The 72,089-nt window shown below is 40.8% G+C and overlaps 1 protein-coding gene across 2 annotated transcripts; it reads right to left on the reverse strand.

The window, feature by feature from the left end:
* Nucleotides 1–240: 240 nt before the first annotated feature.
* On the reverse strand, nt 241–31,248 carry LOC124789960 (collagen alpha-2(IX) chain-like). 2 transcript variants are annotated; one of them, XM_047257492.1, is made up of 3 exons: nt 31,083–31,248; nt 6,421–6,623; nt 241–615 (listed from the first exon to the last, which is right to left on the reverse strand). In XM_047257492.1, exons 1-3 carry the CDS (start codon nt 31,189–31,191, stop codon nt 439–441), a joined length of 489 nt encoding a protein of 162 aa, XP_047113448.1. In that variant the 5' UTR covers nt 31,192–31,248; the 3' UTR covers nt 241–438. The 2 variants fall into 2 exon arrangements, with proteins under 2 accessions (XP_047113448.1, XP_047113450.1); XM_047257494.1 differs by having other exon boundaries at nt 6,421–6,605; nt 31,083–31,243.
* Between the last annotated feature and the right edge of the window lie 40,841 nt (nt 31,249–72,089).

Consider the following 72,089-nt stretch of genomic DNA (forward strand, 5'->3'; position numbering starts at 1 on the left):
CGCTGTAAGTCCTGAACACTGACACTCAAGTTCAAGGTAAGTAAAACCTTTCAAATTGTCATAGAGCTCTCTCCTTAAAGTTTATGCACAGTTTACTGCATTGACAGTTTTATTCAGTAGTTCGCAATGCATTCTGGAACTGCTATATGTAAAGTTAATACATGAGAATGGAATTCTATACAGTGATGAGGGGGTGGAGCGGGTTGGGGGAGTTTGAGCCAGGATACAAAGATTTTTTGATTGAATTTTCAACATAATCTCTATTTTTCAGAAATACACTATTATATGAAGATATGCTTAACACGAAACTGTAATCAATAAGTAAGTGAGCAACATTGGATAATTAGCTAATACGCTAGATCTAAGCAACAGCAACAGCACAATGCATATCACCTTACTGCATTCAGGATATACAGCCAGCATCTTAAACAACCAGGTTCACTGTGGTGGTAACGCATGTCGAAGGGTACTGCACTTGCAGCCAATGAAGGTGCTCCTCAGCTGGTGCAGCAGCTCCTCGAATGTCAGACGAAGCTGGTGAAGTGACTCCTCTTGCTTCACTTGCAGCTCGTACAGATTCTGCTCCAGTTTCTGCAAGTCTTCACTCCACTCGCACTGTGAATATATACATAGAGGCTTTATAATGAGGAAATACCATAGTCACCATGTTGATTAAGACGCCATCAGACACAGACACAAACACACTCATCTACACCCACACATAAGACAAACTGCAAGAGACACATCACAGTTTCGATGTCTTATATAATTGAGGGATACATTACACTGAGCTGTGCTTTACTGAGAGTTAGTAAGCAGAGTTCAGAGTTACATTAGCACAGGTGAACTGACAATCTTGCATGAGCAATCTCCATCGTTTCTACAGGCCATCTGTCCCTCTCAGACGCGAAAAGAAGGGGCATCTGGGGACATATCACAGGGGTAGCCCAATACTTAACCATCAAATCAGTCAGATGTAAGGATTTATAAGAACACGATGATGGCAAATGATGACGCCCAACAGAAACACCAAAATCATATTTGCTGTTACATCATATTAAAAATGCGCTGAACTTGTTTATTTATGAAGCATTAGATGTAGTTCTTTAGAGTGAGCTCAAAATGGACAAAAATGTACAAGGGTGCACTTGCATCACTGTAGCTCACGAGAACTTTGCCTACCTGAGTCAGTGTTCAGACTGACAGAAAAACTGCAGTTATACGTCATTTCCTGAACAACTGGAAAGACTATGTGTTAACAGCCAAACCCGATTTTAGGATGAACTAGTTTCGCCTAGGTCGAACTCGTTCATCCTGTTACCGATAGGATAAGACAGTTTAGCCTAGGCCGAATCGTTTTATCATAGTAAGAATTTACATGCCTCAGGGTAAACTTGTACGTCATAGTCTAAACTAATTTCACCTAGTTTGTATCTTCTACAAGATTTTCAAAGTAAACTGAATAAAGGAATAGAAATAAAATAGTTAATTAGTTATTTTTTAACTAATCAGCAATTTCACATCTATCACTAGATCGACCTACATATATCCATCCACAGAAATCATCTTATCTGCAATTTGGTGATTTACTTATTTTTCCAAGGTTTACTGTGGAGGCACTTAGAATTGCAGAGTACTTTTTTTTCTTACAATTGCATTTGTTGTACAGTTTTTCATGCAACTACATTTCACGAAGCCTTCCCTGATCCAACAGAATGTTTTGAGGCTGCAGTCCTTAAAGATATTTCAATATCCTGGTTAACATCTCTCACATCTAAAAACTTCTGAATGCAGACGTCGAAATCAGTTCTAAAAAATAAAAAAGAAGTTAAAACAAATATTTTTTAATATTTTATTACAAAAATTATGGAAAATTTTAATAAAATTGTACATGCAATAATGTTTTTGAAGTATGCCATGTTTGGTGCCAACTTTGTACAGGCCCTCATCAGTCTTTTGAAGTATTACTCCACTTATGTTTCGAAGGTCACCTCTACCTCTATCTACATCTGGAATAGGTATGGTTACGTTCTCTCCACTGTCAGTTGGTGGATGGGATTTGTCAGAGGAAGCTTTCATTCTTTTAGCTTGTTTTTTTAAATTTTCTGTCGCAATTTTTCTAGCATTTTGAATGTCGTTTGCGTCAATTTCCACGATGTTATCATCATCACTGTCTTCGTACTGTTCAGTATTGCTGTCATCTTCGATTGCCTTCTTTAGGTCATCTTCATCCTGAATATCATTTATGATTTCTTGAGGCAACGAGGAAGTGGAAAGTCTTACTCTAGGTTCGATTCCGATTAATGCTTTGTAAGGTGATTGTTTTATGGCAGAGTGGTAAGCTCGATTTTTCATGAATTGGACATACCTTAATCCTTCCGACCACTTCGTCGAATTGTTGTCCTTTAACCAAGAAGTTATCATATTTTCAATATCTTGGATGGCACGTTCATCAGATCCCTGACTCTGGCTGTGCCTTGGTTTTCCACGCACAATTTCCAGTTCTGACCAAAGCTTTGCGGGTTCACTTATAACATTATTGACAAATTCTCTGCCATTATCAGACTGAAGAATGCACGGCGCCCCTACAGTTAGGAATATATCATTCAAATCATAAGCCTCTTCTTCAGCCCTCTTTGATGTTAACGCTAGAAGGAGAACAAATTTTGTGAGATGGTCTTGGTAAACTAGGATGAATTTTAAATTCCCGACTGGTTATGTTTGGAAATCAGTCAGATCTACTTGGCATCTGCTATTAATTTCCGAATGGAGAATTGGCTTTGAAACTAGCCCTCTTTTCTTTTTTGTCTTCTTTTGTTGACAAACATCACACATTGATAAATAGAGGCATACCAATTCCTTTGTGATGTTGGCATGTTTTTTTGATGTCTCGGCTAACATCCTATCGCGACCACCATGACGCACGGCTATATGAGCAGCGCCAATCACATCATCGTAAGGTTCATCAACTGGAACAAGGTATTTTATATTCACTTCATACCATGCAATGAGTTTTTTCACATCTCCAATTTTCAAAAAAAAAAAACCAACCGTTTCAGTCTTCTTTTTTGTAATGATGTTCTTTTTTCCAATTTTTCCGCATCTTCTACTTGTTCAACCAAACCCGCATATTCGTCTACTGCTAAAACATTTTAATGAGAAGACATTTTGTTTTCACTCTGCAAAATTTCCTCCAGAAGCTTTTCTCTCCACAGCTTTTGATTGGTATGTCTACTACACGAAGGCTCGTCCATGATGAACGGCCTCACAATAATTATACTAGGGTTATAATAAAATCCTTTAAACGCAACCAGCAACTTAACACGCGTACTCGTCGATTCAGAATACCGTTCAAAACAAAGAACAGTGCGAGAAGAGAGCGGTTGGTAGGCGAGAGGGGCGAGCCAGAGATGATTCGGGGATCCCTCGTTCGTACAGGCAGCGACATGCGTTCCGACTAGGCAAAATTAGTTCAGATTAGGATGTACCATATTTAAATTCTAACCAGGATAAACCGATTCGACTTAGGCTAAACTATTTTATCTTATCGGTAACAGGATGAACGAGTTTGACCTGGGCGAAACTAGTTCATCCTAAAATCGGGCTTGGCCAGTAACATATGCACTATTCTCCTGGTTCGATTAGTCGGCCGCTGTGGCCGAGCGGTTCTAGGAGCTTCAGTCTGGAACCGCTCTACCGCTGCGGTCGCAGGTTCGAATCCTGCCTCGGGCATGGATGTGTGTGATGTCCTTAGGTTAGCTAGGCTTAAGTAGTTCTAAGTTCTAGGCGACTGAAAACCTCAGATATATATATTGTGCATATTGTGCTCAGAGCCATTTGAATCTCTTGAACCAGGTTCGATTTTTATAGGCTTGCAAAGGAAAAATCTGAGCGATAAATTCCGATTTTCAAATCTAACTCAAGGGTTTCTTGTGGTAATCTCATTTTATTCTGTACTCTATAATTTCACTCCACTTTATCGTTCATTTTTGTATACTGTCAGCAATATTTAGCCTTCATGTATGTCTAAAACTTAGAGTTTTTTAATTTTAGAATACGATTCACTAACAATTAAGTAATTACTCTTTCCATGACCAAGAAACTAGAAGGTATCAGACAGATTATATGATGGTAAGACAGAGATTTAGGACCCGCTTTTAAATTGTAAGACATTTCCAGGGGCAGATGTGGACTCTGACCACAATCAATTGGTTATGACCTGTAGATTAAAACTGAAGAAACTGCAAAAGGCGGGAATTTAAGGAGATGGGACCTGGATAAACTGAAAGAACCAGAGATTGTACAGATTTTCAGGGAGAGCATAAGGGAACAATTGACAGGAATGGGGGAAAGAAATACAATAGAAAAAGAATGGGTAGCTTTGAGGGATGAAGTAGTGAAGGCAGCAGAGGATCAAGTAGGTAAAAAGACGAGGGCTAGTAGAAATCCTTGGGTAACAGAAGAAATATTGAATTTAATTGATGAAAGGAGAAAATATAAAAATGCAGTAAATGAATCAGGCAAAAAGGAATACAAACATCTCAAAAATGAGATCGACAGGAAGTGCAAAATGGCCACGCAGGGATGGCTAGAGGACAAATGTAAGGATGTAGAGGCTTATCTCACTAGGGGTAAGATAGATACTGCCTACAGGAAAATTAAAGAGACCTTTGGAGAAAAGAGAACCACTTGTATGAATATCAAGAGCTCAGATGGAAATCCAGTTCTGACCAAAGAAGGGAAAGCAGAAAGATGGAAGGAGTATATAGAGAGTCTATACAAGGGCGATGTACTTGAGGACAATATTATAGAAATGGAAGAGGATGTAGATGAAGATGAAATGGGAGATACGATACTGCGTGAAGAGTTCGACAGAGCACTGAAAGACCTGAGTCGAAACAAGGCCCTGGGAGTAGACAACATTCCATTAGAACTACTGACGGCCTTTGTAGAGCCAGTCCTGACAAAACTCTACCATCTGGTGAGCAAGATGTATGAGACAGGCGAAATTCCCTGAGACTTCAAGAAGAATATAATAATTCCAATTCCAAAGAAAGCAGGCGTTGACAGATGTGAAAATTACCGAACTATCAGTTTAGTAAGTCACAGCTGCAAAATACTAACACGAATTCTTTACAGACGAATGGAAATACTGGTAGAAGCCAACCTCGGGGAAGATCAGTTTGGATTACGTAGCAATATTGGAACATGTGAGGCAATACTGACCTTACGACTTATCTTAAAAGGAAGATTAAGGAAAGGCAAACCTACGTTTGTAGCATTTGTAGACTTAGAGAAAGCTTTCGACGATGTTGACTGGAATACTCTCTTTCAAATTCTGAAGGTGGCAGGTGTCAAATACAGGGAGCGAAAGGCTATTTACAATTTGTACAGAAACCAGATGGCAGTTATAAGAGTCGATGGACATGAAAGGGAAACAGTGGTTGGGAAGGGAGTGAGACAGGGTTGTAGCCTCTCCCCGATGTTATTCAATCTGTATATTGAGCAAGCAGTAAAGGAAACAAAAGAAAAGTTCGGAGTAGGTATTAAAATCCATGGAGAAGAAATAAAAACTTTGAGGTTCGCCGATGACATTTTAATTCTGTCAGAGACAGCAAAGGACTTCGAAAAGCAGTTGAACGGAATGGACAGGGTCTTGAAAGGAGGATATAAGATGAACATCAACAAAAGCAAAACGAGGATAATGGAATGTAGTCGAATTAAGTCGGGTGATGCTGAGGGAATTAGATTACGGAATGAGACACTTAAAGTAGTAAAGGAGTTTTGCTATTCGGGGAGCAAAATAACTGATGATGGTCGAAGTAGATAAGGTATAAAATGTAGATTGGCAATGGCAAGGAAAGCGTTTCTGAAGAAGAGAAACTTGTTAACATCGAGTATTGATTTAAGTGTCAGGAAGGAGTTTCTGAAAGTATTTATATGGAGTGTAGCCATGTATGGAAGTGTAATATGGACGATAAATAGTTTGGACAAGAAGAGAATAGAACCTTTCGAAATGTGGTGCTACAGAAGAATGCTGAAGATTAGGTGGGTAGATCACATAACTAATGATGAAGTATTGAACAGAATTGGGGAGAAGAGGAGTTTGTGGCACAACTTGACAAAAAGAAGGGACCGATTAGTAGAACATGTTCTGAGGCGTCAAGGGATCACAAATTTAGCATTGGAGGGCAGCGTGGAGGGTAAAAATCGTAGAGGGAGACCAAGAGATGAACACACTAAGCAGATTCAGAAGGATGTAGGTTGCAGTAAGTACTGGGAGATGAAGCTTGCACAGGATAGGGTAGCATGGAGAGCTGCATCAAACCAGTCTCAGGACTGAAGACCACAACAACAACAACATGACCAAGGAGCTAAGAAAAGTACAAACCATAAAAAATAAACCATAAAAAATTATACCGCAGCAGATGGGTCTTCCACTATCGGTCCAGCACGTCCAGGAGGTCCGGGAGGTCCAACTGGCCCAGGAATTCCAGGTGGTCCAGGTGTTCCAGGTTGCCCAGGATCGCCCTTCCTCCCCGGTGGCCCGGGACCACCAGTATATCCAGGTCTACCAGGTTCTCCGGGAGGGCCTACTCGTCTGACTGCAACAGAGCTGGCCACTGTCATGCAGTCTTACAATTAGCACTGTCTTTACACAAACTAATGCAGTCGTAACGCTAGAAACTAGTGAGACTACCTGTTGAGGGGAAAGCTCTTTGAGGTACACCGTAGAAGTTTAAAAAAGTAATATAAGTACCAAATTATAAGAAGTTAATATCTGTAACTCAGACATTTACCTTGACATATGATATGCTAGAAGCAATACATAAGTAATTATTATTTTGTAACTTGAGTAGAGTTTTAGACTGTATGAATCATGAGACACAGCAGACCCAACCGCATACTGAAACAGCGTCATACTGTTTGCATAACCAGGACTCGCCTGTAAAGACGACATGGTGCCACTGCTGTGTTTGTAATTGCTGTTTTTCGCATCTTTGTGGCGCTACTCTCTCTGCTACCACTTCAAAGGAAGCCAGAACAGTGGTCGGCCTACTGACTGCAGTGCTGCAGACGTCAGCACACTGGGCCTGTTGATACTGGTCTTGCTGTAAACAAGCCCATTTCTTCATGGAAGGTATGTGACCTGCCTATACGGTACTACATGAACGAAAACACACTGTCTCGACTCTCGGGCGCTAGTGGAGTGGAGTCGTTGAGAAAGAGCATGGCGTTGGATATGTCGCTCCTGTATCAATCGCTCTCATATTCGCGTGAGAGTCTTGTTATTTCGACCACCCCAAACAGCAGTATGATGGAATGATGAACAGCAGTCTCAATAGGCGACGATATCGCCGCTGCCACTGTCGAATTCTGAAATGTGCTTCTTACAAACAACATCAAATGCTATTTCTTAATGAGAACTGGCTATGTGTTTTTTCCCTTACGTACAGAATATACTCCTACCTATTTCGTGGGGTCTCACTGAAATGCTAATCATTTGCATATCCCATCATGTAGTAGAGTTATTGCTAATTTGACATTGCTTGCCTGTCACCTTCGTGGTATTCCAATTTTAATGGCCAGTAGTTTATACATGTATAGCAATAGAATCGGACCACTACCAAACTGAAATGAACAGTTATACATGTGCATTTGTTACTGAATATTACTTTCTAACGTATGAAGTTTATTACTAATGCTGAACCACAAAATAATTTACTGAGCACAACTGAGTAAAACTGAGACACCTACCATGGCTAATGCAAGAGAGTACAGAAGCAGGTCACACCAGAGTCGACTGGATGCTGTTATATCGACAGCCTGCTGATACAAGAACTATCGCTATGACGCCAGGCAATTACCAAATCACAGACAGCTGAGGGACCAGAATTGTAACATCAGCAGAAAGGCAAAGCAACTGCTGTGTTGGTTACCTGTTTCCTTCACATCCAAGCACGATTTTTCTGTGGCTTAAATGATAGAAATTGATGCTGTAGCAAAATAAGGGTGGGTCAGGTTCGTATAAATACTCTTCGTTTTTAGTCAAAGGTATCACATTCTGCCAGCCACCAGTCCTGAGGATTTACCTAAGTCAGTCCACATTTCTATGAGTCTGTGGGTCTATGAGTCACCCTACCTGTTCTCTGTCACTGCCCTGATGCTGACGAAGTCTGATGCTGTGACCTTAGCTTACTTCAGCTTCTATCCTGGTGGCCTATAGCTTGAGCCAGTGGCTATGCGGCCATTCATCCACAATCGCTCGTGGAGGAAAACTCCTTACTGCTTGCCTCTACTTGCGTGGCCAGCCACCTCTGCTGCTGTCAGCCGTGTCACTCACCCTGGATCCAGGACATAGTTCAGAATGCACCTCTGCATGCTATGTCCTGGGCTGCCAGCAGTCTAATCTGCATTACGAGTCGCTGCTCACTGTTGTGGTCAGTGTCCTTGTAGAATCACTGCTGTAATCACCTCTGGGGGTCCAACACTGCACCCTGTCTGGCCTCCAGCTGATGGCTGCACCTCCCTGCAGGCTACACACGGGTTACGTCGCAAGGGGGTTTGGCTTCTTAAAGTACCATCATGACAGTTGTGGCCGATGAACAAAATAGGAATGTCATAACAATAATGTTTTAATGCCAACACGTCAGACGACTACCAGGCATCCACTCACCACTCCACAACTATCCTGGCCACAGTGGTGAACTATTGGCTACCTCACTTCTGCCAGCCCATTACCACCACCGACCACAGAGGCTTACCACAGCCACCTCTGTACTAACATGCTCCGTATCCTCACAACACCTGTCTCAAACCACCAAAGCACTTATTAAAATTTGTACTCATAACAATGCACTAGGTTTACACTAGAAAGATGTGAAAATTAAAGTCATGTGTCCTGGCTGTGTTATGCTAATAATTTTTAAATTTAATTAACAGGTGTGCAGCTCACTTCCCACAGAACCTTTATTCACAAGACATCAGCTATTAACAGTCAAAAGTTTGATGCCTACATTAATCGAATATACAACAGTTTGATGACTGCTACACGCACAATAGATGGTGCTGAAAGTTCATACATATTTAATACACAAATAAATAAAACAGTAAACATATTCAACATATATGGAACCCTACAAATTATGCTACAAAACCGGCTGAGAGTGCCATACAAACTTTCATAAAGGATCATTATACGACGACCATTCCATCAGTCATAATGTCTACGTAACGACAAGGTACGGAACGAATGAGAGAATACATTAAGGCAAGCACTGCTCCACCGTTCCAAATGTCTACCCATAAAAACTTCTATCAACAGAGGTTAGCTACCAGATCTACCTCTTACGTAGTCTAAAACACATGGAGTGCTGAGGAGATGTCCTGTACAAGGTAGTTAGTGCATCATAAGCGCATTATCTATCTTAAATATAACTTTTTTCTCACTAAAATTTCGCTCTATAACCACCAGACAAAGATAACATCAATTTTACATTGTTATATGTTGATAAAACAGAGGACTGATCAACTCCCTTTATGAAACCTTCTTATATACTCTAAAGATCCAGGATGTAAGCGACAGATGGAAATAATGTTTGTGAAACTGACTCATCCTATTTTAAATAGCAGTTGCACTATTTAGTGTATGTGGAGTGCAGGGGCGGGGTGGTTGAGCAAATCGTGGGTACCTCTGAGCCTACAGCAGCGTTCAGACGTGCATTCATCAGTGTTAGGTTCAAGGTAATGTTCAAAGTTTTGTGGCACATCGTATAATTGCCACAGCAATCTGGTTTTGTTAAGATTTAATCAACGGCATGTTTTCTTTTACCTTGTACCGCATTAACGTATATGACTATGAAGTGTAAAACAGCTTTAGAACATTGAATAAAGGAATGATATTCATTCATTGTTTACAAATTGATTCACATAAAAACAAAATAGCTTTTCACATAAGTGACTACTTAAATAATTTCACACATGCGAGAGACAGCTTGATTTTACAAAACTGCAACACTGAACTTTGCATGACGGTGTTCTGGGAACAACTTCATTGTTTCACATAACACTGGATGTAAACTTATCGAATACAGTAGACACTGTATGAGCATTTTGACATCTTTATAGACGATGTTAAATAATTCCACCAGCAGCAGCGAATCAGACAGTGGACAGAATATAAAGCGCGTCAGGGATGCGGAAAACAGTGCAGACATTTTTGAAATGTGTAAATGGAGTCATTTATCTGACGTCCAAAAGGGCATGACTATTGGCTTTTAGACCAAGGGGGAAGCATTTCCAAAACAGCTAAGTTTGTAAACTGTTCACATGTTTCCTTGGTAAAGGTATGCCTTGCATGGAAAAATGGCGCTATCGAAAACCGGCGTCGTGGTGACTGTGGTGCACCAACGGCCATAGATACCACAGGTGAATGACAGCTGTAGAAATACGTACAGGCGAATAAAGGAGCAACTGTTGAACAGATCAACCACCCAGATGAACCAAGGGTCTACCAGCAGTGCCTCCTCAGTGACCATTTAGTGAATGTTGCTCCATATGGGCCTCTGCACCAGGCTCCTGGTGCATGCTGACTGCTGTTCATCAGACACGAAGGCTGGAATTTGGGCGCCAATATCGCAATTGGACGTCCACTAAGTGGTGACAGGTTGCCTTTTCAGACGAATCACGTTTTATGCTCCATTAGGCAGACGACCGTTAGCGTGAACAGCGGGAACGTCTCAAAGCAAACATCCTGCAACAGTCGTTGGAAGGGAGTGGTATGGTCTGGGGATCCTTTCCGCAGCATTGTCTGAATGGCCTTGTCAATCTGTAAGGCACAATGGATTAAACCAAATATCCATGACACAGCAGCCTTGTCATTCTGTAAGGCACAATGGATTAAACCAAATATCCATGACACAGCATATTTGCGGAGACAATGTCCACCGCTACATGCAGTTTAGTTTTCCTCAGCATTATGGCATCTACTAGCAGGAAAACGTTTCACACATCTCATAGTGTATCTGCATGGTTTGAAGAGCACCAGGATGAGTTTACCACATTTCCCTAGACACAAAACCCCCTGAATTTAAACCCAATCGAGAATCTGTGGGACCACCTTGGTCGAAATGTTCACGCCGTAGATCACCACCCGAGAAACGTAGCGCATACGGTAAAGGAACTAGAGTAGACATACGAGGGTCACTACAAAAGAAATGCATACTATTTTTTTTAAATCTATCTTTTATTCTACATGTTTCAAAGTTTTACAGTGTGTAGATACATCCTTTAGGAACAATATTTTCATTTCTCCACATAATTTCCATCCCTCTGAACTGCCTTACGCCATCTTGGAACCAGCGCCTGTATACCCGCACGGTAAAATTCCGGACCAACCCGTTGGAGCCACTGTTTGGCAGCGTGCACAAGGGAGTCATCATCTTCAAACCTTGTTCCATTAAGAGTCTTCCAGTTTCCCAAAGAGATGATAGCCATGTAGAGCCAGGTCAGGACTGTAAGGTGGGTGTTTCAGTGTTGTCCATCCGAGTTTTGTGAACGCTTCCATGGCTTTCTGACTGACATGTGGCCGTGCATTGTCGTGCAACAGCAAAACATCCTGCTTTTGCCGATGTGGTCGAACACGACTCAGTCGAGCTTGAAGTTTCTTCAATGTCGTCACATATGCATCAGAATTTATGGTGGTTCCACTTGGCATGATGTCCACAAGCAAGAGTCCTTCGGAAGTGAAAAACACCGTAGCCATAACTTTTCCAGCAGAAGGTGTGGTTTTGAACTTTTTTTCTATGGTGAATTTGCATGATGCCACTCCATTGATTGCTTCTTCGTCTCTGGTGAAAACTGATGGAGCCATGTTTCATTACCTGTCACAATTCTTTCAAGAAATTCATCTCCACCATTGTCGTACTGTTCCAAAAGATCGCTGCATACCGTTTTTCTTGTTTCTTTGTGAGCCACTGCCAACATCCTCGGATCCCACCTGTCGCCCGCATCTCGTGGTCGTGCGGTAGCGTTCTCGCTTCCCACGCCCGGGTTCCCGGGTTCGATTCCCGGCGGGGTCAGGGATTTTCTCTGCCTCGTGAGGGCTGGGTGTTGTGTGATGTCCTTAGGTTAGTTAGGTTTAAGTAGTTCTAAGTTCTAGGGGACTGATGACCATAGATGTTAAGTCCCATAGTGCTCAGAGCCATTTGATCCCACCTGACACAAACCTTTTTTAACGCCAGCACTTTCAGTATTCTGCAAACACTTCCTTCCCGTATCCCAACGTAGCCTGACAATTCGTTCACTGCGATGCGTCTGTCAGCAGTCACCAATTCGTTAACTCTCTGCTCATTGTCTGGAGTGTGTGCAGTACGAGGCCTGCTGCTGTGAGGACAATCCTCAATATTGTCGTGCCCGCTTTCATCCCAATTCGTTAACTCTCTGCACATGGTCTGGAGTGTGTGCAGTACGAGGCTTGCTGCTGTGAGGACTATCCTCAATATTGCCGTGCCCGCTTTCATCACGTAACGTGCTTGCCCACCGACTAACTGTACTGCGATCGACAGCAGCATCTCCATACATCTTTTTCAGCCTCTTGTGGATGCTTCCCACTGTCTCGATTTCACAGCACAGGATTTCTATGAGAGCACGCTGCTTGTGACGAACGTCAAGTGTAGCAGCCATCTTGAAGACATGCTGTGACGGCGCCACTCACGGGAACAGGTTGAAAACTAAGTTTGAAAACAAGCGCGAAGGATTTATCTACACACTATAAAACTTTCACACATGCAGAATGAAAACTGTATTTTTACAAAAATCGTGTGCATTTCTTTTGGAGTGACCCTCGTACCTCCACATCCCTATCAGTACCTTCCAGAAGTTCAGCGACGCTCTTCTTGCACGTCTCGCAGCGATTCGCACGGCAAAATGTGGTTATTAAGGCTCTTGACAGTTCGTCACATTAATGTGATTGGGCAGAGTATAACTGCAAATTAGAAGCTTTATCGATGGACTGAGTCCATGACTGCTCATTACATGATGTCATAGATAACTAAATACAAAATATGGACTAACAAGCCACTTATTGTTCTTCATTATTTACTGTAACTTACACCTCTGGTTTCCCTACAAGCGTTACTCTTTCTCTGAACCTTTTTTATTTTTTCATTTTAACAATAATGTTTGATCGTTTATTTTACACACATCAAAAAAAGTTTTGCATCACCTCGGTTCCCAGAACTCCTGAAGATAGACATTGACTGTCGATATTGTATCACAGACAGTCCCTCTGACTGTTCAGAGATGTCACTAAACCCGCCCAAGAATGTAAACAACCACGCACGAGCAGCGCCTATCAGCGCCTATCCGACAGCCGATCAGTTCCAGTCATTCTCTCAGGAAGGAGGTACACACCTCATGTTGTCTGTAGTTCTTCTATGCCTAGACTGTCAATACCGAGGTTCGATCGCCTCCGCATTGTTACTTTGTGCCAGGAAGGGCTCTCAACAAGGGAAGTGTCCAGGCGTCTCAGAGTGAACCACAGCGACGCTGTTCGGACATGGAGGAGATACAGAGAGCCAGGAACGGTTGATGACATGCCTCGCTCAGGCCGTCCAAGGGCTACTACTTCTGCAGTGGATGACCGCTACCTACGGATTATGGCTCGGAGGAACCCGGACAGCAACGCCACCATGTTTAGTAATGCTTTTCGTGCAGCCACGGCACGTCGTGTTACGACTCAAAGTGTGCGCAATAGGCATGATGCGCAGCTTAACTCCCGACGTCCATGTCGAGGTCCATCTCTGCAACCGCGACACCATGCAGCGCAGTACAGATGGGCTCAAAAACATACCGAATGGACCGCTCAGGATTGGTATCACGTTCTCGTCACCAATGAGTGTCACATATGCTTTCAACCAGACAATCGTCAGAGACGTGTTTGGAGGCAACCCGGTCAGGATGATCGCCTTAGACACACTGTCTAGCGAGTGCAGCAAGGTGGAGGTTCCTTGCTGTTTTGGGGTGGCATTATGTGGGGTCGACGTACGCCGCTCGTGGTCATGGAAGGCGCCGTAATGGCTGTACAGTACATGAATTCTATCCTCCGACCGATAGTGCAACCATATTGGCAGCAAATTGGCGAGGCAATCGTCTTCATGGACGACAATTCGCGCCCCCATCGCGCACATATTGTGAATTACTGCCTTCAGGATAATGACATCGTTCGACTAGAGTGGCCAGCATGTTCCCCAGACATGAACCCTCCTGAACATGCCTGGGATGATTGAAAAGGGCTGTTATGGACGACGTGACCCACCAACCACTCTGAGGGATCTACGCCGAATCGCCGTTGAAGCGTGGGACAATCTGGACAAACAGTGCCTTGATGAACTTGTAGATAGTATGCCACGACGAATATAGGCATATATCAATGCAAGAGGATGTGCTACTAGGTATTAGAGGTACCGGTGTGTGGAGAATCTGGACCACCACTCCTGAAGGTCTCGCTGTATGGTGGTACAACATGCAACATGTGGTTTTCATGAGCAACAAAAAAGGCGGAAATGATGTTTATGTTGATCTCTACTCCAATTTTCTGTACAGGTTCAGAAACTCTCGGAACCACTGGGTGTTGTGTGATGTCCTTAGGTTAATTAGGTTTAAGTAGTTCTAAGTTCTAGGGGACTGATGACCATAGATGTTAAGTCCCATAGTGCTCAGAGCCATTTGAACCATTTGAACTCTCGGAACCAAGGTGATGCAAAACTTTTTTTTGATGTGTGTATTTAGGTACTAAATACCTTAACCAATAATAAATAAATTTTGAAACATAATAGTCTGTATGAAGCAATATTCATTGCTACAAGTATGTAGAGAATCAAATTAACAGATAACCAATTATAAGATTGTCACTTGATGGTATCTGTTTGTAATTTAACTATTATGACTACTGCTAAACGGTGTGAGCATGTACAAATCTAACACTGCTACGACCTCTTCCAGGAGACTAAATTATCTTGCTGTTCATGAACGTTGAATAATGAAAATTAAATTTTCGGGTAATATATAGTAATAAGTGCATTGTTACAGGTATTGATCGGGGGTGCAGCCAACCACGTTAGATCTGACATAGCTTTCGGAGGCACATCCACCCATGTTCCGTTCAGGTGAGGATCGGGGCGGTTCCGCCCATGTTAGGTTTGGGATAGTACTGGCAGCATTCCACAGGGTTAACAAAATCATTTATTCCCTGCATAGTATAACTGTTAACACATTTAGGCGTGTACTACTTAATTCCTTATCATCTCTTAACAGATACTTCATAATGTAAGACCAGAACACCATTCAGAACTCAATTAATGCACATCGGAAAGAGCTAGCTTGTACACTCTGCTAACCTAATAATAACTCAAGGGTGATGTGGGAGATGTTCATGGAATATATTCGAATCCGTAACCACAAAAACCCTCCTTAATGTAACTATTATAAATTTGTTACCTACATCCATATGTCAAAATGCTTCACAATTTCCCCATTAGTAATATTACAGACACTTAAGAAAAACAGTATACTGAGGAAGTAATCAGAATTTGCAACAGATGCTGTGTGACTTTACGGCAAAACTGTATAAAAAAAGGAAGAGGACACCACATACACTATGTGATCATAAGTATCCGGACACGTGGCTGAAAATGAATTACAAGTTTGTGGCGCCCTCCATAGGTAATGCTGGAATTCAATATGGTGCTGACCCACCCTTAGCCTTGATGATAGCTTCCACTCTCGTAGGCATACGTTCAATCATTTCTGCAGAACATACTAATGTACATGATCTGTGAATGTGAAAGTCCTATCTCTAGTCCTTCAAGGTGTTCTGTTCTTTCTGAACATGAGTATCTTTTTTTCTGCCACCAGTAATGGTAGACATTATCCGCCTCACGGGAGGATTGATGGTCCATCGCTTACAAGATGATGGAGGGAAAAAAATGTAGCCCTGACACGCCCTGCCATGTCCGGTGAATGAGATATGAATGAGATAACACAGCCATAAGATGCCTACCCTTGAGGGATGCCTGTCTGACCACTGACCTGTGTGCTCTCAAATGCACAATACACAACTGCTCTAGTGTTCGTCATGCAGTCAGCAATAATTAAACACTGCTCCATGCATGTCTGGGGACGTGGGGCAGTAGTTGTTAAACCTAGAACCAGGAGGCTACCATTGGAAGTTGTGTGAAATATGTTCCTGCACTTCCACAGTGGAATTGATACACAGCAAGAGTGTACTTTGTTTAAAGAAAGTTAACCCCAAAACCACCACAGTGTAATTATTATGTGGGAGATATGTACTTTGTCTAAGAGAAATGTCTCATTTAAACAGGTGGGCTAGATCCAAGACCTTCCTTTTCCTTGTCCAAAAAAGAAAGTTTGTAACAATAATAAAAATAATAATAATAATAATAATAATAATAATATATAATCCTAGAGACTCCCTAGGTGTGCTAGAAGTTCCTTTCATGTGGTATTATGTGATAATAAACGATGAGCTGATAATTAAATACTGCTATAGACAATTCTAGAAGCATCTGACAAATGTTCTAAGTGTTTAAATAAATATACAACTTTTTATGATTTTTGGCCATTTTACACTGCCTTTTTTTTTAATTTGACGTTGACCATATTGGATTCCCCATATTGGGTCATAAATTATTTTGAGTAATAAATGTCAAACTACAAGGATGCTAAATAAATAACCACCGCCCACCCTAATTGGGTAAGCAATTATAGCTGGAACCTAAATAAACGCCGGTGATCATTCCAAATGGCCTAAAGTGGTGTGGGAGGGCAATGGAAAAGGGGAGTTTACGTTGAAAACAATGGAAGCCATGAGATAGCACCAATTGTAATCATCAAATGCTACAGATCCCAATGATTGGAAAAAATGTGCAGCCCATGCCTATGCACAACCAGATAACAGAAAAGATCAAAGAAAGTACTGGCAAATCTCATCAACGTCCATCTGTTGTTAAATCCTAGATATGTTATGAGCTCAAACACAGTGAGGCATCTCAAACAGAATTACCTTGAGCATGCTAAGCTTGGATAGGGAAAAAATCGGTCAACTGGAACATAAGAAACTTCCTGACAGATTAAAACTGTGTGCCGGACCGAGACTCGAACTCGGCACCTTTGCCTTTCGCGGGAAAATGCTCTACCATCTGAGCTACCCAAGCACGACACACGACCCGTCTTCACACCTTCAATTCTGTCAGTACCTCGGCTCCTACCTTCCAAACCTTACAGAAGCTCTTCTGCGAACCTAGCAGAACTAGCACTCCTGGAAGAAAGGATATTGCGGAGACATGGCTTAGCCACAGCCTGGGGAATGTTTCCAGAATGAGATTTTCACTCCCGAGTTCGAGTCTCGGTCCGGCACACAGTTTTAATCTGTCAGGAAGTTTCTTATCAGCACAGACTCCGCTGCAGAGTGAAAGTCTCATTCTTGAAACTGGAACATACCTTGCACTTTTCTCACATTACATCCTGAAAGACCGGCTGCTGTGGCCGAGCGGTTCTATGCTCTTCAGTCCGCAACCACGTTGCTGCTACGGTCGCAGGTTCGAATCCTGCCTCGGGCATGGATGTGTGTGATGTCCTTAGATTAGTTAGGTTTAAGTAGTTCTAAGTCTAGGAGACCGATGACCTCAGATGTTAAGTTCCATAGTACTTAGAGCCATTTAGCCATCCTGAAAGCCATGAATCACGAAAATCAGATAGATGCAGAGTTTCCTAATTTCCGAAAAGCACTTAAATCTGCACCACACTAACCTTTCTTAACAAAAATACGATCTTATGGGGTATCAAACAAAACGTGTGACTCGGTTAAGGATGCTTTGGTAGGCTGATAGAGCATCCTATCAATAAAAATAGAAGTAACTTCGGATGTACCCCAGGGAAGTGTATTGGGGCACATTTTGTTCATGCTGTATATTAATCATGTGGCAAGAACATTAATAACAACCTCAGACTTTTCGCAGATGATACAGATATTTATAATTATAATACTGTCTAAAAGACCTTATACATATTCAGTCAGTTGTTAATAAGTTTTCAAAGTTGTGCAAAGACTGGCAACTTTGTTTAAATGTACAGAAATGTAAAATTAAACACCTGACAAAACGAAAAAGCTTAGTAGCCTATGTATCCCGTGGTTACAGTATCAGTGACTCATAACCAGAATCAATTCACTCAAATGCCTGGATGTCACAATTTGCAGGAGTATGAAATGGAACCATCTCATAGGCTCAATAGTACTTGAAGCAGATCGCTGACTTCGATTAATTGTCAGGATATCGAGAAAATACAGTCAGTCTACAATGGAGGCTGCGTACAAGCCATTTGTCGTCGTCGTCGGCTGATACTCGTATCCGAGTTTTCATTTCTCTCCTGAGATTTCCTTTGTCACGGTTCAGGCGTGGAAGTGTCGTTGATGGCTTAGCAATCCAATCCTAGCGTGGAACAGGCGGCCACAGACGTTACAGCTGATGGAAGGTGGAGGACGCGGCTGAGCCTGGAGGAGTTTACGTCTCTGGCGTTTGTCATTCTCCATTCTTCGACGTTCCAGCTCAAAGTTTTGAAGAGCATTTGAGGTAACTGAGCGCCAGCGACTTCGGTCTTCTGCTATTGTGGACCAGTTACTCGGATCGATGTTCAAGTTTTTCAGATTTTTCTTGTACTGATCCTTATAACGTTTGAGAGGGGCACCTCGTGGCCTTTTACCTGTGCTCACTTCGCTGTACAGCATTTGGCGTGGAAGATTGTCATTTTTCATCCGCTGGACATGTCCGACCCATCTGAGTTGATGCCCAATGATAAGAGCTTCCAATGCTATGCATTTTTGATTTCTCTAGAACAGCCGTACGTGTTACCTTAAAATATTGCTCAAATCCATGGAACATATACCAAATAGGAATAACAACAGATATTAAATGTATACAAAGAAAAGTGACACGAATGGTCACAAGTTTGCTTCACTCACTGAAGAATGCCGCAGAAACCTCAAAAACCTAAATTGGCAGACCTATCATTCCACGATAACCCACCAACACCAGGGAACTAGTATTTAGTGAAGAAACTAGAGATAGTCTTCAGCCCCATATGTATCGCTCCCACTGCTCGTAGGAACTTTGAAGAGAAAATTAGACTAATTTCAACATTTAATGAGTCATTCTTCCCGCGCTCCGTAAATAATTGGAACAGAAACAAATCATGACATGTGATACCATGGTCAGTACATTCTGTCATGCGCTTCACAGTGGCTTGCAGACTATGAATGCAGATGCAGATGTAGAGGTTGGTGAATGCTTCCTTCAGGCTTCCAGACCATTATGACAGCTTCTCTGTCTGCACTCACTCATTATTCCCGTCGTTTGCAACAATAAATAGCATTAATAAATATCACGTGAATAATTTGTTGAATACTCTGTTTGCCATCATTGATACACTCTATGAAGGAAATAACCTCAACAAAAAAAAAAAAAATTAAAAGGAAAAAAGAGAATATCGAGGTCATTAGAGATCTTTAATGACGAGACAGGTCTGATTGCAATAGCGCGTTCAGCATGAGAAACAAATTATTTAACTGTGTCAAGTTTAATTTCTTACTCAACGACAGATCTGTCATTTCGAGTACGCTGTTAGTGATGTTTTTTCCTCATTGACCTACGAGTTCTCTTTCTTTTTTTCATTTTTTGAAGTGATTGCGGTTCAGACAGGGGGCAGGAGGGACCAAAATGATATATACGACTAACTTATGGATGCAAATAAAAAGAACGTTATCGCCAAGTGACCCAAATATGTTGCTGATACTCAGTGATGAGTCATTCGGCCAAAGTTTACGTTTGTGTATTTAGTCCTCGTAGGCATACGTACCGTATCGCACTCCTTAGGACCTACATGGTTTTTTTGTAAAAGCGCAATGCTTTTCGACTTGTATAAAAACGAGCTATATTCCTATCGTTTATCACGAAATAAAGCTATCACGTTTTGCGTAAATTCACTATCTGTTCTGTTACGAAATCATCTCATGAGGTAATGAAACTAAGGATGAAAAAGTATTTATTGCATATAAACGAGTTATATGCTTATTATATCGTACTGATAATGCATCACGCGGAGGAGTCATCAACTAGCTCGAAATTCTAAGAGTTAACCGCTTTTAAATTTTTCTTTCGCGTTGTTTATAGAAACAATAGAAGTAAGTTACTAATGCATTGTTACATACGTTGCAAATAATTTCCATATAGATTAGTTGCTTCCATGTATGTTAATGTGGTGTACCTTCTGGTGAAAATAATTGTAAGCAGGAGTACGGATACCAGATACAGGAAATTTAAAACTAAATTAAAACTATATAATAGAATCTGTCTTTATGATCTGCAACGTTATCCTTCAATACAGACTCTTGCCCGTTGGACACTATAGACCGGCAGCACACCCGTGGATATTTTGATTATCAAATACGCCGGGAGAAACTCAAGAATCACAGACGCTTGATGTTTGTTATTTGAAAAGCATGTTCAGTTGGCAAGTTGACAAGTTTCACGTTTCTCGGTTGTGTCTAACAGTTAATATATGGAATCTAACTAAATTTAAACACTTCATACAGTTAACTCGTGTTATTCATCATCGCTGATGAGTTTTCTACTTTCGTTTGATGTGGACCCACATTCAAAATCTCCCTCACATGACACGTCCTGTGTTTCACCTGATTTTACAACGTGCCAAACTATAATTTAAAACTTTCATTCAGGGTACAAATATTGATACTTGTCTTTCCGATTGATTATTTTATTTACATAATAAGTATAACTGATATTTCATGCACATATTTTTATTCTCTCATTTTCCCTTTCTCTCTCTGTTTTTCGTATGTGTGTGTGTGTGTGTGTGTGTGTGTGTACACTCTGGAAGATTAGGACGGAGATCCAATTGCCTTGGGAAAGTGCATGAAGATTCAAGACAAAACAATTCAAGAAGACAACGAATAAAATTGGCAGCAGATGAGAGGAGAGAAAATGTGAACTTATGAAGGAATAAAGCTGATTGTTGCCTTATTTGGACTACAATGAAAGAAGAAGGCAAAGACAGAGAGCACAGATTGCAAAGAAGTTCTTAGAGAGCGATTATAAGATATATGTACAGTGTTTTCGCGTCGATCCACATGTGAACGGAACGTGAAGTAGCAGATGTGAGGAATATGGTAAAATTACACCGAAATGACTTAGACTCTTTCAGAACTGAAGAAGACCAGTCACAAAATGTTTGTCGCCTAAGACTTGGTTTCTGAAGATGGTCACTTATACCCGAAACCGGTGATAATTAAAAGCCTGATGCATGATTGTATCTAGAAGATATGTAATAAATCTTATAGAATTTAATACTTATTTGTTTGCCTAACAGGAACCATTTTTTTTTCTTTATAATAGCAGAACTGCCGCATTTGGTGCTATATTTGAAACTATTCTGCAACTGCTGGCACAGTTTCATGAGGTTGTCCAGAAATTTGTTTCCTACCAATCTCTTCTTCATATGTAAAAACGATAGAACATTTCAAAAGATCTGTGAATTACTTAGACAGTGGAAATGTTATATAAAACACATATGTAAGCAGCTCGTGGTCGTGCGGTAGCGTTCTCTCTTCCCACGCCCGGGTTCCCGGGTTCGATTCCCGGCGGGGTCAGGGATTTTCTCTGCCTCGTGATGACTGGGTGTTGTGTGATGTCCTTAGGTTAGTTAGGTTTAAGTAGTTCTAAGTTCTAGGGGAGTGATGATCATAGATGTTAAGTCCCATAGTGCTCAGAGCCAACATATGTAAATGAGTACCTGACAAAAAACGTGATCTGAGTAAACAGTTGTCCCTCCCTTTTTCGGTTAAATCCTCAGAACGGCAATACACAAAGATCGTGTATCTCCTCTACTTGAATATCAAGAGTGGCGTAAAAATTATGAAGATACGTCTTCGAGTCGCCGAAAGCACAGCAGATACCCATCTTTACTCAGTAATCTCTTATTAAGTCTATGAAATAGCGCTGTAACTAAATTCATTGCATCAATAACTGCCATTCTGCAGTCGCAACACAGCGATGTTTCTTTCAAAATAAATTTACTGACGTGCATCTTTCATCTTACGCAAAATCCATTCTCCTACTAAGTTGACTGACATAACAACCACCATAATTACTGAAGAGCAGCTTACATCGTTAAAACACAATAACGTCACAGGACTGACACGTTCTGGAAAAAAAAGAGGGTATGTATTAGCTTTACTTCCGACCACGATGTAGCGCAGGAGTAATATTCCTACTGATTGGAAAAGAGTACAACGAAAGAAGAAGGTAAAGACAGACAGCACAGATTGCAAAGCAGTTCTTAGAGAGCGATTAGAAGATGTATGTTCAGTATTAATTTTAATTTTAAAAACCAACAGCCCCAGTTGCAAAGTTTACCTAGCTTTACCTAGGTTTCAGTCGGGATAATCCAACCTTCTTCGGAATAAAAGTAACTACCGTTTGCCCATAGTGGACATCGTCAAGCTAAAACTAAAAATCCATGAATTATCGTCATACTGTAAAAACTTAGTTGAAACTGCCTCGGCCCCACTTCGCGACCGCGATGCGGCAGCCAGGAGTGCTGCACTAGAACAGCCGGCCTAGGTGGCCGCGCGGTTCTAGGTGCTACAGTCTGGAACCGCGCGACCGATACGGTCGCAGGTTCGAATCCTCCCTCGGGCATGGATGTGTGTGATGTCCTTAGGTTAGTTAGGTTTAAGTAGTTCTAAGTTCTAGGGGACTGATGACCTCAGATGTTAAGTCGCATAGTGATCAAAGCCATTATTTTTTTTTACTGGAGCTGACCGTAGCGTCATGAGGCCCGCCTAGGCCGACACAGTACGTTGCACCTGCGCATAGACTGTGCGATGGGTACTCCTGACATTTAATTTACTAGTAAAGGGAAATAAAAGAAAGGTACAGCTGAGGAAAAGGGCGTATATGTTATCCTGTGCAGAACGTACTTAGATCGACTGTCTTAACATTTATGAAGTATTCGTTGGTCATGATATGAGGAAGACATCGTGTGCTTACAACGTATGCCCTGTCTAGGAAAATTTTGGGCTTAAGCACGAAGTTTAATCAAATGGTTCAAATGGCTTTGAGCAGTATGGGACTGAACATCTGAGGTCATCAGTCCCCTAGAACTTAGAACTACTTAAACCTAACTAACCTAAGGACATCACACACATCCATGCCCGAGGCAGGATTCGAACCTGCTACCGTAGTGGTCGCGCGGTTCCAGACTGAAGCGCCTAGAACCCCTCGGCTTATCCGGACGGCGAAGTTTAATCATCTAAAAAGAACTTAGGAGTGGGAAGGATAATATAAAGCCAACATCGTTATTATTTGTGACAAGGTCTAAATTTTTTTTTGAGACGTTAATGTTAAGCATTTGCTTAGCTATGGTTACAACGCATGAACATCCTATTGAGTTAGCACACAAATGGTCATGAATGAACTTGTGAACAACTTTACATCTAATCTCTAACATCCGGCAATACGGGCCGTATAAAATAGATGGTCATTATTCAAGATTAGCATATTTGACCTGAAATGGTCTATCAAGTCAAAATAAACTAATGCACGTGCCTGATTGAGCTTCATGACGTAGATATGGTTATGAGTTACAGAAAACCTTAAAGTAGGGGATGATGTGGCCGCAATGGGGTACTCAATTTGTCTTCAAGGAGGCGATCCACATACATATCGTAAAAACTGTGTGTGGAACACCGCCATCATAATTCGGGCCTGGTGACCACTGCCATTGGACTTAGGGAATGATAGCGGAATTATTTAAAGCTAAAGTGGGACTTGGCGAACATCGCTCTGGTCAACACACTTAAAACTATTGACCGACAGAGGTCAATTACGCTCAAAGCTAAAATGTGACTTAGCGAACATCGCTCCAGTCAACACACTTAAAATAATTGACGGACAAAGGTCAATATGTACTTAAAGAACTAGTCTAAACAATGGGAGGATGACGGGAAAATGGTTAAAATATGATGTGAAAGATCAGTTCAAACTGATCCAGCCGTCTGAACCAAAACTTCGTATCCAGTAGATTGTGGCAAGGTGACGTTACCCTCCCGTGATACTTATATGGATTTAATTAATTATGTTAACAAAAAGTTGTGTATGACTAGATGATGGCATCACTGTTATCATATACACATAATATTGTCCACAGTCGGTCATATTGAAGGATTATGTGGTAGCACTTATATTCTATAATGGGGTAGTGACTTGGTGATCGTCATTCCGGTTACTCCACGTATATGCTATTGACCGACGAAGTTATTATTCACTAATTAAATCAAGTGTTGAAACCGTTCTTAACTCTAGAACGTGCGTACCGAAATCGGTTGACCATCTGTGTGCATGTTCAACGTGTTAAATACGACAAATATTAACCATTTACGCTCCTAACCTATAATGGTATAATGGAAATCGGGAGCTCTCTGGCAAGCCCATGGTTTACCAGTCGTCTAGGCTCAAACCGGTGTGGTCACGAGTCCACGAGAGGCGCGGCAGGCTATATCGTGCTGTTAGCAAAGGCACTCGCGTCGGCCGTCTGCTGCCATAGCCCATCAACGCTAAATTTCGCTGCACTGTCCTAACTGATACGTTCGTCGTGCATCTCACGTTGATTTCTGCGGTTATTTCAGACAGCGCTGCTTTCCTCTTACCACCGACAACCATACGCAAACGCTGCTGCTCTCGGTCGTTAAGTGAAGGCCGTCGACCACAGCTATGTTCATGGCGAAATGTGAAGCCTGAAATGTGGTATTCTCGTCACACTCTTCACACTGTGGATCTCGACGTATTGAATTCCCTAAATATTTTCGAAATGGAAAGTCCCATGCATCTAGTTCCAACTACTATTTCGCGTTCAAAGACTGTGAATTCCCGTCATGCAGCCACATTCAGGTCGGAAACCTTTTCACATGAATCACCAGAGTACAAGCTGTAACACCATAGCCTAGACACTACATACCTTTTGTTGATTCATTTAGTTTTCTATTTTGTTCAACATCCCATCGTTGAATCGTTGAACTTCTGTAATTAGTGTACGATTAATTCTATACTGTAATGAAGTGTAATCTCTGTAATATGCACAACTGGGCAAATGATCTTTGTCTTATTCATATAATCTCTTTGGTTATCTTTAAAATTAAATAATTTTGTTTAGAACTACCTATATGTGCAAATGATATGTTTTGTTTAAAATGATTGTTTGCTGTTATGTAAACTGCTGATTTTCCTTAGGATTCTTAGTTATTTTGTATGTAAAACGTGTTGTGGTTCCCCTCGGGAATGGAACTGTGTAGCGCGCGCAAATGGTGGTTGGCCTAGGTAGAAAAGGTGGAACCAAGAGTCAGTCGGGACGAGCTACCAAACTGTGAACTGCCCATGTAAAAGTTGTATATTGTGCTGGTTCCGAGAGACGCTTTTCCTGACGCTTTCCAATGCCTCCAAGAAATGACAGAATCCAGCAATTCTGCCTGCAAATCCACCCACCAATATGCAACTGCCACCACATTGCGCAGTCAGTGTAATGGAACACTGTAGTAATGTACAGTGAAGGATCAGCTTATTGGATTTGTTAGTGTGCTCAAATATAAGGTAATTTATAACTGAACTCTTGTACCTACCGTGATTTATCCTCAGGCACTTATCCACTTAAGGTCCCTCCCACGCTAAAGTGCTTACTGAGTGTCCTTTATTGAAAGAAAGTTGAAGTTAATGTGGCAAGAGAGTGAGCTAAAGTATGTGATGCTTGCTGAAAATAATTTTTCTATTAAAACTGCTTATTAATATGTTGTTGCCAATTTCAAAATTAAAAGTTCTTAAAACTGAGGATGGTAAAGTTTTGCTTAGTAAATGATCACATTGCTGCTTGTTGCAAATCGCAAAAGGTGAGTCAGTTTCTGTCAGATATGTCAAGTTGTGTTTTACTGCAGTAAGAGTTGAGAGCTAATATCTTGTTTCTTTAGTGTATTGAAAGTGTGTTTAGGTTGCTCTGCTACAGTGGCTAAGATTAAGGGGCCCCCGTCCATTGAAAGTAGTTCAAATGCACAAAGTTACTTAATTATGGAAAGTTTTAATTACTCTTCCTATTCAAGCCAAATTCTGTACAGTATTGGGTTCCTCTTGTGTTTTGAAAGTGCATGTTAATAATGTAATATGATCCACAGTTTATACTTTATGCTGATGATAAATAACAATTAATAGAAAGACAACTATCTATGAAAACAGTAACTTCTTTATTCAAAAGACAGTGAGGAGTATTTTTTAGTGAAATACATTTAACTTTCATTCTAAATAGAAAAGTATTTAGATGAGAGAGACTTAACCTATGACCAGTTCATAATTTTGCAGTAAACTACATTTACAATTTTTTTGTCAGGAAAATGTTTCAAAGGTAATACTGAACCTATGTCCAATTTATGATTATACAGTGAATATTAATAGTAATGTTATAAAGACCATTCAATTTGAATAAGCCCTGAAAGTAATAGTGTGTATTGTCATCAGTTATATTTATGCAAATAGTTCGTTCTGATCTGTCAGCTCCAATCTTACCGTGAACATATACAAGTGTCAGAGTTCATTGCACTCGCATGTGGCAAAGTATAGGTTGTGTTTGTCCGTTAAAGTTACTCATACTTATTTTCTTTAACAAGAATGTCAATCATTCTCTTGTCTAATTAGGCTAGCGACCGTTTTCCTTATTCTTTGAACACTGTAGATAGGTAAAATATTGTTTGTTACTGTTTAAATATTTACGTAATTCTGACTTTCACTTCCGATAAGCCACCTCTGTTGTGTACAACACGGTCAACATAACAAAATTCCTCTCAGAGGGTAACACTGCTCTGTTGCTTTATACCATATTTGCTTTAACAAGGTAGTTTCATTTCATGACCTGTCTCCAACTTTCTTTGAACTTTTTCGGTGTATTCCGTCAGTCCTATCTGGTAAGGATCCCACAGCGCACAGCAGTATTCTAAAAGACGCCGGACAAGCGTAGTGTCTCCTTAGTAGGTCTGTTCTAAGTGTCCTGCCAATAAAACGCAGTCTTTGGTTAGCACATTTTCTATGTGTTCCTTCCAATTTAAGTTGTTTGGAATTGTAATACCTAGGTATTTAGTTGAATTTACGGCTTTTAGATTAGATTGATTTATCGCGTAACCGAAGTTTAACGAGTTTCTTTTAGTACTCATGTGGATGACCTCATACTTTTCGTTATTTAAGGTCAACTGCCACTTTTCGCACCACTCCGATGTTTCTTCTAAATCGTTTTGAAGTTTGTTTTGATCTTCTGATGACTTTATTAGTCGATAAACGACAGCGTAATCTGCAAACAACCGAAGACGGCTGCTCAGATTGTCTCCCAAATCGTTTATATAGATAAGGAACAGCAAAGGGCCTATAACACTACCCTGGAGAACACCAGAAATAACTTCTTTTTACTCGATGACTTTCCGTCAGTTACTACAAACTGTGACCTCTCTGACAGGAAATCACATGAAACTTCCTGCCAGATTAAAACTGTGTGCCCGACCGAGACTCGAACTCGGGACCTTTGCCTTTCCCTGAAAGAAAGAATATTGCGGAGACATGGCTTAGCCACAGCCTGGGGGATGTTTCCAGAATGAGATTTTCACTCTGCAGCGGAGTGTGCGCTGATATGAAACTTCCTGGCAGATTAAAACTGTGTGCCCGACCGAGACTCGAACTCGGGACCTTTGCCTTTCGCGGGCAAGTGCTCTACCAACTGAGCTACCCAAGCACGACTCACGCCCGGTACTCACAGGTACTCTCAGGAGAGCTTCTGTAAAGTTTGGAAGGTAGGAGACGAGGTACTGGCAGACGTAAAGCTGTGAGTACCGGGCGTGAGTCGTGCTTCGGTAGCTCAGTTGGTAGAGCACTTGCCCGCGAAAGGCAATGGTCCCGAGTTCGAGCTCGGTCGGGCACACAGTTTTAATCTGCCAGGAAGTTTCATATCAGCGCACACTCCGCTGCAGAGTGAAAATCTCATTCAGGAAATCACATATCCAGTCAAATAATTGAGACGATATTCAATAAGCACGCAATTTCACTACGAGCCGCTCGTGTGGAACAGTGTCAAAAGCCTTCCGGAAATCCAGAAATACGGAATCGATTTGAAATCGTTTGTCAATAGCACTCAGCACTTGATGTGAATAAAGAGCTAGTTGTGCCTCACAAGAAAGATGCTTTCTGAACCCATGTTGACTGTGTGTCAATAGACCGTTTTCTTCTGGGTAATTCATTATGTTCGAACACAATACATGTTCTAAAATCCTGCTGCACATCGACTTTAACGATATGGCCTGTAATTTAGTGGATTACTCCTACTACCTTTCTTGAATATTGGTGTGACCTGTGCAACTTTCCAGTCTTTGGGTACGGATCTTTCGTCAAGTGAACGGTTTATATGATTGTTAAGTATGGAGCTAATGCATGAGCATACTCTGAAATGAACCTAAAACTAAAATTATTCCTCTGACTCTACGTGCTTATCCCGACATGTGTAACTAGTGAAGATAAAACTAGGCAAGTAACAGCTCCCACGGAAGGGTACGACGCGTCTTTCAAAAAAAATGTTCAAATGTCTGTGAAATCTTAAGGGACTTAACTGCTAAGGTCATCAGTCCCTAAGCTTACACACCACTTAACCTAAATTATCCTAAGGACAAACACACACACACCCATGCCAGAGGGAGGACTCTAACCTCCGCCGGGACCAGCCGCACAGTCCGTGACTGCAGCGCCTTAGACCGCTAAAAAAAAAAAAAAAAAAAAAAAAAAAAAAAAAAAAAAAAAAAAAAATCCTTAAGGGCCGATAATTTCAAACCGGTCGTAATTTTATTTACGTTTATAGTGGTGACAGAATAAGATTGCGTCATTGTGCTGTCACTATGTAGTTGTTTCGATGAACTAATTTAGTTTCCTGTGGTTCAGGGTTCAGTCAAGCTGTAACAGTTTTCTCGGAAGGCTGAACATGGAATAACACTTCAATCAGTTTATTAGTTACTGTCCCGTTTTTTTTCTACTTCTGATGTTTTCTCTTGTACCGCAAGCAGACTGATTTCCTGGTGAACTTCCTGGTTTTTCCTCCAGTGATTCGTATAAGACCGTTTCGGACCGAATATTCTTTGGGCTTGGGTCGCCCCTACCGGATTTTCCCTTCCCTTGGTTACGAGCTACATTCTCATTTGGTTGCGCCGGTATTTTACTTCGCGGCTTATCTGGAGCAGCAGCAGACGCTTTCGCAATTTCGGTTACCGGCGCCTGCCCTGAGGTGTTGACCGTGATTTCAGTTTGGCCACTATTTCCTCGTTCTTTATTAATTTCACTCACTTTCTAATCGAGGGAAACAGATGGAGACTGCAGTTTTGTAACCTCTCCCTGAATTTGTTTATTAACAGATAGCTGCTGATCTTTGCAATCGGCTACTGCACCTGTTGTTTCTTGCAAATTAATGATGATTACACCCCCTTCATTTTCTGGTACCGTATGTGTATTATCTTTCTGTTCATCAGTTTCTATTCGCATTTTGCCTTCAGGTTCCTCTGCCTCCTCATCGCACTGTTTTTGCTTGCGAAGTGAGGGAGTGGGACAAGACAGCTCATCCTCTGAACAACTATCAGTTATTTCCAGAGGTCGTTTTTTCGGTTGCGTTTCAGTCTCATGGGTAGTGGTAACAGGGTTTCCCTTTGTTGTTAACAGGGGAAATTGACTGTTATCGTGAACGGAGACATGAGCTTGGCCCGCTCCGTTAACGTCCTCAACCAGTTGATCCGGGCTATTCTTTGGTAACAGATCATTTAAGGTAAGCTTCTGAAGCTGTATCAAATTACTTTTAAGAACAACAGTTCGCAGCGGACATTCCTGTCTGAAGTGGCCGGTTTCGTTACATATATGACATGTAGCTTCCTGACCTGTATAAACAATTTGTGCCTTATACCAACAAACAGTTATGTGAGACGGAACATTCGTCTTAACGTCCATCTCTACACAGCGGACCCCTTTGAAACACTGCAGTTTAAAGCGAGGCGACCATCTTTCATTTGCAATTGATTTAACGTCTCCGTCGTTTGAAAGAGCTTCCTTAATCTTATCATTTTCAATTTCAATGGGAAGATTCAATACACGAACGGTTTTGTAATGAATGTCCGCTCTATAGATGGAAACCTTACTTTTATAACCATTTCTATGCACAAAATCTACTTCATAGCCCCACTTCCGTAACACTTTATCAACAGTCGAAGCACTGATTAACTTGACAAAAACACAGTATTTTTCCTGATCCAGTTGCCAGGTATGGACGGTTTCAGAATTGAGACCAATTACCTGTGTAATCCAGTCATCTATTTCCAGGGATGTCGGCTGAACAGGACGGGATTCCCTGTCAAAATCAAATACCAGAGTATTCTTCCTGAGGTTTGTAGCCATGGTTAATCCAGCGACGCAATTGCGGTTAAACAACCGAAATTCCCGTTAGCAGCAGCAAGACCATAAAGAGCGATCAGATCACAAGGAATAGGAACGAACACGGAGATTAACGGACGGACAGCACTCGGTGAAGCAGAAGTACAGCGATGTAAACACTGAAGTGCAGGGCAGCAGTCAACAGCGGCCACTCGCGAGCGCGGCTGAAACGGAACTGCTCGGCTAATCGCGCGTGGCGACGCGTCTTTCTTCGTATGCAGCATAAGCAAATGGAACATTGCGAAACCTTAACATGTGGCACAGTCAAAAATGCCCTCTTCCACGAAGTTCACAGCAGTTTATAGAATGTGGATGTAGAGTACATTCTTTCCAGCAACTTTCATCTGTGACATTTTTCTCTCTCACTGGCAGTGACTACGTTAATGAGGTCTGTGATGGGACTAATTTAGCACACTGGCTCAGACAAGAATAGAGACGCAGCTACTGTACCTTCGTTGTCCTCCGGAGGTTGCGGAGGAGGAGCTCCGCCCACCACCATCGACACCGACAGTAAAATCAGCACCGCCAGGGTGCGGAACGGTGTGCTCTCGGCAGACATGGCGGCTTCTCTGGCTGTCCCCGCGCTCGGCCAACTACGGCTCTGTCCGTGACTCAGCAGCGCAGCCAGCGCGGCCCGTGACGCCAACAACTGGCTGCAGATAACACGACGGTCAACACGGCGCCGTCAGATCGGTTCGGGTCTCCCTAAAAGTTCACGTTGTACCGGGTGATCAAAAAGTCAGTATAAATTTGAAAACTTAATAAACCACGGAATAATGTAGATAGAGAGGTAAAAATTGACACACATGCTTGGAATGACGTGGGGTTTTATTAGAACCACCCCATATTGCTAGACGCGTGAAAGATCTCTTGCACGCGTCGTTTGGTGATGATCGTGTGCTCAGCCGCTACTTTCGTCATGCTTGGCCTCCCAGGTCCCCAGACCTCAGTCCGTGCGATTATTGGCTTTGGGGTTACCTGAAGTCGTAGGTGTATCGTGATCGATCGACATGTCTAAGGATGCTGGAAGACAGCATCCGACGCCAATGCCTCACCATAACTCCGGACATGCTTTACAGTGATGTTCACAACATTATTCCTCGATTACAGCTATTGTTGAAGAATGATGGTGGATATATTGAGCATTTCCTGTAAAGAACGTCATCTTTGCTTTGTCATACTTTGTTATGCTAATTGTTGCTGTTCTGATCAGATGAAGCGCCATCTGTCGGACATTTTTTGCACTTTTGTATTTTTTTGGTTCCAATGAACCCCCATGTCTTTCCAAGTATGTGTGTCAATTTGTACCTCTCTATCTACATTATTCCGTGATTAATTCAGTTTACAAATTTATACTGACTTTTTGATCACCCGGTAGATGCTGGACATTATTCGTCTGTATCTGTATCTAAGCCCTAGTAGTATTCTTCTTTGTGTCGTACAATACAAAAACCAACACAAATACCCAGTCAAATCCTGATAACAGTTCGAAATCGTGTAAAGACTGACAACTCGTTTTAAATATTCAGAAATTCAAAACTGCGCACTTCACAAAACGCGAAAGAATGCTATGACTACATTATCAATGAGCCATTACCGGAATCAGTAAATTTACACAAGTTCTTGGATGTAACAATTTGTATGCATATGAACTGGAACGATCACGAAGGGTCAGGTATAGGTGAAGCAGGTGGCAGACTTCAGTTCATTGAGAAAACTCTCTCACGGTAAACTGTCACAGCCGGCCGCTGTGGCCGAGCGGTTCTAGGCGCTTCAGTCTGAAACCGCGTAACCGCCACGGTCGCAGGTTCGAATCCTGCCTCGGGCATGGATGTGTGTGATGTCCTTAGTTTAGTTAGGTTTCAGTAGTTCTAAGTTCTAGGGGACTGATGACCACAGATGTTAAGTCCCATATTGCTCAGAGCCAAACTGTCACGGTCATTTTGAAAAATCTGAATCGATATACGTTTCAAGATAGACGCCAATAGATGCTAAAGCCTATTTACAAACTTAACAATAAACAGGATAAGTGATGAGTCTAGAAAAACAGGGTGAGTCACTAACTACATCCTCCAAGGATAACACCGAAAGTTTGAAAGGTGGCTACACTGAGTCACAGTGCCAGAGATTGCGCCAAAGATTATTATTCCGCCGCCTCCACTGGCAGTAGTAGTTCAGAGGATGTCGAGGGCAGTCGTTCTGTTGGGCGAGAGAGTAGACGATCTGAGTGTTGACTGAAATGTTGTACTGTTCGCTTGGTGTAATGTATAGATGGAAGAAGATGCAATTGTCAGAATATATTTGAGAAAGGAGATGGGCTTTTGATTTATGATGCTGGTGTAATGGAATATTTTCGTCAATGTAAAATGAGGTAAAAAGGTATTACAGTTTTCTTTAATAACAATCCCTCTTGCTCACAGGTACAGTCAACAAAGCATCTGGCTCGTGTTCATTTACTAGACTTGTAATTATGGTTTCTATTTGCAATTATAGTATTTGTGGTTTTTCAATTAGTTCATTGTAAATGGTGTTTAAAATATTTTGTCGTATTGAGAAAGAACCGAGACCGATACATGTACGTTGAGTCACACTACCACACACAGAGCAGTTACACTTGTGCTTTGTTGTTTCGTAGCTTTTATAGTTGCAGGGGACTTAATTAATCAATTGTGTTAATGGAAATTCCTTGTCATTCTTTATTTTTATTTTATGCAGTCAGATTTCGTGCTAATACTAGTCAGGCCAACCAGTTACGAGACATCGTAACTGGTCACACAGCTAGTAAAATTATTGCATTTATTCATTAATATTAGTCTTTTCTTTTTAATTAAGCCCCCTTGCAAGTTTGATAGGAGCTGAAAAGTTTGTGGGACAAAAGTTGCGTGGGACAAGAGGGGCCATAATGTGACGTTGGTTCTTTGTTGCTGGGTGGGGTCGCTTCAGAGATATGAAGGTCAACTTTGTTTCTTTAAATGGGATGCTATAGTTTGGTGCTTATTTTCTGATAGCGACTATCGAGACGAATCCAATGATGTGTAACAGTAAGGTCTTTGAAGGTCAATGAAGGTCACAAAGGTGGCATCAACATCCATTTACAGAAGATGTTTGAAGTGAGCACCATTGGTATCAATGTAGTATTGCAATCTTCTTATAATAGCTTGAGTGGTATTCCTTATCACATTGGCACTTACCGAAGCACATGCTGTGACAATTCTCTCGCGCATATCTTCAGCTGTAGTTGGAACGTATTTATAAACAATGTCTTTTATGAATCCCAACAAGAAAAAATCCAGAAGCGTCAAGTGTGGCGAACGAGCCGCCCACGGCACGTCTCCTCCGCGTCCAATCCAACAATTTGGGAATTGTCTCTGCAACTCATTTCTAGCCATTAGCGAAAAATGTGCCGAACACCCATCGTGTTGATACCACATTCTGTGCCTTGTTCCTAAAGATATTTCATCCAATAACAGGCCTAATTTCTCTTGCAGGAATGTGGTATACTTCCTAACATTAAGATTTCCTTCGATGAAATAGGGGCCTATAATTCTGCCTTCCAGAATCCCACACCATATATTCAGCGACCACGGCTTTTGGTGTGCAACTTGCCGCAGCCAACATGGATTTTCAAATGGTTCAAATGGCTCTGAGGACTATGGATTTTCAGTTGCCTAATAATGTATGTTATGCAAATTAACATTTCGATGGTTCATGAATGTAGCCTCGTCTGTAAATAAAATCAAATTAGTAAATGTCTCATCCCTCTGAATCTGAAGTTGAGCCCATCGCCAGTATTCAATGCGACGCATATAAACCGACCAGTTAATTCTTGGTGGAGACTGTTATGGTAAGGATGATATTTATGGCGATGCAGAACAAGAACAACACTACTCTGGCTCATGCCAGATTCCCTTGCGATTTGACGCGAACTAACACAAGGATCTCGAACCACAGTAGCAAGAGTACCAATTTCCGTTTCCTTGTTAGTAAATTTCCTTTGGCGGATATGTTTCGATGCGTTAAAGATCCAGTTGTTCTCAATTTACCATACACATATAATATGTACGACGTGTAGGATGAATCGTTGAGGATATCTTTCAGCGTATGTCTCTCTCTAGCTCTCACTGAATTTCGTTGGAATTCTCTGTAAATGAGAAGCATATCGACTTGTTCTTCGAAAGAATACATGATTCACATTCGCTTGATTCGACGATACTAGTCTTACCGTTCCTATTTGTGTCGTATTACGAAACCGTCGAATGGTATTTACATGTCAATGGCAAGTTAGATGGATACGCCGCATTTGGCGAATATTTACTATTTGCCCGATATACGGGAGAGAATTGTCAGAGAATGTGCTTCTGTAAGTGCCGAAGTGTTAAGGAAGACCACTCAATTTATGATAAGAAGATTGCAGCACTGCATTGATACCGATGGTCATCACTTCGAACACCTTCTGTGAATGGACGTTCATGCCATCTTTGTGATCTTCAAAGACTTACTGTTGCACATCGTTGGATTCGCCTCGACAGCCGCTATCAGAAAGTAATTACCAAACTGTAGCATCCCATTGAAAAAAAACAACGTTGACCTTCATATTTCTGACGTGACGCCACCTAGCAACAAAAAACCAACGTCATATTACGGCCCCCGCTGTCCCATGCAACATTCGTCCCACAAACTTTTCTGCTACTACCATACTTTCGGAGTTATTCTAGGTGGCAATAGTTAGTGACTCACCCTGTATACTACAGCCACCTCCGTATCGATCCCACACGAACAGCGAAGACATGATTAGACTCATTGACTCAGCTTGCATTCATCGCGAACCTCTCTCCCAAAGCAAAGTCCCAAGCGACTGGAAATAAGCGCTGGTGGCTCCCGTATATTAGAAGGGTAAAAGAACGGACCTACAAAATTACAGACCAATATCTTGAACATCGGTTAGCTGCAGAATCCTTGAACATATTCTCAGTTCGAATATAATAAATTTACTTGAGAAGTAAAAGCTTCTGTCCACAAATGAGTACAGTTTTAGAAAGCATCGCTAGTGCGAAACTCAGATTCCCCTTTTCTCACATGAGATCCTGTGAACCACGGATGAAGGGCAACAAGCGGATTCGTTATTCCTAGATTTCCGTCAAGCATTTGATATGGTGTTACACTGCCGACTATTAACGAAGGCACATGCATACGGAATAAGTTCCCAGGTATGCGACTGGCTCGAGGACTTGATGCATAACAGAATTAGTATGTTCTCGACGGTGAATGTTCATCAGAGACAAGGGTATCGTAGGAGTGCCACGGGAAAGTGTGATAGGACCGCTGTTATTTTCTGTATACAAAAATAATCTGGCGTACATGTTAAGCAGCAGTATGCAGCTGTTTGCTGATGGTACTGTGGTATGTGGGATGTTGCCGTTTAGTGACTGTAGGAGGATATAAGATGACTTGGGCAAATTTTATAGTAGGTGTGATAATTGTGATTTAGCTCTTGTGAGCGTGGGGTTGATCTGCTGTTATTCTGCTCAACGGATTAATCTGAGATGTACCCTTTACCCTGTGGCTCCTGCAAGATGAAATTTCCACCCCCACACTACTACAGAAGACAGACATACACTCCTAACGTTCTAAACAGAAATGCCTGAAAAACTTTCAGCAATAAATATTTTCAGGAGTCGTCCACTTAAGGAAACGACACAAAAATTCACAAAATGTCTTACGTAACTAGTGGGATACTTGGGTACTGGAGTAGTGCTAGTTAGTGTAAGAAAAACATGAAACTAACGAAAATTATTATTTATTTTGCAAAATTCCTGAGAAATCACAATGGCACTTTTAGCTATGAATTGAACAAGCTATATCCTGGTTCTTTGCGGAATGTGAAGTTACCTCTCAAGGATAGGATTTGCTAATGAAATTTCTATACAAAGTTTAAGATTGTTATTGACTTGGCAGAATGGCTGAGAGGCGCGCCTACTCAACTTGAATAATTATCCTTTAGAATATTGCTAGGTACGGTCGAGGCTGTCGCGTGTGAAATGCAGTGAACTGTACTGTTGTGGAGGAAATAGGGGGCTCGCAATAGTTGTAGCGCACAATACCGTAAGCTACGATGACTGCTGTCTGCGCCGCTCGCTGCTGACAAATAAGATAACTCTCGATCTATCTGGATTGACCTTCGCTAATCAAACTTTCCCTATGCCTTGATGAAGTCAAGGATTCCTATTCGCCGGCCGCAGTGGCCGTGTGGTTCTGGCGCTACAGTCCGGGACCGCGGGACTGCTACGGTCGCACGTTCGAATCCCGCCTCGGGCATGTGTGTGTGTTGTCCTTAGGTTAGTTAGGTTTAAGTAGTTCTAAGTTCTAGGGGACTTATGACCTAAGATGTTGAGTCCCATAGTGCTCAGAGCCATTTGAACCATTTTTTGATTCCTATTCGCCCCTAGTCTAACTATTGGCATGGTACACCGGTCAGATAACCAGTCCACCGCGAGGCCACTCAAAAATTCGCTCGCAGGCGTTTAACTATAACTATAACTCTATCTGTTCACACCGCACAATAAGTGTGTCAGACAACACAGGGAACAACCCTTAATCGCAAAGACTCAATATAGAGTCGCACTTCGATTCGCTCTCGACAGAGGTGCTCCCCCAGTGAAGTAGTGAAGAGAGACTCGTTCCTCGCTCCAAGAGCGACAACGGAACGGCGCCTCTCCACGCCAGACGTGAAGGGGTATATCCTTCGGTCTGCCCGCATCTCGTGGTCGTGCGGTAGCGTTCTCGCTTCCCACGCCCGGGTTCCCGGGTTCGATTCCCGGCGGGGTCAGGGATTTTCTCTGCCTCGTGATGGCTGGGTGTTGTGTGATGTCCTTAGGTTAGTTAGGTTTAAGTAGTTCTAAGTTCTAGGGGACTGATGATCACAGATGTTAAGTCCCATAGTGCTCAGAGCCATTTGAACCATCCTTCGGTCTCTTCCATTATTCCTTCAGCTCAAGGCGTCAGAAATATCGTCTGCCAATCAGCATTGCTCTTCTAAAATGGGAGAATGACATTTCGTTTAAGGCGACCAATCCGGAAATCTGTAGTATCGTCGTTTGGCGTTTGGTGTCTCCCTGTGAAAATCTCTGAAACTGCGTGCTATGTGTAAAGAATGCGTAGGTTGGACTCTCCCACACAATGTAGTGGAATTTACTTTTAAGCTGAACACGGGGTCGTTCCCCCCTTCACTTGGGCACACACTGTCTGCTGCACGGGCGGCCGAGGTTGACTCGTCCTCTGAAGGGACCGGCCTCCCGGTGTGTGGTCTGCCTCTCTCGAACTAAAAGCCCCTGTGACCGTCGTGTCTGGAATGTATGTTTGTACCCCAGCCTCAAGTATTTCAACCCCGGTGGGCACTTGTTATTTGTATATCGTTTACATGAATTCGTACAACATTGGCTTTGTCTTATTGAGTTCAGGTTCGAATGAAGCGTCTTGATGTGCGGAATATGATATTGAGGGCGGAATATGTAAGCAATAAAGGTCAGGAGACCACGACATCTTACACTCTAAATGTAGAAATCTGTACGTTAATGCGTATGAGTAGGAAAAACATACCCATAATGTTCGAATACAGTATTGGTAGGGTGCAACTTGGCAGTCATATCGATTAAATATTTAGGCATAACGTTGAAAGCAATGTGAAATGCAATGGGCGCATAACAACTGTAGTAGGGAAGGCGAATGATCGACTTCAGTCTTCTGGGAGAATTTTAGGAAAGTGTGGGTCGTCTGCAAGGGAGACAGCACATAGGACACTAGTGCGACCCAGTGTTGAGTACTGTTTTAGTGTTTGGGATCCGCACCATACCGGATTAATGCTGGGCCAGCAACAGCGCGCCAGGCTTCAAGCATGCAGTGTATGCGGGCCCGTCCTCCGAAGTACATGGGGCAGCGCGACATTTCATTTAGCATTATGGTGCGGCATTTTGATGTCAGCACAACTCCCTGACTTCGGCAGGGTGGTAACGTCAGCACTGTTTACCCTTCGCTATTTGGTCGTGGTATGAAGGACGTTCACAGGTCCAGTGGCTGTTTGTACAAAACAGGCAGTCTAGCAATCTGTCATCACAATCCTTTAAAATGAATGCGAATGCCGGAAGAGAGGGATGAGAATTACCAATTCGCACGCACGATGGGTGCTGCTTATTTGCTAGGAAGCGACATTGTAGTACCACGCAGAAAGAATTTAAACTTCTTGATGGCAATGAAAGAGCAAAACATTACAACGCTCGACAGAGAGGATTTGTTGTTCTTAGTGCTAAATTAGGGAATGGACAGTGTCTTGAAAGGAGGGTATAAGATGAACATCAACAAAAGCAAAACGAGGATAATGGAACATCGGGTGATATTGAGGGAATTAGATTAGGAAATGAGACACTTAAAGTAATAAAGGAGTTTTGCTATTTGGGCAGCAAAAAACTGATGATGGTCGAAGTAGAGAGGATATAAAATGTAGACTGGCAATGGCAAGGAAAGCGTTTCTGAAGAAGAGAAATATGTTAACATCGAGTATTGATTTAAGTGTCAGGAAGTCGTTTCTGAAAGTATTTGCATGGAGTGTAGCCATGTATGGAAGTGAAACATGGACGATAAATAGTTTGGACAAGAAGAGAATAGAAGCTTTCGAAATGTGGTGCTACAGAAGAACGCTGAAGATTAGATGGGTAGATCACATAACTGATGAGGAGGTATTGAACAGAATTGGGGAGAAGAGGAGTTTGTGGCACAACTTGACTAGAAGGGATCGGTTGGTAGGACATGTTTTGAGGCATCAAGGGATCACCAATTTAGTATTGTAGGGCAGCGTGGAGGGTAAAAATCGTAGAGGGAGACCAAGAGATGAATACACTAAGCAGATTCAGAAGGATGTAGGTTGCAGTAGGTACTGGGAGATGAAGAAGCTTGCACAGGATAGGGTAGCATGGAGAGCTGCATCAAACCAGTCTCAGGACTGAAGACCACAACAACAACAATAACAGTGCTAAATTTGCAGGCACGAAGCACTTGATGAAATTGGTGGAACGAACAGCAAAATTTCTGAAGTCGCACTCATTATTCCATTTTCAGTTGCAACAGTTTTCAATGGAAATTAACGAAGAGTATGGAAACTTCATATATTACTGTAAGTACGTTGGTTAAGTCAAGAGGCATGCCCTGAATCATTTTTCGGTTTAAATGTCGCTGTTGTTGAATTTATGAAGGTAAAAGGAGTGCAGGAACGAAAATTAGAGCATCCGGAATCGATTGCATACTTTACATTTTAAGTGGACTTGACTGCACGCTGCAGGTAACTTCTTCTGGTTTGATGGGGGTGCATTTAAAAAGAAAATCGCGCTCTAAAAGGGACAGATTCTGACACAATCCAGTTCCCTAAACTCATAGGCGTTAGAGAAAGTGCGAGGTTTGAAGAATTCATTGTGGCCTTGCAAGAATTACAACGATAGTTTTATAACGGTTTTGAGAACACTGTCAGTCTTACATCTGTTTTCGAACTGTTTTTGGAGACCGTTTGCCGTTCCAGTTGAAAGCGCCCTGTGATGAGCAGATGTAGCTGATTGACCTGCAAGGTAATTACAGTTTTAATTACAAATCTTTTTACGTTAAAACTGTCTGGGTCGTCTACATTGCTTTTCTCAGGTAGATTTTCGAAGGCTCCATAATGATGTTCCAAAAGTATTACAATATTTTGATCGATATATTTGTGTGAAAGACCTTTTTTCGATTATGAAACTAAGTCACAGTACGACGCAACTTGAGTGCGAAACTCTGTGAAATTGTCTGCGTCTGTCCGTATGGCGACAATTTGTACCAGATAAAAATTATATTATGTCTTCAGCACTCCAAAAATAATTAATACTGAAAATTTACTTTTCTTCAGATCTATGTTGTTGAGAAACATAATGTGGTGTCACCGCCAGACACCACACTTGCTAGGTGGTAGCCTTTAAATCGGCCGCGGTCCTTTAGTATACGTCGGACCCGCGTGTCGCCACTATCAGTGATGGAAGACCTAGAGAGACTCCCTAACACTCGCCCCAATTGTACAGCCGACTTTGCTAGCGATGGTTCACTGCATACATACGCTCTCATTTGCAGAGACGACACTTTAGCATAGCCTTCAGCTACGTCATTTGCTACGACCTAGCAAGGCGCCATATTCAGTTACTATAAGTCATATCTTCAAGAATGTCTTCTGAACAGACAATATTGTGACTCATGTACCGTCAAGAGCGACGTTCATCATTAATGGATTAAAGTTAAGTATCAAACCAATTACGTCCGCTTTCTAAATTCTCATTCCTTGTCATGTTCCAGACCTCTCGTCAGTATAGTTCTTCCCTCCACACGAAAGCCTGCGTGAGCTAAAACGCGTTCATTTCGGCCTCCACTCGCAACATGGTGTTGGCTATTCTGCCAACACAAAACATAAAATATAAAACCATGTCACTTGTAGTATGACTGTACTACCATTTAAATGCGGCACGTTCGCTGTTTTCGTTTCTTCTCCTTCCAGGCGCTCAGACAGCCCACCGTGGGAGTGGGAGAAAAGAGAAGCGAGGCTGAGCGCTTTGGCCCTCGGGTGCGGGCATGGTCCGCGAGCCGAAATCTAGGCCACCCCTGGATTAAAGGGCATCGAAGCATTTCAAAGGCGGGCTGCTAGATTTGTTACCGGTAGGTTCGAACAAATTGCAAGTATTATAGAAATGTATCTGGAATCAAATGGAAATCTCTGAAGGGAGGGCGACATTCTTTTTGAGGAGCACTGTTGAGAAAATTTAGACAACTGGCGTTTGAGGCTGACTGCAGAACGATTCTACTGTCGCCAACGCACATTTAATGTTAGGAACATAAAGATAAGATCAGAGAGAGTACGGTTCATAATCAGGCATACCGTCCCAGATGTGACAGCAAAGGAGTACCAAGACATCACTGTTTATGCAGTAAACCACAGTCATCATCACCGGTTAAAAGTACCACTCAGTGATGACAATGTCAACAAGTAAGACCCGGCATCGCATCCTAGAGTGCTTCTCTCATGATTTGTGACACCCATACAAATGAATCGACGCCTTCCAGTATTTCAGTGGGGATCGTCGAGTACAGAAATTGACGCAGCACAAAACGAAAAGACTGATAAAACACGAATGTAGAGTTAAGAAAATGATATATTTGTAAAAATATTTTTTTTTCCTTTTTTGTAAAAGTAATTATTTTGAAACCTTCCCGTCTCTTCTATACCCCTTTTGTTAATGATAACCTTCCCTGTTACAATAAACTATGAAACCGTTCCTTAGGATTTCTATCTCTTGCTTTATAATAACAAATGAAATCTTCCCTTTGAAATTTATTCTCTTTCTCTATCTTCGCTTACAAATTTAATTGCTGCTTATTAAAAGTGATTTTCTGATTATTTCGACGAAACATAGAATGTGTCGTCGCCGTGGCCCTCAGTTGTTATCTGCAATACGCAAAACTGTTCCTTACCTTTTTTACTGTTACTGGATCCCCATCTGACTGCTATATCGAACTGCGACATGAATATACTTACTCTGTTTTACTATACTCTATTAGCTGCTGGTGGGCTTTCATAATATGTGGCTGTATATATTACCAAAGCTGACGTTATTCTTTAATAGCAAAGCTGACGTTATTCTATAATTAATTTGACTGAAATTACGTAATTCATAGTTAAACTTTTTCTTGACAACAATAAAATTTTGCAAAGTTTTACGTTGATGGTTTTTGGGATGGATAATAATTAGAAATGCAATATTGCTGGCAAAAGTTAATTATATTCTGAATGAAATGATTTTACAAACGTTCAAATGGGACATACTTTTTACAATAATCTTACAACTAGCAATGCGCAAACATACCTTCAGTAGTCTTGAGTTTCACAATAAAATTAATTCAATAATATTAGTTCCTCTTATTATAATAGTTCGCTGATGTCTCTGTACATCCGTTAATAATCTCTTGTAAATCATAGCTAGTGGCTGGCAGGCAGACCGCTCTCTCAACCTCTCGCTTCAGACCTGCTACCAACTCGCTTCACATCTCGCTTACTACTGACTTCCTACGAACGCTAAAGTGCCGTTTCTCCTGCCAACAGTGCTTTCTGGTGCAGACAATCCCTGCTACCATTACAAAATGTATCAATGCGCGGTCTTTCCCGCTCTTTTTTTAAAATGTATCCATACGCGGTCTCTTCCGCCGTTTTGTAAAATTATATCAATTTGCGGTCTCTCTTGTCAACAATACTTTGGTGCAGACATTCCCTGCTACCACAATTATTTCCAACATGACAAATATTAATTATTCCTACTTCATCCTATTAATAAAATATAAACGTCTTTCATAAATTGTGATTTGACAGTAAACAATAGAAATATACACGTCTTACATAATGGTACAGCAAAGGAAATGATTAATGGAGGTACAGGGTACAATCCAACACGCACCACGCGGTGGCTTGAGTAGTATGTACCATCATACGAAAAAGTATCCAAACGAACTGAATTGCTTTTAGCCTGATTTGCATGGAGCCCAAATAACGTAGCTGTCTTGCAGGTCCTGTACCCTCTTTACACTACAGTCGTTCGACTACACAAAATGGATATCGCAAGAGATCACTAGACGACACTGTTCTTTAAGGTAATCAGGCCGAATGTAAATCAGTTCCACTGTGTTATAGATACTAGGAAACGCGCCATTAGAGATGCGATAGTCCTTAAACTCAGTTTCATTACAGTAAGTGACATTTCAAAATCACTACCACCTTCATTAGAATTTGAGTTAACTAATGCCGTCACGTAAGTCATTCCAGCAATCTTTAGACAAAATTAAACATTTTCATTAAAAAGATGTTTTGGGACAATATCTGGACTCATAAAGTTCTGATAATTCGAAGTATTTTTGCTCTTAAAAAGGTTTCCCCACTCCTGTGAAACGTCGTTTCTGATACGAGTGTTTTGTCATAAACTGGATGTTGAACTAATCCGTTGAAAGTAACGCGATTAACAGCGGCAAGCGGATTAACGTCGTGTCACCAGTAATTTCTCTGTACTCATGATTGAGCAATTATTTGTGCACATGTCAGAACTTTAAACGACATGACGAACTTTTTTGTCCTGATTCTGGATTGAAACCAAGCACCTAGCCACTGTAACTAAGCAAAGCTTTCGTGCCTGCGGATCACAGCAACGTTCGTCATTGGTGAGTAGGCATAAAGAGTCGTGAAATATCGAAGTTTTCGCCATTATAAGTTAGCAAACCCGAACTTGAAAAATTTTGTGCTCTCCCTAGAATTCGGTCAAGGCCTTTATCTTCCTGTTGACTAACCACAAAAAACATTTAAATTAATTTCAAGTATCAAACTGTGCACATGTTTAAAACGAAGTGCCACGGTGCAAAGTTTTGTGATGTGGACTTGAACCCAGCACGTAGTCAGATTGATAACTAAGTAAAATCAGATGTTAGATATCGATTTTTTTTTACCAGAATCTGATGAGGATGTAATTTTTGTGCCCCACCGAGAATCAAACTCGGCACCTACCGCCGTTGTTTTGTGTCCACCGATTGTTTACTCACGAGCACTGAGACGTGTGCATCTTTTACTAGATATAACAGTACCTATCGTTATAGTTGACGACACATGAAGAACATTAAAAATGATAATTACTTATCACTAGTAGTTCGGTGTGCATATAATATGGCTTGAAATGAAACCATGAATATTTTTGTGCTGGACCATTCGAACCCACATACATGCCTTTCGTGGAGACCTAGAGGATTTTGCATTCTTACGGAAAACAACGAAATGAACGAACTATACGACGTTCCGTATGGGTCAGATACCACGAAAGAGAAGATAGGAATTCGTATCTCAGTCCAGTACCTAATTTTTCAACGTCTCGAGTTCAAATAAAATAGGAAACCTGTGACCTTAAGTGACCACTGGCTCATTAAATCAAATAAAGTTTGTAGTGTAAGGCAGCTCACTGGCGACAGAGTTCCCGATTGCCGGGACTTGGGCGTCTTAACATGACTCAACCTCAACATGCTCTGCGTCAGTAGGTAGCGTTATGTTAATAACGCGGATTCTAAACTATGGTGGAACCCGACGTTCTTCACTTTGAATTATTAGACGTGGAGGAGATATGTTCATGTTTGTTTAAAATGCATAACAGAAGGGGGAATCGAACCGATACCCAGGAACTAAGATACTAGAATTAATCCACGAGACCACTGAAGCCCACATTTTCTACCTTCATGATTGTGTTGTAACGTATGATGCGCTGCTTACAAATTACAGACGGAGAAAAATATTCAGTTCTCTGTTAACCGATTAATTACTAGCACGGTCTGACACGGAGATTATGCTGATGTTATGTCAGTGGAATGTAAAGACAGTTTTACCACCATAGCCTCGATTCGATACGAATTGCAGAATTTGATAGTGCCGTGGCTTCCAGTTCCTAATATTCCTGACGTAAGGTGGCTGTGTATCATTTCAGGCCCCAGGTACTGCAACGCCATACTGACACTAACAGTGTGCTCGTACTGCCAACTTCGTTGTTCGTTTCATTCGATTTTGTAATCACTGAAATAAAAGTCACATGACCTCCAGACATGAGAGGTTTCATTTCGTTCCTCCTTTCCTTCTGGGAGATTAGTTTTCTGGCCAGTAAGCCTTTTCTCTTCTAACCAGCGAAGTACGGCTTCACAAGCCGTTATTTACTGCTGCTAGTTTAATCATAAACATCTTAGGCAGCAACGTTTATGTTGTTGTTGTTGTTGTTGTTGTTGTCTTCAGTCCTGAGACTGGTTTGATACAGCTCTCCATACTACTCTATCGCAACGTTTATAAATTTACAGAATAAAAAAAGTTTATTGATCACCTAGGATAAGGTCTAAAAAAAGGTATGCACAATCTGGGTCATGTCGATCTTTTCTTCTGACAGCACTGCATTAGAGTTTGACGAAGAGGTATCACACTTTGTGTTTCTGTAGCCGTGGAAATCATTTGTTGAAATCGAGTTTCAAATCCAAGGGTACTGCTAAAAATACACAATTAACAATCGAAGGCTGAGTTTATCCTCAAGCTGTCGTGTATTTATAATAACGAAACCGTTTGTCCTCCTCTTCCTTCAATGAGCATTCGAAGCCACATACACAAATGTTTACAATACTACTATATAGTTCAAATGGCTCTGAGAACTATGGCACTTAACATCTGAGGTCATCAGTCCCCTAGAACTTAGAACCACTTAAACCTAACTAACCTAAGGACGTCACACACATCCATACCCGAGGCAGGATTCGAATCAGCGAGCGTAGCAGTCGCGCGGTTCCGCACCGAAGCGCCTAGAACCGCTCGGCCACAACACTACTATTTTGAACGTTACAACTGACGTTGTCCTCCTAAAAACAATTCTTTGTTTACAACGAATAAAAAATTTGTGGAAGCGGCAGAATTCGAATCCTATAACAAGAGATTACAAACTCACCGTTTTACCTACTCCACTGTACTCCCACTGAAGCGCTGTTACACATTTCTGTGGTGTAATGTGTGAGATAACACAGTTGACTAAAATACGATGGCCGGAGGAACATGACCTGCATCACAACGTGAATCCAAATTTTACGTTTAATATCTGAAAATAGTGTCATTATTCTTACTACGTATGACGTTTAGAGACAAAATACATTAATATGATTCTCTAAAAAGTAGTCACAACGAACTAAATTATTAAATCTTTTTATCAGAGCATGTAATCGGGAATTCATTTTACTTCTGAGGCGAAAGAAGTATTCTCCACCTTATATCGCACTTCGTTTCCTCCTGTCTTGTCAGTAGGTTCTTACTTGAGAAATATCACAGTTCAAGGAATTTGATAAAGGTCTCACGCCCGCCCGGTTGGCCGTGCGGTCTAACGCACGGCTTTCGGGGCGGGAAGGAGCGCCTGGTCCCCGGCACGAATCCGTCCGGCGGATTTGTGTCGAGGTCCGGTGAACCGGTCAGTCTGTGGATGGTTTTTAGGCGGTCTTCCATCTGCCTCGGCGAATGCGGGCTGGTTCTCCTTATTCCGCCTGTTACACTATGTCGGCGATTGCTGCGCAAACAAGTTCTTCACGTACGTGTACACCACCATTACTCTACCACGCAAACGTAGGGGTTACACTCGTCTGGTGTGAGACGTTCCCTGGGGGTCCCACCGGGGGCCGAACCGCACAATAACCCTGGGTTCGGTGTGGGGCGGCGGAGGGGTGAAGTGGACTGTGGTAGTCGTCGTGCGGTTGTGGACCACTGCGGCTGAGGCGGGGACGGACCCTCTCCGTCGTTTCTAGGTCCCCGGTTAACATACAATACAATACAATACAAGGTCTCATTCTTGCGCTTTATAAATACGTATATTGTATAAGCGCCCTGTCCCGTGCCCTAGGATATAGAAAATCTACATCACTAGATGAGGAAGATGGTGCAGGAAGACCACATCAACCATCGTCTTCGTGCAGGACGTCGACGGATTACTATGGAGGATCAAGACAATGGTATACGACACTGCAGTGATGGGGACCCTTTCAGGACTAGCTCAGAAATTAGGAAGATCCTCCAGATAAGCGTGAGCAGGTCAACCATTTGTTGTCGTCTCAACGAGAAAGGAAGGTAGGGACGAAAATCCGAATACTGAAGGAACAACATAAGGCTGCCAGATTAAACAAGACACTAGCCTACTGAAGGGAATTGCTTTCGTACTGGGAGCAAGTCATATGTACAGTGGAGAAGGTATTTTTTACTACACCAAATACTTTAACGAATTTATATCGGCCAAGCGGAGCGAGACTCGACTGCAAATACGTTCATCAGAGGTAAATTTGTGGCCGAACTGCTGTCTCAGTTTGAGGATGGATATCAGCAAGGGGATGTGGCGTTTTGTTGCAAATGGACTGTCCGTCTTCTAGTCATTACTACTGCAAAACACTGGAGAACGTAATGCTTCCCTCTGTTCGTCTGAGATTTTCGGGAGGCAGAGTAATCTTCCAAAATGAACATTCTCCTGTCCACACGGCGAACTGTGTAGAACACTGGTTTCAAGTGAACGGAGACGTTGAGCTGTTGGACTGGCCTCCCACTGGTGCTGACTTCTGTCCCATAGAGCACGTGTGGGCAGAGGCGGAGAAAATTATTAGGTGTAGAAGACCAGCACCGACAACCAAGCCAGCGCTGTTCGAAGCATTTCATGACGCATGGGAAGGGACGTCACAGAATAAGAGATTCATCCGCAAATTTGTTGCTTATATTCCCCAGCGGCGGGGTGCTGGGATGCAATCGTAGAGCTGGACGGAAACTGGACACGTTACTGAACTATTGTGGCATTAAGAAAAAATTTTATTTATGACAAACGAACCTCTTGTTATTCCTCGAAAAAGAGGAAAATTCGTTTAGCTTATCGCTTCTTTTTTTAAAAAAGAAAAAAAGGGGATCAGGTTACATACAAAAAACTAGGCTCTCTATTTCGTCTTTACAGTCATTAAATAGATTCTTGATTTTAAATTATTTTAAGACTGTTGATCAAAAAGACTGCGACAAAAATAAAACAATTTTTTTTGTCGCACGGCGCTTGATGTCAATGTCGATAAAAACTTCAAATAGAAACTACTTATTTTTCTTACGTTGAGAAAAAGCATTATGTTAATTTGTAATCTCTTTATTTACATGCAGGCAGAACGCCAAAACCGACGAAAGAACAAAGGCGATGCCATTTTCTTTTAATGGAAGGTAGAAACCACAATACATTACATGTGCAAATAACATCTACTAATGTGGAAGTATGATAAATTTAAAAAAAAACGGCTGTTCGTAAGCTATTAATTTGAGTCACGGATTGTTCTAGAAGCTTCGGGAGCAAAGCACAACCCATATACCTTGTAGCTTTGGTGCCAAAATTGTCACTTCATTCACTTCATCACTTGTATTCCGACAGAGCTGATGAGCAGGGCATGAAGCTCTTTGCTAGTTATTACTGAACAACTATGCATTATGGCGTATAACAGGTTAGCGAACTTCAGTGGATGTAAAGAGATCTTGTGACGTTGTGCCTATTTAGCAACAAGACGAGGAAATAAATGGCTGGTATGTGAAAATTAAAAAACAACTTCAGCCTATTCTAATGAAACTCAAGGATCTATGCTTTTTAACAAGATTAAGCAGACATTGGAACTCCTGAACACTAACGCCAACTACAAGTTGAGTAAAACCTTCCAAATTGTCATAGAGTTCCCTCCTTAAAACTCTATGCATAGTTATTGCACCGATAGTGGTGTTCGGTAATACACAATATATTCTGGAAGTATTATTTGTAAAGTTAATAGATAAGAGTGAAAATTTACACAGGGGTGATGGGTGGAAGTTCGTACCAGGGTACAAAGACTTTTTGAATGAAGTTTTAACATAAACTATTTTTCAGAAATGTATTATGATAAGGAAATATGCTTAACATGAGAGTGACATCAATAAGCAAGCGAGCAACACTGGATAATCAATCATCTAATACGCGAGATGTAAGTAACAGTTACAGGACAATTCACGTCACATTACTTCATTCAGGATGTGCAGGCAGCAACTCAAACCACCAGCTTCAAATGGTTCAAATGGCTCTGAGCACTATGGGACTTAACATCTATAGTCATCAGTCCCCTAGATTATATAACGGTAAGACAGAGATTTAGGAACCAGGTCTTAAACTGTATGACATTTCCAGGGGCAGATGTGGACTCTGACCATAATTTATTGGTTATAAACTGTAGATTAAAACTGAAGAAACTATAAAAATGTGAGAATTTAAGTGTTTGGGACCTGGATAAACTGACTAAACCAAAGGTTGTACAGAGTTTCAGGGAGAGCATAAGGGAACAATTGACAGGAATGGGGGAAAGAAATACAGTAGAAAGCGAACGGGTAGCTCTGAGGGATGAAGTAGTGAAAGCAGCAGAGGATCAAGTAGGTAAAAAGACGAGAGCTAGTATAAATCCTTGGGTAACAGAATAATTATTGAATTTAACTGACGAAAGGAGAAAATACAAAAACGAAGTAAATGAAGCTGGCAAAAAGAAATACAAATGTCTCAGAAATGAGATCGACAGGAAGTGAAAAATGGCTAAGCAGGGATGGCTGGAGGACAAATGTAAGGATGTAGAGGCTTATCTCAAAGGGGGTAAGATAGATACTGCCTACAGGAAAATTAAAGAGACCTTTGAAGAAAAGAGAACCACTTGTATGAATATCAAGAGCTCAGATGGAAACCCAGATCCAAGCAAAGAAGGGAAAGCAGAAAGGTGGAAGGAGATATAGAGGGTCTATACAAGGTCTGTGGTGGCGGGTGGTTGCTATTCTGTCGTTCTGTGCAACGGATTAATCTGAGATGTACCCTTTACCCTGTGGCTCCTGCAAGATGCAATTTCCACCCCCCCCCCTCCCCCCCCCCCCCCCCCCCCGCCCACACTACTACAGACGTCAGTCAGACGCTCTTAGCTCTTAACGTTCTAAAGACAAATGCCTGAAAAACTTTCAGCAATAAATATCTTCTGGGGTCGTCTGCTGTAAGGAAATGACACAAAAATTCACAAAATTTCTTACGTAACTAGTGGGATACTTGGGTACTGGAGTAGTGCTAGTTAGTGTAAGAAAAACATGAAACTAATGAAAATTATTATTTATTTTGCTAAAATTCTGAGAAATCACAATGGCACCTTTAGTTATGAACTGAACAAGTTATTTCCGGGTTCTTTTCAGAATTTGAAGTTACCTCTCAAGGATAGGATTTGCTAATGAAATTTCTATACAAAGCTTAAGATTGTTGTTGACTTGGCAGAATGGCTGAAGGCCGCACCTACTCAACTTGAATAATTATCCATTAGAATGTTGCTAGGTACGGTCAAGGCTGTCGCGGTTGAAATGCAGTGAACTGTACTGTTGTGGAGGAAACATGGGGCTCGCAATAGTAGTAGCGTACAATACCATAAGCTGCGATGACTGCTGTCTGCGCCACTCGCTGCTGACAAATAAGATAGCTCTCGTTCTATCTGGATTGACCTTCACCAATCAAACTCTCCCTACGCCTTGATGAAGTCAAGGACTCCTATTCGCCCCTAGTCCAACTATTGGCGTGGTACACCAGTCAGATAACCAGTCCACCGCGATGCCACTCAAAAATTCGCTCGCAGGCGTTTAACTATAACTCTGTCCATTCACACTGCACAATAAGTCTGGCGGCCAACACAGTGAACAATGCTTAATCGCAAGGACTCAATATAGAGTCACACTTCGATTTGCTCTCGACAGAGGTGCTCTCCCAGTGAAGTACTGAGGAGAGACTTGCTCCTCACTCTTTGAGTACACGTACGAGCGCGCACGCTCTCATTACGTGTTCTCGCTCCAAGAGCGGCAATGGAATGGCCCCTCTCCAAACCAGACATGAAGGTGTATATCTTTCGGTCTCTTCCATTACTCCTTCAGCTCAAGGCATCAGGAATCTCTTCTGCCAATCAGCATTGCTCTTCTAAAATGGGAGAATGATGTTTCGTTTAAGGCGACCAATCCAGATATCTGTAGCATCGGCGTTTGGCGTTTGGTGTGTCCCTGTGAAAATCTCTGAAACTGCGTGCTATGTTGTAAAGAATGCGTAGGCTGGGCGCTCCCACACAATGTAGCGGAATTTACTTTTAAGCCAAACACGGGGTCGTTGTTCCTTTCACTCAGGCAAACGCTGTCCGCTCCACGGGCGGGGAGGTTGACTCGTCCTCTGAAGGAACCAGCGTACCGTTGTGTGGTTTGCGTCTCCCGAACTAAAAGCTACTGTGATCGTCGTGTCTGGAATGTATGTGTGTACGCCAACCTCGAGTATTTCAACCACGGTGCGCTTACTTGTTATTTGCATATCGTTTACTTTAATTCATACAACACTGACTTTATCTTATCGAGTTTGGGTTCGAATGAAGCGACTTGATGAGCGGAATATGATTGTGAGGGCGGAATATGTAAGCAAAGAAGGTCAGGAGACCACGACGTCTTACATACCTCCCTCCTTCTGACAAAAGTTTTCTCTGGGGTTTGTCAATGCCGAGGAAAATATTGACAAAGTCAGGCAAAAATTGTTCTTTTAGATTTTCCAATAAACTTTTCTCAGCCACCCTTAACAATTTTTTCTAATGATTTCTTTATAGCTATTGTTTCTATTTTTTTAATTCTACAATTTATGGTTTGTTGTTAGGCAAATATAGACATTACAAAGGTTGCTATTCTTTGTCGTTGCCAGTACATGTCTCTGTTTTTCTTTTTCATTTCCAAAAATTGTTTTCACAATTTTAATTTTTCTAAACTTGTTAGTGTACAGTGTATCATGTTTTAGTGTGGTTATATCTTTTCTTTAGTTAAGCTTCCCGTGAATGTTCGCTAAAGCTCTGTTGTGTGACTTTGTGTTATTTATTTAGGCATTATTTGTGTCACTGTTTTAAGTGTGAAGAAGTGTTTTTTCTTTATTCTATCCTCTTTGAACCTATTATTAATCAAAACCCAAAACCTTTTTTATATAAAAAACTAACTAGGCTTTACAGGTAATTTTGAGATTATCTACTTATACTAATAAATTTTCTTTACATAATATTTTAAGGTCTCTATGACATAATGGGCTTTACATATATGATAAAATTGTAAGACGTGTATATTTCTATTTTTTATTGTCAAATCACAATTTATGAAAGACGTTTATATTTTATGAATGGGATTAAGTAGGAATAGTTAATATTTGTCATGTTCGAAATAATTGTGGTAGCAGGGAATGTCTCCACCAAAGTATTGTTGACAAGAGAGACCGAAAATTGATATAATTTTACAAAACGGCGGGAGAGACCGCGTATAGATACAATTTAAGAAAAGAGCTGGAAAGACCGTGCATTGATACATTTTATAATTGTGGTAGCAGGGAATGTCTGCACCAAAGTATTGTTGACAAGAGAGACCGCAAATTGATATAATTTTTAAAAGGGCGGGAGAGACCGCGTGTGGATACATTTTAAAAAAAGACCGGGAAAGACCGCGCATTGATACATTTTGTAATGGTAGCAGGGATTGTCTGCACCAGAAAGCATTGTTGGCAGGAGAAACGGCACTTAAACGTTCGTAGGAAGTCAATAGTAAGCGAGATGTGAAACGAGTTGGTAGCAGGTCTGAAGCGAGAGGTTGAGAGGAACGGTGTGCCTGCCAGCCACTAGCTATGATTTACAAGAGATTATAAACGGATGTTCAGAGACATCAGCTAACTATTATAATAAGAGGAACTAATATTATTGAATTAATTTTTTTGAGAAACTCAAGACAACTGAAGGTATGTTTGCGCATTGCGAGTTAAGATTTTTGTAAAAAGTAAGGCCCATTTGAACGTTTGTAAAATCATTTCATTCAGAATTTAATTAATTTTTGCCAGCAATATTGCATTTCTAATTATAATCCATCCCAAAAACCATCAACGTAAAACTTTGCAAAATTTTATTGTTGTCAAGAAAAAGTTTAACTATGAATTACGTAATTTCAGTCAAATTAATTGTAGAATAACGTCAGCTTTGGTAATAAATACAGCCACTTATTATGAAAGTCCACCAGCAGCTAATAGAGTATAGTAAAACAGAGTAAGTATATTCATGTCGCAGTTCGATGTAGCAGTCAGATGGCGATCCAGTAACAGTAAAAAAGGTAAGGAACAGTTTTGGGTTATTGCAGATAACGACTGAGGGCCACGACGACGACACATTCTATGTTTCGTCGAAATAATCAGAAAATCATTTTTAATAAGCAGCAATTAAATTTGTATGCGAAGATAGAGAAAGAGAATAAATTACAAAGGGAAGATTTCATTTGTTATTATAAAGCAAGAGATAGAAATCCTAAGGAACGGTTTCATAGTTTATTGTAACAGGGAAGGTTATCATTAACAAAAGAGGTATAGAGGAGACGGGAAGGTTTCACTTGGCGACATCCAATCGGTAAGACTCTTTAGTGAATCTACTGTGAAAATGAATATACTGACTCTGACAGTTGTATGAATAGGCTAGTGTTAAGTGGCGCAACGCTTATACTAAACTGTATACCTTTAATTCATAGCCCATCGGCAATTCTGTTTGCTCTACTGATTCTGCGTTGAAAAGTATTTGTTCAGTGTTACATCCGCTTTGAACAGTGATATATTTTGTTGCGTGTGTTAATTATAGACAATGTCCCGCAGAATAATTACTCGTTCTCAAAGCGATAAAAGTGTAGAAAATAGTGACGAGAAATTCTTTTCAGGAATAGACAGAAATAATACGTGTGAGAAACTCGGTAGTGAAACATTAGGTGAACAGACATTCGAGAGCAAAATGGAATCTTTTGACGAACAATCAGCTTCAGAGATGCCAACTGATAATGAGACATTGGTGCAAAATAATTTGTTTTTAAATACAACAGACGCTCCACAGCCACAAATTACGCGTAGCAAACATAATAGTTTCAGTAACGAATCCACTATAATGCAGTCAAACAGTGTGACCCCATTACGTGCCGAAACAGATTCAAACCGTACACAGATACACAATCTGCGTAGCAGATATCACAGTTTTATTGACAAAAATTCCGAATCCACGGAAGAGGTGACACGATTACAATCGTCTGAGGATGTTCAAATAAACACAGATGTACAACACTTAACAAAGAATACAAATACACACAGAAGTCAATCCGAAACGGATCCAATAATGGCATTTTTGCTACAAATGAACACGTAATCAAAGTAGAAATTGAAGCAGTCGCTGAAAAATAAAACCAAGAATTACACGCCAAGATTCAAGAAATAACTGATAAACAAGAAGCATTCGCGGTTAACATACGAGAAACAATGACAGAGAACTTTTGTAAACAGAACGCTCACATTGATGAACGTTTTAACAATCATACAGAAAACTGTTTGATACGTCACCGCAAACTGGTGCGATCACAGGATAAAGAACGAAAAGAACTGTTAGAAACAATTAATAAACAGCGACACGACGACAAAAAGAAAGTGTTTGCTCAGGGAAAAACTTACATACACTCGATTTCAGAAGAAATCGAAACGGTTAAGGAGACGAATATTCAAATACAAGAGAGGCTCGCGGAAATCCAATCACACACAATTGAGGCGAAAATTTCTACAGACACTGAAATCCAGAATATTTGGAACAAATTAACAGAAGAAGTTCTGACACTAACTGACAGAATGGAACACACAGAAATCAATCAAAACTCAGAAAATTTGAAAGCAGATTTTAAGAAAGTAACCAAAAGTAATCGTAAATTACGAAATGAATTGACAGAAAAGGTCAACGAACTCACTACAAGAACAGACCTGTTAGATACTACCAATGACAGTAAATCAGATGACACTACACCAGTCTCAGTTCAATAGATTTCTAATAGTAAAGATACGCAAATTACAAATGTGCAACAAACAATCGCAGGCCTAGAATCACGTAATAATTTGTTACATCTAAAAATCAATTCTTTACAGCAAAGGATAGCTGACACACAAGAAACAACTGCAAACAATCAATTCCAACAGAACACACACCATTACGACATGCCTCAGATGCACCATACATATAATGTCGGTAGACTTCAGAGAGTAAGAGATCTTAACCAGGCAGAAAGACATACAAATTCATATTCACAACATTACGAAAATAATTACACACAAAGACATGATGGTTTCAATCACAAGCATTTCCTTTTAGTGAGAAAGTTTAAGACATTTAAAAACGACAGGACGCAAATACATCCAGTGGAATGGATCCAACAATTCAATGCGGCACTCCCACCATCATTGCCAGCTCAACATTAAGCTAGAATTTATTATTAGTCTTCTTGAAGGGGAACCAGCGAGAAGAATGCGACCAATTGCTAGACAGTGTTTTTCAGTAGAAGCATTCCAGGAAGCATTTCTAGCAGCATATTGGTTAGATACCACACAGAGTAGCATTAAAGATCTGCTAATTAGTCTACCAAATTTCGAGAATTCTACTTTCCCAACAATCACACAATTTTTCGAGTATATGGTTGAACAAAACCAATACCTCAACGAGCCATACAGTCAATCCGCATTAATACAGTTGTGTATTTCAAAACACCCCAGAGCATTGAAAGTGTCATTATTAACAGGCCAGCAAAAGGACAGCGTGTACGCATTTAGAGACATCCTACAATTGCTAGAGGTACACCAGGCAGATTATGCGTTTGTTAATAAGAACTTTTCACGACATAACGCAAACCAGACCAACAATAATAATTTTGAGCAAACACGATTTGGCAATAACAATCATAACAAACGCTTTCGCAGCGAAAATGAAAACTTTAGTCGAGAATACACACAGGGATTCAATGAATAGCAGTATAATAACAATGTACGTAACAATTCAAGACAACAACAAAGCCATCCAAATAACACGACACATATACGACAGGAAATGCCGAACCGGTCAAACTTTCACATGGCTCATCGCCAAGAAAAGGCGACAGGTGCAAACAATTACATGGGCCGGCCGCGAAATACACAAAACGAACAAAGACAGCCTTTTCAGAGAAACACGCGTGCCTCGCCGCATAACCACAGTTATGACGACAGAAGGAGAGAAAACGAACACCGACCGCAAAGGACATTCTACAATGATAATTTTCATAGAAATTCAAACAGTGCACAACAACCAAGTTATCGTATGAATGTACCAGACACAAGATTTCATCCGCCACCTACCGCTAATAATCAAAACGGTAGAACAGTGCAGCTCATAGAAAACACACAACACTCCCCAGCAGAAAATTAAATGTCAGAACATTTATGACTAGAGATAGCCTGTGACGAGTCTCTAAATGACGACACTATGGATAAGAACAGAGAAAAGATAACGATAGAGAATGCCATTACATTCGACGACGTGCGAGACACATTGTTACAAGAAAAACCGATCATGCAAAAAACTATATGCCACCCAATAATCCAGATAAATTTAAAGTCACAAAATATTTTAGCAATAATTGATTCAGGCTCACCAATGTGCGTAATTAACGAAGACACACTTAAAAGATGCAATAGCGATAATGATTATCCAGTATTCCCGTTACACAAAACTAAAGTTAAGGGAGCATTTCCAGGAAAAATAATTGAAGTCAAAAGACAGACACAATTAACGTTTGTTTTTTCAGGGCAAACTTTCCACAGCAATTGTTGGATAGTTCCACATTTAACAACTGATATAATATTAGGAATGAATTTTCTCGTACAGTACGACGCAAAGATTGACTTTAAATCGTCATACCTAACATTACAGAAGGAAGACAGTGAAGTGGTAGTGAGATTTCAAAACACAGTATCCTCAGAAGAACAAAATATGCACAGGATCGAGATTATTGCAGATTCTAAAGATAACGATTGTTATCTCACACTATACACGAATACACATAATAACGACATGGCAGAGGAACAGGAGTATAATGTATTAGAGACAATTACACGCAAGGCTGGAGACAGTATAGCAGAAGTCGACACAGAATGCACAGAATTAGAAAATATTCTTGTGCAACGTAAAACAGTTTTTAACAATGTTCCAGGAACGATGACAGGATTTATGTACAATTTTAGGTGAAACCACACGAGACTTTCAAAGCAAAACACTATCGAATCCCGCATATATACACAGAAGCAGTTAAGAAAGAGTTACGAGCAATGATTGATCAGGGTATAATTGAACCAGCAGCAAGCCAATATATAAATCCATTATACATCGTTGAAAAGAAGGATGGATCACTCCGTTTAGTTTTAGAAGAGTTACTGCAAAAGTTTCATGGCACCTCTATATATACCACCCTCGATCTCAAATCAGGATTTTGGCAAATCCAGTTGCATCCAAATTGCCGAAAGTGTACGGCATTCCTTTGCTTTGGTGAATGTTACCAATTTTGTAAACTTCCGTTTGGACTAACGATTTCGTCTGCAACCTTTATACGAGGCATGAATACAATTCTCCCACAGGATCTTAAAAACAAAATTACTACATATGTAGATGACATTCTAATCGCAGCAGAAAACTGGGAACAGCACAACCACACCCTTCAACAATTACTGAATACATTCGAGCAAAATGGTATAACTATAAACCTCCGTAAATCTGAATTTGGAAAAGCCTCAATAAAATTTCTAGGTCATGTCATTTCACAAACAGGTATTGCACCAGACTCCGACAAATTGCAAGCATTGAAAAATATCGACGTGCCAACAAATAAGAAGGAGCTTTTTAGGCCTTATTAATTATTTTAGAAAATTCATTCATTATAAAGCATTAGACACACCCTTGCTATACCAGCTCACAAGTAAAAACACAATTTGGTCATGGAATGAAGACGCTGAAACTGAATTCGAGAATTTGAGAGAAGCTTTACTAAGGGCACCTTTGTTATAGCATCCTGACCCAACACAAAACTTTTCCATTGCAACAGATAGTTCAACTACAGCACTAGGAGTACATATTTTTCAGGAAGTAGAGCAGGACGGTACGACAATCGTTAAACATATTGCGTTTGCAAGCAGGATACTTTCTCCATCAGAGCGCAATTACTCTGTAACAGAATTAGAGACGCATTGTGTAGTATGGGCATTTAAGAGATTCCGTCATTATCTATATGGAAGACACACCACAGTATATACCAATCACCGAGCAATCCAGTTTTTATTATCAGCAAAACTTAAGCATGATAGATTAAGCCGTTGGAAATTATATACACAAGAGTTCGACTTTACTATTGTACACATTCCAGGCACGCAGAATATTGTTGCCGACGCTCTATCGAGATCTATTCAGCATAAACGACTAGAGAAAGAAAATACCTTCTGCTACAACAACCATAGTATTATGTATATCAAACAAGTAGCTTTCGAAAACTTTATATCATCAGCATTACAGGACATAGAGGGAGAACAGCAGAAAGATGAAACACTAAAAGAAATTGTAACGCTTTGGCGAGACAAGAGCAACGCAAAAATCAGACATAATTACACTGTACGTCAAAATATTCTGTTTATTCGCTCGTACCCGGACGGCAACAATTGGTTTTTATGCATTCTAGAAGGGATCAGAAACAAATTGATATGGTATACGCACCTAAGCTATGCACATTACGGAGCTAGGAAATACTTTCTAATTCTTCGACAAAATTGTCACTTCAACACAATGGAAAAACACATTCGCAAAGTTATAGCATCCTGCAAGATATGTCACAAAGCTAAATCATCTAAAGTATCACATATTCCACCACTGTATCCCATCATACCGGGTAAGTTAAGACACATGGCAGCAGTAGATCTTTTCGGTCAAATCCGCAGAACAAGTAAAGGTTATAGTTATATTCTAGTAGCCGTAGAACTGACATCCAAATTTGTAACATTTTCTCCACTAAGGAAACCAACAGCTAGATCAGCATCAAGAGCATTTGTAAGAGATTTTCTATCAATAGTAGGACATGTACAGAAGGCTATTTCAGATAACGGACCGCAGTTTAGGTCAGACATATGGAAACAAATGTTAGAGAGTAAGAACATAACACCAATTTACATATGAAGATATCACAGTTCTTCTAACCCGGCAGAAAGAATAATGAAAGAGATCGGGAAGCTTTGTAGAATTTATTGCCACAGAAAGCATACAACATGGGACGAATACATTTCACAGATTGAGGAAGTAATAAATGCAATACCTAATGAGTCAACGATGCTCTCACCAACTGTAATACTGACGAATACAAGACCCACCGAATAAACTTACTGAAATGATTACTTTTCCAGAGAAGCGTAGACTTCGTCATTGTGAGATAATGGACATGGCATTAGCGAACATTAAACAAGCTGCAGATCGTCGGAAGAGACAACAGAAGCAGGTAAGTAGATTACGCAAGTACGAGATTGGCGATAAGGTACTAATTCGTACCCATTATCTGTCACACAAAGGGAAGAAACGATGCAAAAAACTTGAACTTCTATACGAAGGACCGTACAGAATTCGAAATATTCCCCACGCTAAGAACAAAAAAATCGAGAAGAAACCATCATATGTCAAACATAAAGAAATTCTTAAAATAGAAAAAACCTTCTTACAGGGATACATGTAGACAGAGTATAGCAATCAGCTTTTTTGACACATTCCAGCAAGCCCGAATACAGTGAGCTACTAATGGTTTATGTACGTGCACAACAGGTCACCTCGATTCGACCGCAGATAAATACACTGAACATTGTCTTAGAAGCGTTCTCGCAGGACATTTATTTCGCATTATGTAAGGTAAGTGAAGCAATTAACAGGACTACTTTAAAAGTAAATGTATAACACGCACAAATAATTTTCATACAGTAGTAGCAATTAGATGTATTCTTTAACCCGTGCATGCAGCATTGTTGTCATAGTTCACCAAAATAAACGTAGATTTAATTATAATATAAGTATTGAATATGGAGAAATGTGGATAAATGCTTTACAGGTCATGCCGAGAGCTGACGCGATTTTCCAGATGCAGAGAGATGTTGAAGTCATGCCGTGCGCTGACGATTATTAACCATGAATATTTTGCAGAGAGATATTGAAGTCATGCCGTGCGATGATGATTATTAACAATGAATGTTTTATTATTGGCTATGCAGAGAGATGACACGAGGTACAAAGGAGAGAGGAGAATGAAGATGTTAGTATGTAAGGAATATAACAGGTGACAGCGCAGCGCAGCACTACGGATGGAGAAACCACATTAAATTGCTTACTATATGTACTTCGCTATTCGAAAAATTTTTTCTGCATTGAACATAATATCTTTTACATCAGATACATACATAGGAAAAACAGATCACACCAAATGTCAGCATACCAATTCGCACTCTACGTAAAATACAAATGTTTTCTCTTAAATAACAATGACAATGTGTACTACACAACTCAAACATAATATACAGTTGACTGACAATATGACTCGTAACTGACGAACACATTACCGAACATACTGAAGTCACAGAAAGTGACATAGTTTGTCAAAATGTACTTTCATATTTCAAAAACTGTGAATTCACATCCTGTGAAGTAATATAACAGTGTCTTTATGTAATTATGAATTTGAACACCAGATTATGATTTATTTAGAGTCACAGAAAGTGACATAGTTTGTAGAAAAGGTACTTGTCTATTTTATTTAAAATGTTGATGCCTAAATGTACTACTAAATTCCACTTACAGAAATATTTTTTTATGTTATTGACTGTCACGTAATGTAATATGTATTGTAGGCTGAATTCACTACAGATGGAAAATGTGTTTTTTATGTAATTGTTTAAAACTATAAACTTTTTCTACAGTCACACAAGGTGACATATTTTGTCCTTTTAACCGTAAAGTAAGAATACGGTAAAGATAATTTTTATGAGCACAGAAGAAAGAGATGATGTAAAATTTGGTAATAACGGTATCAACCATATCCGTGAACCTTTTGACAAAATGACTATACCTGTACCTTAATTCCTGTACATCCCCATGGTTATGTAGCACAAACAAAGTGAACAGTGACCCACGTTACTTCAATCTACGATGTTTTCTATGAGGTGTCGGCATACCAAGATGCACACCACAGTCATGATGTACGTCAATAGGTGCGTGCATACCAAGATGCACACCATCACTACTAATGGACAATTGGAGTTGGAACTTGTACCTGATGTAGCTGCAGCAACTCAGGCAATTCGATGGTTAACTTAGTGTTTGGTTACACTAAGACTATGGATCAAAGAGACGACGGAATCACATGGCGAATCCTGGTGTTGTGCTATGTGAGGGAAAGAAACGGACTTTTGAGTGCATTCACAGACAGTTGCCATTGCTTTGACCATGCTATCCAAATCCTTTTTTTCCCTTCCTTGAATATGGTACTAATAGATGGCAATTTATAATTAAACATAAACTATGATCTCATTTTTGCCATCCATTACTATTAGAAATGTAAATAACTTTTACTACCTGATGTACACTTCCAACTGACTGACTCATATTATTTGTATATTATGATGTACGTCAATAGGTGCGTGCATACCAAGATGCACACCATCACTACTAATGGACAATTGGAGTTGGAACTTGTACCTGATGTAGCTGCAGCAACTCAGGCAATTCGATGGTTAACTTAGTGTTTTTGAATATTCTCTTTGTTAGACTTAGGAAAACAAATTCTTATGACAGTATATGTATGTGCTTTGTTGAAAGAAATATTCTATCATTAACTTACTTATTACTACACATATTTCTATAATCAAATTTCCTCCTTACGTCAAGTCCAAATGACTTAACGACGTAGGAAAATTTCAAGGAAACCCAGTGGAGGGTTATGTAAGATGTGTATATTTCTATTGTTTACTGTCAAATCACAATTTATGAAAGACGTTTATATTTTATTAATAGGATGAAGTAGGAATAATTAATATTTGTCATGTTGGAAATAATTGTGGTAGCAGGGAATGTCTGCACCAAAGTATTGTTGACAAGAGAGACCGCAAATTGATATAATTTTACAAAACGGCGGAAGAGACCGCGTATGGATACATTTTAAAAAAAAGAGCGGGAAAGACCGCGCATTGATACATTTTGTAATGGTAGCAGGGATTGTCTGCACCAGAAAGCACTGTTGGCAGGAGAAACGGCACTTTAGCGTTCGTAGGAAGTCAGTAGTAAGCGAGATGTGAAGCGAGTTGGTAGCAGGTCTGAAGCGAGAGGTTGAGAGGAGCGGTGTGCCTGCCAGCCACTAGCTATGATTTACAAGAGATTATTAACGGATGTAGAGAGACATCAGCGAACTATTATAATAAGAGGAACTAATATTATTGAATTAATTTTATTGTGAAACTCAAGACTACTGAAGGTATGTTTGCGCATTGCTAGTTGTAAGATTATTGTAAAAAGTGTGTCCCATTTGAACGTTTGTAAAATCATTTCATTCAGAATATAATTAACTTTTGCCAGCAATATTGCATTTCTAATTATAATCCATCTCAAAAACCATCAACGTAAAACTTTGCAAAATTTTATTGTTGTCAAGAAAAAGTTTAACTATGAATTACGTAATTTCAGTCAAATTAATTATAGAATAACGTCAGCTTTGCTATTAAAGAATAACGTCAGATTTGGTAATAAATACAGCCACGTATTATGAAAGCCCACCAGCAGCTAATAGAGTATAGTAAAACAGAGTAAGTATATTCATGTCGCAGTTCGATATAGCAGTCAGATGGGGATCCAGTAACAGTAAAAAAGGTAAGGAACAGTTTTGGGTATTGCAGATAACGACTGAGAGCCACGGCGACGACACATTCTATGTTTCGTCGAAATAATCAGAAAATCACTTTTAATAAGCAGCAATTAAATTTGTAAGCGAAGATAGAGAAAGAGAATAAATTTCAAAGGGAAGATTTCATTTGTTATTATAAAGCAAGAGATAGAAATCCTAAGGAACGGTTTCATAGTTTATTGTAACAGGGAAGGTTATCATTAACAAAAGGGGTATAGAAGAGACGGGAAGGTTTCAAAATAATTACTTTTACAAAAAAGGAAAAAGAATATTTTTACAAATATATCATTTTCTTAACTCTACATTCGCGTTTTATCAGTCTTTTCGTTTTGTGCTGCGTCAATTTCTGTACTCGACGATCCCCACTGAAATACTGGAAGGCTTCGATTCATTTGTATGGGTGTCACAAATCATGAGAGAAGCACTCTAGGATGCGATGCCGGGTCTTACTTGTTGACATTGTCATCACTGAGTGGTACTTTTAACCGGTGATGATGACTCTGGTTTACTGCATAAACAGTGATGTCTTGGTACTCCTTTGCTGTCACATCTGGGACGGTATGGCAGTTTGATGATTATAGTTGACTACCGACGATCATCACCCAGTATTGTGCTGTGACGTCTTGGTTCTTCACACCTGGTTCGGTATGGCAATTTGATGATGTGGTATTGAGAATACTGTTCATTTTGCTGAATTTATTTCTAGATAATATTGGTTGGTACTACTTAATATTCCGTTTGCCATTCGCTTGTATTCGTTTGACGATTCAAGGTTTATTTTTTTGGAGAGGTGGTTGTAATAGTTGCCATGCCTCAAAGTTCATGGAAAGACGTTTGTAGTAATTTGCTTTGTAGGATAGGAGAGAAAGGTATCTTGCTGTCTTCTGCCCTTCTTCATCTTGCATCTTCTGTTCTTCTCTTCTTGCATTCTTCTGTTCTTCTTGGGCTAGGAATTCGTGAATTTTAGTGTAGGAGTGATATAGGATTTGTAGGATCTGACTGTCTTTCCAACTGTTACTTTGTTTGTAGATCTTAGTAATTTTTTGTACCTTCATTGTCATCTCATCGTATTAAGATTCTCCCCACGCTCTTCTGTTGTGTAGCAGTGTCGTGACATATGAAATGTCCGTGCTGTGTGTTGCCCTCTTGAAGTCCGACCTGGTTGAAACCTGCATTTTCAGTGTGGCGTTGGTTTTCATGTTGTTGTTATTGCCCTAAGTGCTTCCTCAACATGTCAGTACCCTCTCCGTCGCTGTCTTGAAGCATCTGGTGTTAAGGGAGCTGGTGATTGGTGTTGGTGGCAATGTCCCTCTGACATATAGAAGTATTTACAATTTTTGTTTTACCTATATTTGTTATTTACAAAAGAACTCTGATTTTATATAATGTAAAAATTTTCTGATAGTAGCAAAAATTATTGTATATATATGATTTCTTTTCTTTATTCTAATTATATCCTACCACTACTTCATTCTTTTAATTGTTGTTGTGTACCATTTATTGTTTGTGTGCATGTTGTAGTGTACTTGATACTACAAGAGATTGTTAGTGTGTATTGTGTCTCTTTTTTTTAATTAATGTGTTATTTTGTTGATCTATTAATTTAAGTTTTATTTAGTGGTTAGTATAAGATAGGGTGGACGTTAGTTTGTCTAACCTCTTTCGCATTTTTCAATTCAATCTTTACGTTTTGCAGTATTCGGTGGCCTAACTTCTACATCTGGTTTCTCTTTGCTGTGTTGTTCTTGTCTCTGTGGACCATAATTTTCTCTGTAATTATTCGTACCCTGGTCTCGCCAGTTGCTGTTTCTAACATCGTGACCTCTTTCAAAGTACCCTTGACCGTTGGCATTTTGATTCCTGAACCCATATCCGCCACTGTATGAGTGTTCATTACCGTTCCTATTTCGGTACCAATTATTCTGGTTATCGTTTCTATGCTAATTGTCTCCATTGTGCCACTGTCCTTGTCTGTTAAATTGCCTGAAATTATTGGTGTTAGGATTACGATTATTATTATTGGAATATTCGTTCCTAGTCCTCTCCTTTTGCTGTTCCCTTTCCTTTCTTTTTTCTTTCACCTCGTCTGCTTTAAACATAAATTCAAGTTCCCATAAAACCCCTTTGAATTCTTCGGTATTTTCATTTTTTCCTACTGTCACCTTTGATACTTTACCGGTAATTTCATTCTACATAGACGTATCAGCTCTCCGTTATTGTTTGGTTTGTCTAGGCATTGATTCTTTTTGTCCATTTATCAAAGAATTTTACCACGCTTTTCTCTCCTGAGTTTTCATATGGTGCCATCTAAAGTAACTCGTATTTAATTTTGTTTTGCGCCACCTTAGACCAATATCTTTTGAGAAATGCTGTTCTGAACTGTAGGTAAGATGCACAGGTAGACGCGATCTTTTGCATCACCCCTGTTACTGTCCCTGACATGTGTGCACAAAGGAAATCAAGTTTGTGAGCTACACTCCAGTGGTTTGGTAAGCCTACTTGAAACTGATCGATGAATGTGCGTGCATGCAAACTACCGCCTTCGTCCTTGAAATGTTGAAATTTTCTAACTGTAATGAAGTGGTCTGTATCATATCTACTCATAAATCCGGTTTGTGGCTGATTCATGGACTCAAATAATCTGCCACTGCTTGTGTCGTCGTGTTTATTCTCTGGTAATTTACTGCCTGTCTTCCTATTCTCAATTTCCTGACTCATATACGCGTCATATCGTATCATTAGTGAACAAAAGTGTTGTTCATGTGTTTCTACTCTCGTAGTTCGCGCTATAGTACTTGTACTGCTATTATGTTGTGTCATTGGATTTACTGGTTCAGTTGCCTGTCTTTCGATTGGTGTCGGCTGAATGAATGTGTTCCGTTTTCTGGGTACTGTGCCTGGTCCTGTGGCATGTCATGTATTACTTTAATCGGGGTTTTCTGTTTCGATTTCGGCACGAGTGTTACGTCTAGCCTTGGTTATACTTGAACTTTTTTAGATAGCTCGTGTTCGTGTACTGCATTAACGCTTGACGTGTCAGTTGTTTCGCTACAGGTGTAATCGGTCTCAATCTTTCCTTCAATAGTTTGCATCAACTCTGTTCGAAGCTTTTCAAATGACGTTTCGTTTAAGGCGACCAATCCGGAAATTTGTAGCATCGGTGTTTGGCGTTTGCTGTCTCCCTGTGAAAATCTCTGAAACTGCGTGCAATGTTGTAAAGAATGCGTAGGCTGGGCGCTCCCACACAATGTAGCGGAATTTGCTTTTAAGCCGAACACGGGGCCGTTGTCCCTTTCACTCAGGCAAATGCTGTCCACTCCACGGGCGGTCGAGGTTGACTCATCCTCTGAACGGACCAGCGTCCCGTTGTGCGGTTTGCGTCTCCCAAACTAAAAGCTACTGTGACCGTCGTGTCTAGAATGTATGTGTGTACGCCAGCCTCGAGTATTTCAACCACGGTGCAATTACTTGTTATTTGCATATCGTTTACATGAATTCATACAACATTGACTTTATCTTATCGAGTTTGGGTTCGAATGAAGCGTCTTGTTACGCAGAATATGATTGTGAGGGCGGAATATGTAAGCAATGAAGGTCAGGAGTCCACGACGTTTTACAAAGGGCGATGTACTTGAGGACAATATTATGGAAATGGAAGAGGATGCAGATGAAGATGAAACGGGAGATACGATACTATGTGAAGAGTTTGACAGAGCATGGAAAGACCCAAGTCATAACAAGGCCCCGGGAGTAGACAACATTCCATTGGAACTACTGACGGCCTTGGGAGAGCCAGTCATGACAAAACTCTACCATTTGGTGAGCAAGATGTATGAGACAGGCGAAATACCTTCAGACTTCAAGAAGAATATAATAATTCCTATTCCAAAGAATGTGAAATTACCGAACTATCAGTTTAATAAGTCACAGCTGCAAAACACTAACGTCAGTTCTTTACAGACGAATGGAAAAACTGGTAGAAGCCGACCTCGGAGAAGATCAGTTTGGATTCCATAGAAATGTTGGAACACGTGACTTATGTTAGAAAATAGATTAAGGAAAGGTAAACCTACGTTTCTAGCATTTGTAGACTTAGAGAAAGCTTTTGACGATGTTAACTGGAACACTCTCTTTCTAATTCTAAAGGTGGCAGGGGTAAAATACAGGGAGCGAAAGGCTATTTACAATTTGTACAGAAACGAGATGGCAGTTATAAGCGTCAAGGGGCATGAAAGGGAAGCAGCGGTTGGGAAAGGAGTGAGACAGGGTTGTAGCCTGTCGCCGATGTTACTCAATCTGTGTATTGAGCAAGCAGTAAAGGAATAAAAGAAAAATTCGGAGTAGGTATTAAAATCCATGGAGAAGGAATAAAAACTTTGAGGTTCGCCGATGACATTGTAATTCTGTCAGAGACAGCAAAGGACTTGGAAGAGCAGTTGAATGGAATGGACAGTCTCTTGAAAGGAGGATATAAGATGAACATCAACAAAATCAAAACAAGGATAATGGAATGTAGTCAAATTAAATCAGGTAATGCTGAGGGAATTAGATTAGGAAATGAGACACTTAAAGTAGTAAAGGAGTTTGGCTATTTGGGCAGCAAAATAACTGATGATGTCGAAGCAGAGAGGATATAAAATGTAGACTGGCAATGAGAAGGAAAGCGTTTCTAAAGAAGAGAAATTTGTTAGAAAATCGAGTATTGATTTAAGTGTCAGGAAGTCGTTTCTGAAAGTATTTGTATGGGGTGTAGCCATGTATGGAAGTGAAACATGGACGATAAATAGTTTGGACAAGAAGAGAATAGAAGATTTCGAAATGTGGTGCTACAGAAGAATGCTGAAGATTAGGTGGGTAGTTCACATAACTAATGAGGAGGTATGGAAGAGAATTGGGGAGAAGAGGAGCTTGTGGCACAACTTGACTAGAAGAAGGAAAAGGTTGGTAGGACATGTTCTAAGGCATCAAGGGATCTGTAATTAAGCATTGGAGGGCAGCGTGGAGGGTAAAAATCGTAGAGGGAGACCAAGAGATGAATACACTAAGCAGATTCAGAAGGATGTAGGTTGCAGTAAGTACTGGGAGATGAAGAAGCTTGCACAGGATAGAGTAGCATGGAGAGCTGCATCAAACCAGTCTCAGGACTGAAGACCATAACAACACAAACAGCACAGCAGTGATGGATGAGGATCTCGATTGTTGTTGACGCTTCATGGTTTTTCCACTGACTTACTACAACTGTGACTGCATCTGCCTTATATCCCCTGACGTGACGATCAGATGTAGTATTCCTGCATTTCTATTAGCCTCCACCAGTCTTCAGGTGTTCCTCCCAATTTTTCTCCCATGACCTCACACTTTTGAGCATGCTCTGGTGATGGAGTTGTCGACTAGGCCAGTCGGTCTTGCGCTGCTGAAGAGGACAGCTCGCTGCAGATCTATCTGTTTGGCTGCAATGAGAACCATTACTAGTTCAGCATATACCTGTTATCAGCGTGCAGCCCACCGCAAAAATGTAGCACATGGGAATAACATTACTTACCTGCTGGACTGGTGGCAATCGCCTCTTGTGTGGTTGAAGAGGCAGGCTGACTAGCGATCTCATAGGAGGAAGTCGACAGTTCAATCCAGCAACCGGCTGTATAGTTGTAAAATGCGGTTTCACCCCATCTTGCTGCATCATCATTATTTGACGACAAGTATTCTTTTTTTGCTCCTCCATTATCTTATCTTTCAACCACCAAGAAGGACACTATGGGATGCAGTCCTCGACTGTAAGTTTACAGATAATATGGTTATTAAACTCCTCTCTGCTCAACGCCCTACACCTCATCAATTGTATGCATTGAACGCACAAACACAGTACCTTTCTCGCCGGAAGCTCAACGCAGAGGTTTTCCCAGCAATTCACAAGTGTGGAAGGGGAGGCAGCTCTAGGACCATCCACATATGAATAAATAAAAGCAGTACTTTATGCCCTCCCTCTGTAGCAGCTCACCACAGACTATGTCTTTTTCCGACCAGTTTCGAATGAGGGAATGGAGGGGAGTGGGTGAGGGGGGTGGAATGGTGGAGGAGAGACGAAGTAGGGAGAGGAATGAGAGTGGTGAAGTCATGTGATATTGCCACATCTATCCTCTAGGGAGAGGAGTTAGGGGAACCCCCTGGGAGATGTGATGATCTGGAAGAGCAACTACGCTAGCAGTAATGGTTATGTACCATCGCAAGTCAATTGTCTTGAGTAAATTGTAATAGTGAAAATACTGTGTTATATGACAATAGGGGTGGATCCTCAACTCTGAAATTTCAGCTAATGAACTAAGTGGCTAAAATTTTTAAAATGAATTAAAATAAATTAAAAAGGAAGACCAGGACGTTACGTCTAAATAAAATCACTTAAACATCAAAGGTCATCCTTCTTCCAGTGTTGTTGTGGAACCAAAGGTTCCGTGTCAAAAAGATGAAAGTGACCTAGGAAAATCCGAAAAAACGAAAGTCACGTCCGGAAACCAAAGGTCAGCAGAATCTAGAAACTTAACTGTCTTACACATTGCACAAAAAGGTCGGATACTCAGTGTCCTGGAAGAAATCGAAATCTTAAGAAGTCTTCAATCCCATCTTCTCGGTACAATTTATGAATGCACTGACCTGTACCACAGAAACGTTTTAGTTAACTATATTATCAAATGTACGGTCTTCTTCCCTCGTAAGGTTGTGATGTTTCCGACTCATTTCTGTTGTTCCCGCTTTTTTCAGTGTAAACAGTTCACTAATTATACATGTTTCATACTGGGCCTATGCTATTGATCGTGTGCAGCTTTAGTACTCATGACTAGTATTTACTATCAAATAGTTTACTTGTTTGTGTTCCCAATCACACAGAACAGGCGAACGGTTTTTATGGAATTTATGTAAATAATCCCACGAAATATGCGATTTCTCTCCTCCTCCTTTATACTACATTTTACATGTTTCTAGAGTCTGGTGCTCAGGAAGTGATTTCAGTTTTTTTTAGGAATTTTCTAGATCGCTTTATCTTTTTGGCACCTAACCTTTGGTTACATGACAACATTCGGGTGCGGATGACCTCAGATACTTAAGTGATATTGTTTGTAAGTAACGTCCTATTCTATCTTTTAATTTATTTCACTTAATTTTAGAAATTTTCCCACAGTTCCTTATCTGACATTTCAGATTTGAGGATCCCCTCCCACTGTCGTGTACCGCAATTTTTTCGCTATTAGAGCTTTCACCAAAAGATGGAACTTAAAGTGTTCCGAAACGGGTCGTGTACACAATGAAAGATTGTGAATTAAGCAACTGTTGTGCAATTTGTTCATTTTACAAAATATTCTTGCGCTCATTTAAATATCATGCATAGTATGCAGATCTGAAACATCGGAGAGTGACCAGCATCAAAAGACACGTCTCTTGAGGTGTATTACTTGTTTGATCTGTCTGTTAAATTTAATTGTTGTCCTAAAATTATGTATTTGTGAAAAACCAGGAACTTCGTGCGTTTATAAGGCACAGGAAATTGGTGCAGGAGGTCATTCTTTCTTGGTCGGTCAATATCAGTAGGTCAGTCCCTGGGTCACTCTGTGCAGCTGTGCAGGAGCGGCCAGCAGTGGTCAGTCTGTGAGACACCTAAGAGGCGCGCTACGAACCCGCCCAGTTTGAAGTGACAGAAATATTCTCAAGTTTTTCAAACTTTGTTTAATTTACTGCTAGATTCAGTGACAGAAATCCTCGCGTGTCAGGCTCTAGCTCTGGATGACTTTTTTTGTGTCATCAGTCTTCCGACTGGTTTGATGCGGCCCTCCACGAACTTCTGCGCCAATCTCTTCTACACCTACATCTACATCTACATCTACATCCATACTCCGCAAGCCACCTGACGGTGTGTGGCAGAGGCTACCTTGAGCGCCTCTATCGGTTCTCCCTTCTATTCCAGTCTCGTATTGTTCGTGGAAAGAAAGATTCTCGGTATGCCTCTGAGTGGGCTCTAATCTCTCTGATTTTATCCTCATGGTCTCTTCGCGAGATATACGTAGGAGGGAGTAATATACCTCTTGACTCCTCGGTGAAGGTATGTTCTCGAAACTTCAACAAAAGCCCGTACCGAGCTACTCAGCGTCTCTCTTGCAGAGTCTTCCACTGGAGATTATCTATCGTCTCCGTGACGCTTTCACGATTACTAAATGATCCTGAAACGAAGCGCGCTGCTCTCCGTTGGATCTTCTATCTCTTCTATCAACCCTATCTGGTAAGGATCCCACACTGGTGAGCAGTATTCAACCAGTGGGCGAACAAGTGTACTGTAACCTACTTCCTTTGTTTTGGGACTGCATTTCCTTAGGATTCTTCCAATGAATCACAGTCGAGCATCTGCTTTACCGACTGTTAATTTTATATGGTCATTCCATTTTAAATCACTCCTAATGCCTACTCCCAGATAATTTATGGAATTAACTACTTCCAGTTGCTGACCTCCTATACTGTAGGTAAATGATAAAGGGTCCTTCTTTTTATGTATTCGTAGCACATTACACTTGTCTACATTGAGATTCAATTGCCATTCCCTGCATCATGCGTCTATTCGTTGCAGATCCTCCTGCATTTCAGTACAATTTTCCATTGTTACAACCTCTCGATACACCACAGCATCATCCGCAAAAAGCCTCAGTGAACTTCCGATGTTATACACCTGAAATCACTCTTACTTCGGAAGACTTCTCTCCATTAAGAATGACATGCTGCGTTCTGTTATCTAGGAACTCTTCAATCCAATCACACAATTTGTCTGATAGTCCATATGCTCTTACTTTGTTCATTAAACGGCTGTGGGGAACTGTATCAAATGCCTTGCGGAAGTCAAGAAACACGACATCTACCTGGAAACCCGTGTCTATGGACCTCTGAATCTCGTGGACGAATAGCGCGAGCTGGGTTTCACACGATCGTCTTTTTCGAAACCCATGCTGATTCCT

This window comes from Schistocerca piceifrons, chromosome 3 (genome assembly GCF_021461385.2).
Source record: "Schistocerca piceifrons isolate TAMUIC-IGC-003096 chromosome 3, iqSchPice1.1, whole genome shotgun sequence".
NCBI classification, from domain to species: domain Eukaryota; kingdom Metazoa; phylum Arthropoda; class Insecta; order Orthoptera; family Acrididae; genus Schistocerca; species Schistocerca piceifrons.

Excerpts from the sequence above, each read along its gene's own strand:
- LOC124789960 (XM_047257492.1), bottom strand. The coding sequence starts at position 31,191 with ATGTCTGCCGAGAGCACACCGTTCCGCACCCTGGCGGTGCTGATTTTA. Across the intron at positions 6,624-31,082 it reads ACCTCCGGAGGACAACGAAG|TGGCCAGCTCTGTTGCAGTC; the intron begins GTACAGTAGCTG and ends ACTGCATGACAG. Across the intron at positions 616-6,420 it reads TGGAAGACCCATCTGCTGCG|TGCGAGTGGAGTGAAGACTT; the intron begins GTATAATTTTTT and ends ATATATTCACAG.